General features: G+C 35.8%; 3 protein-coding genes across 5 annotated transcripts in view; 2 read left to right on the top strand and 1 right to left on the bottom strand.

Moving 5' to 3' along the window:
• LOC115452175 overlaps positions 1-18,838 on the top strand; it is a 19,619-nt gene extending 781 nt beyond the window's left edge. For 2 of the 3 annotated variants that reach the window (XM_030180640.2, XM_030180641.2), the window contains exon 2: positions 17,169-18,838. In XM_030180640.2, coding sequence (XP_030036500.2) covers positions 17,172-18,518 — 1,347 coding nt within the window. In that variant the 5' untranslated portion in view covers positions 17,169-17,171 and the 3' untranslated portion in view covers positions 18,519-18,838. Of the gene's footprint in view, positions 1-15,260; positions 15,381-17,168 lie in introns of those variants that run through there. The other variant, XM_037437629.1, reaches the window with a different exon arrangement.
• A 15,356-nt stretch (positions 18,839-34,194) lies between these two features.
• On the top strand, positions 34,195-41,532 carry LOC115454423 (odorant receptor 13a). The gene is made up of 9 exons (XM_037437528.1): positions 34,195-34,562; positions 35,055-35,207; positions 36,944-37,132; positions 37,389-37,587; positions 38,216-38,312; positions 38,910-39,014; positions 39,320-39,408; positions 39,639-39,705; positions 41,397-41,532. Exons 1-9 carry the CDS (start codon positions 34,307-34,309, stop codon positions 41,457-41,459), a joined length of 1,218 nt encoding a protein of 405 aa, XP_037293425.1. The 5' UTR covers positions 34,195-34,306; the 3' UTR covers positions 41,460-41,532.
• Positions 41,533-55,856: 14,324 nt separating this feature from the next.
• Positions 55,857-70,847, bottom strand: LOC115452173 (insulin-like growth factor 1 receptor). Its single transcript, XM_037437627.1, has 8 exons — positions 70,687-70,847; positions 69,866-70,099; positions 62,913-63,129; positions 62,179-62,319; positions 60,482-60,693; positions 59,907-60,053; positions 59,275-59,437; positions 55,857-57,774 (listed from the first exon to the last, which is right to left on the bottom strand). The coding sequence occupies exons 2-8, from the start codon at positions 69,886-69,888 to the stop codon at positions 55,942-55,944; spliced, it is 2,736 nt and encodes a 911-aa protein (XP_037293524.1). The 5' UTR covers positions 69,889-70,099; positions 70,687-70,847; the 3' UTR covers positions 55,857-55,941.
• Between the last annotated feature and the right edge of the window lie 1,242 nt (positions 70,848-72,089).

The following is a 72,089-nucleotide window of genomic DNA, read 5'->3' as shown; positions in this document are numbered from 1 at the left end:
ACCGATTTTGAAAATTTTTTACTAACAGGAAATCCCTTACACTTGGATTTAGGCTACTTTTTATCCCAGTTATGAGGTTTACTATAGGCAAAATCGCATACAAAAACTAGTAACATATAAATACATACGTAATATCTTTAACATCATCTCTTATTGCGTAATTAACTTTAGTTACAAAACAAATTTGAATGGTTATTGTTAGTTATGTAAATGAGATGGTCTCCGCAGACGAATGTTAATGAAAAAAGATACAAAATTAATTGCCATTTACATAAATAAAAATGGGGTCAACGATTGAAGCTTACCATTATATCTATCGATGATAGAAAACATGTAGTTTGCGATAAGAATATAGTTCTTTTACATTTTTTATTTTATTGGTGGTAGGTCTCTCATATGTGAGAGTCCGCCTGGGTAGGTACCACTGCAATGTCTATTACTGCCGCAGCAGCAGTGTGTAATCACTGTTGTGTTCTGATTTGAAGGACATTGTAGTCAGTGTAACTGCTGGACATAATGAAACTTAACATCTCATGTCCAGGATGGCGAGCGCAGTGGAATACCAAACAATACTTTGTAGTTAAAGGTGTTGGATGGTGTTTCTACTGTTTATGGGCGGTCGTATTGCTTACCATCGGGCAAACGGCAAACTCGTCTCGTCACTCAAAGCAAAAAAAACATGTCCTTGTAGGACTATTTTCGCTTGCAGTATTTCCAGGTGGGCATGTTTTGTGATATTCGGGATCATTTGTCATCATATGACCTACTGACTTGTCAGCCTCTCTTTTATAAATATGATGGCCTTTGGCCGAGACTCCGCCCGCGTGAAACAGTTTTTTCAGTATAAAAAGTAGACTATAAAGTATAAAGTATAGCACTCATAAATAATGCAGCTTCCTATTAGTAAAAAAAAGGTCGGTTTAGTAGTTTCTGATATCAGCGCAAATTCTTCAGATTAAAACTATAGATTTGCGCTGAAATATTAAACTATAGATTTGCGCTGAAATATTAACGCAATAATATTGATATCATGTGAATTTGATTTTAGTGTATAAATTGAGAAATCTCAGCTTCCTGAATGCCTTACATTCCGAATGCACGTGCGCCGAGTCACGGTCGACCGCCAGATGGCGCATAAATTCCCAAATCCATGTTCCTCAAATGTATATTCGTGGTATCGTCTTTACTGCTTTAGCACCTTAAGGATTTAACCATTTAGGGTATAAATTACTGTTTCGTATCGAATGTTATTGGTTATAATTTATACAATCTCGTTGCTTGGCATTGCATCTTTCGTAATAGGTTTTATAAAATCCAGAAAATGGTACAATGACTACATTTTTTTTAAACCGGATTACAAGTCTACTTACACCATGTATTAAGGTGATTTTTTTACGTACACGGCTATGTGACTCCTCGCACCTGATGATAAGTGGAGTAGGGTCCATTAGAGTGTCGACTGACGAGAGATGATTACGCCTCGACAGTCGAAACAATTATGCCGGCCTCTTGGAACCGGATGTACACAGGCTGATACCGGAACGTGACACATTTACGAGGGATACTATGGCGGGTTTAATACCTTGTGTATGGTGGTCGCTATCCGGGCGGATACAAAATATATCCTACCACCAGCAAACACACAACGTTTTGCCACAAATTGAACTTTATTAATATTAACAACCGGAAAATATGACAGCCGAACGGTCTAAACATGTGTATGCCGCTGTCTGTCTACTATCAAATGTGCACTTCCATGCTAAGCGATAGAAATAGACATTCAGATACCACACTTAACGACGTCTCGTATACGATTTATTTTTGTAAAATATAGTCAGTTAATATCGAGTTAATAAAGCCTTTAAACCACTATATCTAAAGTACAATTTACATTGAATAATATCTTATAGGATATATCCTATAGCTATAAACGATAATGTTATTGCAGATAGTCTCGGTACAGCTAAACTGAAATGGAGTGGGCGGGATGGACCCATACAATGATTATGCCTTCGGAAACCTTAATGTACTAAGGTGGTAGGCGTTAAGTTTTACGAACAGTAGTATATTTTTGTCTCGTACTATTGGTTGGAATTTAAAATCCGAATTGGAACCCTGAAGTATTCGAAATTTGGTGTATTTCTGTTTTGATTCAATGAAGTCGAAATTCTCTTGAACAGCTTCGAATGAAACGTAAAATCATGTTTTTAATTAGTTATTACTGTTTTGAATTCCCTTGAACCTTGAAGTAGAGTCGTATTTAATCTTTAATATTAATACCCACTAGCCAGCCCATAGGAAAAAAACTATTGATCATAATAATGTGTGGCCTAGCGTAGTTGTAAAAGAGGGGGAAGAGGTTGTCATTTCCGGATGGTACGTTTAGGGGATCGGTAAAATATGTAATAAAATCTTTATTTTGTCTTACTTGTCGCATGTATCAGTGGTTACTAGGACAGGTGTCGCTCAAGAGGCATATTTCTTGAAAAGACCTAATTTTGACTCGCCCGATGTCTTGAATATTTTGGTTCTGGGCGCGACAACAAGAATCCACGCTACACCTCTCAGATAATTTTACTATCAGATTACTTGAATTTTTTTGGTGTCAATATAGTTTTGGAAATAGCGTCCGGGCTCGCTTATCGATTCTAACCATATATCGCTTTGGATAAAACATAATCTTTTTTGTCTATTGCCCAGTGGTGTAAAGCCATAGTTTGTAACCTGGCGGGTTGCCAGCCTCCATTTGGCAACTATAGGCTTAACGTGCGCGCCGAGAAACGAATTGACTACGGATTTTAACCACTAAACGCTGTCAACCCCGGTCCAGGATTTGAATCAATGTAACTTTATAGGGGATTAAACATCTGGCTTAGGTGTTTTGAAAATACGTTTATTTGTATGAAGGGTTTCTGCCGATGGAATATAGACCATATAGATATAGATTTAGTTGTCATTATATATTATGATAATCTTTTATTAATTAACCACCCACGTTCTCCTTAACGTTTTTAGTAATACTCTTTTAAGCTCTATACTCAGGAACTCGAGTACAAATTTACCTACTGGTTCCTGTTATTTAATGTTAAACATTTTATTAACTAGATAATAATATACTTATCATCAATCATCATCATCATCAATCAATCAATCATTCTTTTTAATGTTTATAAGTCAGAATCATTTCATACAGAAAAAAGTATGGAGAGATTCGACTATTGCACCCATTATTCGCCAACCTTATAAATACTATAAAATGATAGCGACAGGATCATGGGCACTAGGCATAGTTTCCAAACCCAACCAACCTTTTTGATAAAAAAAAACACTTCTAGGAAATTTATAATGCGCATTGATTTCAAACGCAAGACCACGTCCGCAGCCTAAATGTTAACAACAAAACATCAAGAAGTGAGAAATTGCTGAAATTAACAAATTTAGAAATAAATAAACAAACAACTCAAGGATATTAAATACGAAAAAGTATTGCTGCGCAAAATAAATTGCAACATTGATTGGTCTCGTCTATTCGCAACGATGTTTAGCATGGTCTTACGAAAGATGTTGGGAAACGTATGACCATAGGCGGATTCGTCTCGATGAGAAAATATAGAATGATAATATTATTGAAAGGCTCATCAAAAACGTGAATACGGATTCTCCTCTTCATTGCTATTTCTTTAACGCATTCGTGATTCTTCTAAAATTGTGGGTGTTGTAAATACTAATAAGTAGATTTTTTTTAGAAATTTACATAATCATATTGATCTGTATTTCTTACCGTTAAGGTTGACATCACTTATCTATATACTTTTTATACGGTTTTGGCAGACTGGCTCCACTAGATCTGGTGGTAAGGTGGTGGGGTAAGATGCGAGAATCGACTGATGAGATATGGCCAGCCTCACCAGTCGACATAATTATAGCGGCCTTTTTGAGTGCAGATATGCACATGCTGATCCTGAAGCGCGACATACTTACGTAGGGCACAATGTTGTTTTTTTGGTTTTAACTGTTTATGGGCAGAGGTGATCTTTTTAAACTATTAGATAACCCAGAAACACTGACCCTTTAACTACAAAAAAAACATCTACACCACTAACTGTTATAATTGTATAAATATAATCCTACTAATATTATAAATGCGAAAGTTTGTGAGTATGGATGTATCGATGTATTTATGTATGTTTTTTCCTCTTTCACAAAAAAACTACTGAACGGATTTGGATGAATGTTCACAGTAATATTCGTTATACATCAGAATAACACATAGGCTACAATTTATAATGATTTTGTGTAATTCGATCATAATATAACGATACATATCAAGTAAGTTCGAAAAAAAATATATCCCGGGAAACTCCTTTAGGCGTACGAAACCGTGAGCAAAAGCTAGTGATATATTTACGATATAATGGACACAGCATGCGTTTAACTCGATATTTAACATTTATACATTATAAAGGGCTACCTTAGATTCAGCTCATATAAATCGTGATACGCATATCACCCATCTATCAGCCTGTATTTCTTCATTGCAAGGCACAGGCATTACACAGATTGCGTCTTCCCTGGTGTAACAGACGTACACGCGTACAGAAGGAAATTGTGGACGTGGTTTGCTTACAAATAACAATACGCAAATGACAATACAGACAGAGTTCAACACAATATTCGTACGCCTTTACGTTTTTTTGAAGATTATGTTCTATTTTGGCCATATTGTAAAGAGGATAAGTATGTTAAATGTTCCTAATTCCTAATAGACTTTCAAAAAAGGAATAGATTCTAGATTATATTTTTTTTAAATATCTGCCGACTAGACTAGTGTACGTCATCCGAGTTTCGTTTTGAAAACTAGCGCTGTAGTGTTACTTACTGCAGCATATAGATGAATGACTTATTGTTGGTGCAATAATTAGAATTTATATAGTTTTTTTTTGTTGTTCTTCAATCATTATTGCTATATTTTAGTTAAAATTGTTATATTGTTCCTAACAATAAACGACTTTTGTCTTTCTTTCTCAATTCGTATTTATATTGATTACTCTGAGATTTGTGGGCCGATTTCCTTGATACGTTTTTATTTATTAAAGTAGGTTCACACAATGGTCCCATTAGAGTAAATGTTGGTGTTAAGTTTATAATTTTTTTATATATACTTGCATTAGACCCTATTTTTAAATAAATCGGGTAACCTAATTTTCTGTGATCTACATAGTTTGCAGCATCAAAATACCAGAGTAACAACCATAACATCTGTACAAAACAGACATTAAGAATGCTCAAAGAGGAAATAAAAAGATTGCCCCTGGCAGATTCAATCACCACACGAATAGCAGAAGCAAACTATAGCTTACTTCACATCAGTTCGTGTTTTACTGAGCATATTATGTTTTATACAAAAAAAAATATATTAACAGTATGTATGGCATTGTTTGACGTAATCCTAAATAGGAAGGCAACATACGTAAATGACATCGTCAAAGTCAAAAAGTATTACAGACAGAAAAATAACAAGCACATAAGTATGTTCATATTCCTCTAATACATAGCGTACATTTATCTGTGTCGGAGTTAGAAACTCAATGTCCATACTCAAGTACGTTCACGTAATGTACAAACTTTATTAACATTGAGACCACTTATTGAATAACCAAGCACCTACCACCTGAGGCAAAAAATAGTAATTATGTTCCCGCAAGCTATTCATTGCGCCCGCTTTACTGACACAGACAGACGTGTTTGTTTTGACCGCGTAATGGATGATTAAATTGTTTGCCGCAAAAAATATTCTCACGCGAGACTCGCGAAGAGTCGAGGCTGTACCTTTCACTTTCGATGCACCGTGTCGCGTAGACATTTTTATGTCATACATTAAAATTACAAGGTTTACTATCGCTACCTTTTCGGATAAAAAATCGGTAAATCGAAAGTATATTTGTAGCACTGACAGTTGCATAAAGGCCGCCATTTTGTTACATAATGTGACGTCACCGGCATTCGAGTGTAGAACGTTGTTGGCGGTAGACGTGTTATTGCATCTTGTATAATTTATTACATGAATAATTTTATTTATTATTTACGTAATACTATTTTGAAATTTACTTCTTAATTAATTTAAGTGATTATGATGATAATGTTTTATAGAACACTAGCTTTTACTCGCGGCTTCATCCGCGTAAAGGAATTTTCCAGGATATTTTTTTCCGACTTATTTGAAATGTATCGTTATATTATGACCCAATTACACAAAATCATTATAAATTGTAGCCTATGTGTTATTTTGACGTATAACCAATATCACTGTAAAGTTTCACCCAAATCTGTTCAGTAGTTTTTTCGTGAAAGAGGAACAAACATACATACATAAATCCTCACAAACTTTCGCATTTATAATATCAGTAGAATGTTAAGCTTCACAGCTAGAGGATTTTTTTTTTAATTAGTGATTAACCTGTTTTTGTTATTTACAAATTATGCAACGTGAGCCATCACTTGATAATGTAGTTAGTTAAAAAATGTCTAGAGTAACGAATGAAATCTATTTAAATACTCGAATATTACACAAGACAAAATTTAAAACGTCCCAACAGTTAAAGCGAATGGGTTTGTAAACGATTTTAAAGGCGGATTGTTTCAATGTTAGTTAACAATAAACTGTGTGTTAAAACGTTGGTTGGTTGTAAAGCTTTGGTTGACTATAAATTTATAAATTTTTGCAACTTATATTACTTTCATTACAAAAATATATGTAGTTTTTAAAGTTGAATTCGGTTATTCATTTTCTAAACAGATATCTAACTTTTTAAAATTGTGTCTCTAGTCTGAATATTTATGTATATTTTTGTACTAATATGTGTCTCCCTTTGCCTTTATTGAAAATCATAACTAATTTCTATTACCGTATGAAAATAGTTAATGAAACATTAGCTATTTTCTTAATGAAAATAAATGTTTTACATATGACGTAAAACATTAAAGTATAAATAATTTAACGATTACTTTAACTAAACTGACTTCAAAAAGCTTTGAAGTAACCGGCCCTGTGTCAGCCCAATATCTAGGGAGCCTAATAATTCTTACTTAATGACTACAATTAACATAATTTTACGCCTAATCGCTAGAGATTCGAAGTTTTACTAATCAAATTTAAAAAACTGTTCAGTTTTACAAGGTATTTCATCCAGAAAGTTTGTTAAGTGATTTTGGTTAATGTTAATTTCGGCTATTTAGAGTTTATAACGTTATAAAATAAACCATTTTTCTTTTAATACTGCTTATACATGAAGATACTGTTGTCTTTCTGTCCCTACTCTTTTTAAATGCTTTGCTACGGAGAGAAGTGGAAAATTAATATTTCCTCCTCCCTACCTTTCTATTTGATTAATTTCGTTGCGGGATAATGACAAATTAGTTTTCCCTGAGACTCGCCGAGAGTCACCGCTCGGTGTCATAAAATGCGTGCCACTGATGATCCTGGCTTACAGGAGTTGTCATCAACCCATTGCAGTCCACTACTGGACATAGGCCTCTTCCGAGGTACGCCTTAGAGCCCAGTCTGTTACTTTATGTATCCAGTCGCTGCCATCCCTCTTGTGCAAGTCGTCCCGCCATCTGGCCAGAGGGCGTCCCTACGTTTGCTAATTCGCGGTCTCCACTTCAGAATACCCTTACTTCAAAAAAGCTGTTCATTTGTTTGTTTTTCTTAACCTGCTATAAATAAAATTAAAGCGTCTTTTTAAAAATTAAAATACTTCCTTGGTACTCCTCTTTACCTATAAGGTGATAAAAGAATAATGAGACATGCCAGGAAATACTCCATGGGTACTCCAATCTTCACTAATAAGGCGATAAAAGAATCTCTAATAAGACCTGCCATTAGAAAAACATTTCGCGTGCATGGCACAATACCAGTTCAAAGGTGAATGGATTTGAACAAAGCCGACGGGAGAAAGGAAATGGTCTGTCACAATAGACCGCGGTAACGCATTGTGGACGCTTCCTTATGTCTAAATCTTAGTGTTTGAAGAAAATTTTATATATCCTTTATACGCCTGAAGTCACCAGTTTTATTTTTAATTTGAACAAAGATGAGTTTATATTGATGACCATTTTATAGGAATCTATTAAGTTTATTACTTTATGTGACATTTCAAGAATCCAACTAATATAAACACAAGTCTCTATAAATAGGACTTCCTCCAATAGTCTAAAAATATTTACACATCTTAAGATTTTTAAGAACAAAAAACAAACACACATCTATTCTTCATCTCCGAATAGGTAGGTGATGTTGCAACCAGGACACCCACTTATTGATTACGTCTGGTCCGTCCCATGATGTGATAGGACGGGTCTATCGCTATAACTAACTTTTTTTTAACAATTGGCATAACACAGAACACAATCATTATAAACAATACTTAAGCACTAAATTACATTAAGACTAGATTGTCTTCCTTAAACCTATGCCTTAATTGAAATTAAACAATGGAAATGACTACAAAAAGCAATTAACAATATAAACATCTGCTTATATTTAACTTCAGGCTAATACTGAACAGCAAAATAATTAAGAAACTCGTTAAATATGAAAGTGTCCTTCAACCCAGCCCTCAGGGATAGACATAATGCTTATGTATGTGAAATCTACATATTTTTTTAATTGCGCCGTCCCTAATACATTTAGTCTGTCACGTACGTAAGGGCAGCTTTAATTAGGGCCAGGTTTATGCCCTTGAGATTAGCCATTCGTTTTATATCTCGTGTTGCCAGCCTGACCCTTAGAGTTTGGGACTTTTCTGCATATATATTTAAGTTCTTATCTATTTACGATCTACTTAATACATCCACCTATCCAAAAAGTAGATATCTCAATGGTGAGTCTCTTTGGATGGATGCCACGTTGTTTCTATTCTGTATACAGTTAGTGACACAAATTGGTGAACACATTCGAAATTTTAAACTATGTTTGAAGTTTTGGTCTTTATCTACTTGAGAGCAGACTCAAAGATCATATTTATTTATTAATACGTCCCTTAAAAATATATTTTTAAGTAAAATAAAATAGTTAAGTTCGTCTCGTCACCCAGTTATTAAAAGAAATACGCAATTCAACATCATTCCCAGATACATTGTTTTACTTCGATGGCTATCAGAATGTAGCGTCCAACCGAGCAATATCCTCGAGTGTTCAATATCTTGAGATCGGCCTTTGAGAGCTCTCCGCGACCGTCTGTTACCAAATCTGACGCTCACTTGACTTTTGAATATAGCCTTAAAGTCTTTTGTTTGTAAATGGAGTGGGGTCCAATAGAATGTCGACTGACGAGAAATGATTACCCCGCGGCTGTCGATACAATAATGCCGGCCTGTTTGAACCGTATATTTACAAGCTGATCCCCGAATACGACACACTTACGTGGGCTGCTATGGCCGGTTTTAACACCTTGGGTACAGTGGTGGCTATCCGAGTGGATATAAAACATATCCTACTTACCATCAGAAAGAAACTTTGCCTGTATAACATTTATTTTCCAAAATTAATTGTCATGTAAGTCGTCAGCCGGTCAATAATTGCTAACTATTACAAACTTTTATGTTATATATCTTGCACAAATTGAATACTGTATCACATGATTAAATGTCTTTTTAATTAAAAATCTCCATATCAACATATATCAAAATTCACATAGGACCTTGTTATATTGAGCCAACGAAATATATTAAAATCGGTGAAGTCTTCTATGGAATTAATCAGGTTACGAAAGTAATAGTTCCATTAGACCTGTATTATATTCTACTGGTGGGCAGGGGTGTCCTCAGCTACTTAGAAGCTCTAAGTCTTAGACCACCACGCCAGCCAAGTGTGAGATGTCAAACTTCAGATACTTACAAAGTTATTTTTTTTATTGACACGTATGTAGGTCTCCTAACGATGTTTTTCGTTTACCATTAAAGCCAATGATAACTAATAAACAATACAAACTTAACTTCAAAAATTCAGGATTCGACCTGCTGACACTCGTCGCGCCAGATCCTTCCATTCCCAACTAAGCAATCGTGCATTTAATTACGAAAGTAATACAGACATAATAATCCACATTTATCACGAATTAATACCAACGATTGCCTGTTCATGTTTAATCTACAGCTGCGGGTGATTGGCAGATATTACGCGCCGAGCTCTAGTCTCTTGATTAAACGCTTCACAAGATCCACTGTTTAATACATCAAACGTCTTGAAAATTTTACCAATGTCTATATTGTTTTGTGAAGGTTTAAGTGCGAGGTCACATGATAGGTCTTCGGTGATTTTGAATACTTTTAGATGGTATACGAGAGTTTGGATAGGTGTTGATTGTAGCATTCTCTAATTCTCTTGCTAAACTAAGTAAATACACTGTTGTGTGCCGTTTTGAAGAAGCTAATTTCATTAGTAGGAATTATTAGTTAAGCGGCTGTTTCACTTCTTCTGAATAAATATCATTCGACAAATATAAGGTAATCAAATAAAAACTCACGCCGTCGACTAAGCTCAGGTGTCCTAAATGACTTAGAATGACAATAGTCTTTGGTACAGTGGCCTTTACTTCTAAGTTCCCAGAGTGCCAGTATTTCGATATCTCCTAAGTAAACTATCGTATCTGGAATAATAGCTGTTCACAGTTTTTTTACGTTTCGTTACTAGGTACTGTTCAGTTCCAAAGCCATATAAAAAGTCAAATGAAGATTTTTTTTACTGTTTACTCCGAAACCCATGAAGATTTTTTAATAGCTTTGATAGTAAACACACTTAGATAACGAAACGCTAAAAAGTGAAAATCACCGTTTTGAGATACGATAGTTTACTTAGAAGCCATCGATTTATGATTAGGAATTCACCACTAACCGAAAGACTTTCTCCTCTCGCCATTCACAAAAAAGAAAATAGATATCAATGACAAGCGACCCAAATGCCAATACCAGATTAGTAGACATAAATCATTGCACAACCCGTCATTCCTCATCCGTGTTATTGTCACCAGAAAAATAGAAACATTAATTCCCAGAACGATTCGGATCACTCAGTCTGGCGCCCGTTATAATGTCAGAAATGCTGACGACCACGGGTGTTTACTGGCGGTCGTAAAAACATGTGATTCATTGATTTCTAACCCAGTGACTTTATTACACAATACACCGGACCTTAAATAAACATGTTGCGGGATGGCTTTGGCATTTGTTGAAAAGGCCGGATATTATTTAATTTGCTTTTTTAGTTCGGTTTTCTGAAAAAAGCAAATATGTAAGAACACTCATCTTTTCTGGATTTATTTTTTGGGAAACACAAACAGCTATACAGTATGTACAGATAAAGTAAAGTGATATATCTAAAAAAAAATATTTATATAGAACTGACACCGTTCTTCAGAGAATACATATTTAATTACATGTAAATTATGCTGTATTATATGAATGTTAATCAGTAAATTATCAGTGAATTTCTTGAAATGTTGTATTGTGATGCACCGCAAGTGGTTATCACTGAAATCGTTTAAGCTACAATTAACAGTAATCTAAAGTCAACGGAACTACCCTATAATCCGGTCTTACCCCAACCCACCCATACATAATTCTTAAATTTTATTTCCATCTCAACCATGTGTGGGATTTAGAAATATTTGAATAAATAAGTAAAGGATCAGACCGCAATCGGACGTTTAGTAATGGAAAATGTACTTCACTATCCCTTGGAATTAAATGGCTTAATTCAATCTAATCTAAGCTTGAACCAACCCGAAGCTTTAATATTCAGACCCAATTCCAGATAACATAATCTGAACCTAAAATAACTTTGACCAAGGTATCCTGCGAAGTACATAAACCCAGTGGTGTGTGGAGTGACCACTGATAATACGGTTTTGGAAGTTGTTATAAGCGATAATCGTATAAGCTTAAACTGATCCTCAAATATTTAAATAAAAAAAAAATACTAACAGGCAATATCGGTTTCATAATGGTAAGATATATCTATATCGTAGATATTACAGACAAAAGCAAACACACTTCTATAACTTGTAAACAGGATCGAAAATGGGGTGAATTTTATGACATCTAGCATTGAAGGTCGGCAAATCTTTGTGAGCATTAATCGAAACCCGAAACGAAATTGGAAATTATGAACTAGACTATTGATTCTCAAAGTGGTCCAGGTGGACCCCTCGGGATCCACGGGAGACTTGACGAGGGTCTACTTTGGCGTGACCAAAAAGTACAGTTCCACAATTCGTAAGCGGGGGTCAACGAAAATTTATCTGATTTGATAATAAAGAACTAAAATGTTTGCTTGACATCACCTATCGATGTAGGCGGATAATATTGTTAGGGGTCATAAGAGAAACGGTGACCCCAACATATTGTCCCCAAAATATTCGCGATAGCTGGGCGGTAGTTGTAATGCACTCTCTGCAAAAAACAATAAAAGAAGGTCCACAGTAACCAGCAAAGTTTTAAAAGGGGTCTATGAGAAAAAAAAGTTTATGAACCTCTAAACTAGACAGTTAGATTTATCTCAAATGATTTGTAAATTGACTGCAACATAGAATGATGATCAGCAATTTTCACGCCTACACCGATGTCGTGTGTTCAGTCTAACCACGTCGAATCCGTAATCGCAAGGCCGAAGAGTCGGTTACTGACACGAAACATCGGTTAGTGGGACATCGGTTACGTTTGGTTAGTAACCTTGTTTGACGCATCCGCAATTAATTGTACTTTTTATAGAGGTTTAAACTGACGAACAGATGGGTTACATTGATTTGTATTTTTTTATAGGGTAAAGTGTCCCCACTGCACCTGATGGTAAGTGGAGTGGGCTAATAGAATGTCGAAGAAGAAATGATTACCCCTTGACAGTCGACACAATTATGCCGGAACCAGATATACACAGGCTGATCCCGGAACTCAACACACTTACGTGGGCCACTATGGCGGGTTTTAACACATTGTATACGATGTTCGCTATCCAGATGGCATTACTACCACCAGCAAATTTTATTAAGAACCCACATTGCTATTTTTCTAAGGATTATAGGCGGGAGGATCCTCAAAAAATATAATGTAATATGGTTCGTCAACATCAAAATATTTCTGATAACTCAATTCTCCAAACCAATTAAAATTAAATATCCTCTGCCAACAACAATGTAAACATAAAAAATTAACGTCAAAATGTGTGAGATATTTTATCTACCGCCGGCAAAATGAACTGACAAACGATTGTAATAAAATGAAAATATTGTGGTTGGGCTGTCAATATACCGAATTGGATGTAAAGTAAACCTTAACAGCGAATTTTAGGGTTCAATTTACAGTGCGCAAAATAGTTGTAAGTTATAAAATTTGACGGTCGTGGAATTCTGTCAAAATTACAGGTATATTCTAAATAGTGAGGATATGTCAAGCTGTAAACGTTTTATGATGAATTCTTTTTATCATTGCAATATGGAATTTTATGCGAATGGGCAGAGTCTATTGCGATCTTTGACGATAATACTCAAAAGAGTCATTTCGAAAAAAATATGGTATTTGAAAATACAAAAATTAGACTAAAAAGTAGCAGTAGTCTAGCATGTGCCAAACATCCAATCCAGTCTCCGCGTTTACTTATAACAAACATACAAACATCTTCAAAACTTGCATTTATAATATTAGTAAGATTAAAGAGGCATCTAATAAAATCGTTTAACAACAATCAAACCAAAACTACGTTACCTTCATTACTTAATGGTCTTCCGGACCAGTCCCCGATGACCGATTACCTGATTTAATCAATTTTAATCCGCTTTTAATCGGTTACAAAGATTTGAAAACTTGGCCGACGAGGGCCTTTTTCTAATTAACATAATCCCCGGGCTCCGTGGAATGAACTAATTATGATGTAAAAGCTAGTGGTTACGACAAATTGGGATATTACTTTCTATTTCTTTAGAATTTATCAAAAATGTTGAAAAAATATAGACACAATTTTTTGGGTTTTTCTACAGTATCCGCCCGAAGTCTAGAATTTGTGTCTGATATGGTGAAAGGCTCGCCCCTTTCATATCATAGCATGTAAAACGCGCTGCGAATTTGGGTACACCAGATGCGCCTCTGCCTACCCCTTCAGGGAAAAAGGCGGATATGAAATATATTCCACCACCATCGTTGTCCTAAATGCAATCAGCAGTGTAGGCTCAAAGAAACGCAAAACTGATGATTTACGCACGTGATGATAGGCGGCTGAATTGACAAAGCCGTAGACGGTCAACAAAGGATCATTTTAGAAAAGGACTTCGTCATAAGCTAAATGTTAAGATTTACTACATTTTAAGTATTGGTATCAATTTTGTGATAAGGAAATATGAGACTCAAACTCATAATCATTATTCGAAAGTAGCACGATTTTATGCTAAATCGAAAATGTATTTAAAACATAGTTAATTACAAGCATTCTTCCACAAAATAATCAAAAATAAGTCAGTTATGGTAATAATAGCCACAAAATATGTTATAAATATATTCAATATGAAATTCGCGCGTCAGTCCGTAGACAATTCGTCGATTACCGCTATCGTTTGTGAATCAAGCGGGAACTGTTTTTCTATCCCGTTGTTTCCTTATGGAAATCCGGGATCGAGAGCGCTGTCCAATAATATTCCAACTAAGCTTCCTCCGGTACCTGGATTTATCTTTTATCTTTCAGGTTTACTTTTGACCGCTTATATCATGAATTCAATCATCTCGTGGGTATTGCGTAAGCACACCTTTATTGCTTTGTCATAAGGAGGAATTGACTTGAGGAAAATCGAAAAATTACGATTTGAACACGACCGTGCAGGGTGCGTGATGTATTCGGATTTTTAAAAATAAATATGAACCCATTTCAATTATTAATAAAAATACGTGAATTAACATACCTTGGAACCTTCCACAAAGCGCACGGAAATAATTGCGACGCATTGAATGCATACTCTTTGAAATTTATTACAATTATATTTACACTAAAATGACAATGAATTTTCCAAATTTTGCTACTGTAGGATCTAACCCGCGACCTCTGTTACAGTTCTGGAAGCTCAGACAAAGGCACGATGTTTGCGTGACACATTATTATCATTACTTCTTAAATCTTAACTTAGGATCTTTACGCTCTAAGCACTCTTTATACGATGTCTCCTTTGCAACTCTCGTTTTATTTATCTGTACCATAAACACAATTTCTGGCACATATTGACACAGGTGATGTGAGACAGATAACGCTTTATACAAGCACAAATAAAATACGCTATGAAGGAAATAAAGCTACCAGATATCTTCATACGTACAAAGGCGGCGAAAAAATTGGGAATATGATGGTATATTGCACGGACTTTTTATTTATATGGAGATCGCTTTGTTATTTATGAAAGGTGTATATTTTATCGTAACAATTGTGCAGATATGGTTCAGGAGCGTTGGTAGGCAAAATATTACTTATCAGGTTTACCGTTTAATAAAAAGACGTAATGTTATGCACGCATAATTTTTCTAATATTTTCTACGTAAACGGGTGTAAATTATCGTTTGTCTCTCAATAGGTGGGTAACTGCAATCTGCTAAATTATCACGAATTAATAACTCCACCAAACCTGTTATTTGAAAATGTATAAAAATTGAATTGCTGAATCAGTATCGAGATACCTCTCTCAATTAAAAAAATAGGATAGAAGAACAAATTGAATTGACCTGTTAGCTAATAAAATCAGTGAAAAGACCTTTGTTCGAGACTTGGATGTAAACACGATGTAGAAAGTGCAGAATGCATATGGTCACGGTTTATAAACATGCCTTTGTTTATTGGATAATAAGCATGTTGAAGACAAAAGCGATTGCTATCGCGGTCGAAGAATGTGGAATTGAGGTAGGTCGTAAAGCACGAGCAGCAATGTAACGCAAACTATGAGGCAAAGTAATCATAAAAATATGCCCTAAATTCCCAAAAAAAATCTTTCATTCATACGAAGAGTTGTGTTACTTAAGATATAAAAAAGGACCTTGCCAATAGATATTTATCTAATGAACTGATTAGCATTGGCTTTGACTGTAAGATTACTGGACTACTACTCTAAACTAATAAAATATTAAAATGTTATGTGTACCAGAAAATATTTTCAGTTTAGTTCACCACCACGCCCTGCTCGATACCTGATCTTTATAATTCCATTAAACTCTACAAGCAAAAATGACAGGTGTACGATTCTTAGGCGCCATTACCTCGTCTGCGCTTCGTCTTTCCGTTGTTAGCAGCCATAAGCATTAAAGGAACAAGCAAATTATAAAGATATTAAGCTTGAATAAGAAAATGAAAGTGATTATGTAAACTGTTATGTCCTATAACATTAACTACGCACTGTTACGCAACAACGCCAAGATAATATTCAAACTTACAAAACAAATGGGCAAAGTCAAAACATCTCCTAAACTCCACAATGTATATTTAAAAGGAATAACCGTTAAAATTACACGGATATAGTTAGATTCCTCTCGGCATACAAAATTGCTCTGTAATCGAAACTTTCGCCGATAACAACTTCGCGTTTTCAAGCCTCTCAATACTGGAGAGAACTTTCCACATTACGATTATATGGTGTTATACTTGCCTGAAACTGCGGGTGTACGTACGACGGTGAACTTCTGCCTCTGAAGTTATGTTGACGTTACCTTAGCGGATAAAATCAGAAACTTTTTATGCTAACTCTACTATTAAAATATGTACGGTCAGTAGGTCAAATGCATTAAATAAATGACTAACTTATTTAATAGTAACCGCATTCCGAACATTTGATTATGCTTTTAAAACTGACATAATATATTTGGTTAATCGCCGGTTTGTGTGAAACCATGTTTTTATGTCAAATATTCTCTCGCGAGATAAATAAACACAAACCCGAATCATAAAGCGAAATGACGTAATTCGGAACCTCGTTTCGGAGGTAAAATATAGAGTTCAGGAGTCATTTAGACAATATTTTCCGAACTTTGGATCATTTACTTCTTATCAGATAAAATTACGGTTAAATACTGGGTTAGCGATAATGATCGCAAACTCTCCTAGTATTAAATATTTCATATTGTATTTCAACCTCATTTTGTTCTCTTTTCAGAAAATGAACATCCTGTGGTGCTGTCTTGTAGCAGTTTTATTGAAAACATCAGAATGTGCAGTAGATGTAGAAAAAACAGTCCAACAAGTACAAAGTATATTAAAAGCTAATCTCCAACTACCAAGATTAACAAGAGATGAAATCATACAATTAATGAACGATATCAAAGCAGAAGATGCAAAAAGTTCGACATCAAGGCAATCTACTGAAGATAGTGGAGAAGCAAAAACTACCACGACATTAAATACTGTTGAAAACGAAATAAATCCGATCACTCAAACACCTAATTCTTTAGAGAATATACCAGAAATCGATAAAGATGTTGAAGTAACTTCAATACCACCGAGTTCCGTTGAACATACGACTAGAAAAGCCGGGTCTACATTAATGGTAGTTTTACCATACACTCCACGTGATGGGTCGTCTTTACAAGAGCTGTACACGCGACCACCACGAGTCGAGGTTGTGCCAGTAGCAGTAACACCTCAACCTGTAAAGACACTAAAATCCAACACACTTCTAGACACTTTGACAGACAATGCTAGATTGGCATATCAGAAAAAGGATAACTTCCCTGCTGAACTGCAAGCATTCTTGGATGCCCATGGCTTAAAAGGCACGCCCGGTCAAGACCACTTTTTGTTACCTCTTGAAGGGTTCAAGCCACTACCGCCAGCCACAATCGTTGATGGAAATGTTCAGCTGCCAGAAAATATATTGCTAACGTATGATCTGATTTCCCCTGATGCTCTAAAAGCAAGTAATGAAAAGTTACAATCATTATCTCCTAATAACTTTTTATACGAGCCACTGCGACCTGAATTACCATTTGAATTAGAGACCGCGTCATCAGAAATAAAAGAAACCAGCTACCCTTACGACATGCCAAAAACAAGAAAACCAAAATCGACGGACACTGCTTCTTATGAACCCATTGATTACGATTCTGTTAAAGTTATACCTTTGAACAAAGGTATAAATCCATTGGAAGATCTTAGAGCAATTGTAGAGAACGAGCAAATTAAGAGACAGGCAAATTCGACGAACAGCACCTCGGAAAACTCAACAACTACTGAAGAACCAAAAAATGCTGTGACTGACGCACCTGATTCCGTACCGGCTGACACAGATTCTGGTGCTTCTATCTCGGATCTAGAAGATTCTTTCGGTGGTGCAGCACCTTCAAAACCAGGGGATTCTGAATTACCCCCACCAAGGAAGAATGGTTTCTACTGGATGCTGGATTGGAATAGTTTCTTAGAAGTAGGTGATGGTGATACTAAAGTAAATATTCGTTTCGAGCCCAAATTAGGTGATCCGCAAATGTTCTTGCCTGTTACTGTTCCATGAAAAATGTTTTAGATGACGTAATACTTACCAGTTCTAGTCTTGAGGTTAGTTTAGTGGTAGAGGGGATGCCTTTCCCGTGGAAATTGGTTTAAGGGCATTGGGTTTTTGGAACAAGGGTGCTGATAGGATTGTTTCTTCTATATAAAGATGACCTCAAATTTTTACCTAACTAGCGAATTTAGTGTCTAATTTAATTTTAAATACCTTAAAACCGATTTGTTCTTTTATTTAGAAGGTAAGATGGATCGCAACCGATTAAAAATATTTATAAACTTTATTGAAAATAGAGACTGCAAATTTTGATTAAACATATCGAAATATTTGTGTTTCATTTGCCTTCAGTAAAGTTTCGATTAGGTTTATTTTCAATTATAATGAGATATTGAGAATTTTAATATTGACTTGGTTTCTTCTTAGACATTCATTTTAAAAACCGTTTGTGAATGGTAAAGAAATTGTAAAAACGATTTGATTTTAAATATGAATCGCCTCATATATACTTAAATAAAGGGTTTAAACCTCAAAAGAAGTCTGTCCACCCTCTTGATGTAAAGCGTATGCGTATAAAAAAATATTCGTTCTTCCTGACATTATTAGCTGCCTAGTTGCAGTAACAGACTCAGTACCTATAAACTTGCTATAAACGCCAGTTATATTGGCCATTGTCCTATGATATATGTCGTTTATACGAGCCTGTCTTACATTATGGTTTATTATACATCAGATTTATAGGAACACATCTAACATTCTTTGTCAAAATTACAAGTATTATACGCTATTTTGCCTGGAGATTCAAGGCCAGTCAATGCAGCCTTGCGTAAAGATAAGATATTTATAATATTAAAATTACCTTATAACTCACTTCTATCTTGTGGCAGTATGCTCTATTTACACTTTAGTGGCCTTGTCTACGTGAAAAAAAAATCCCGCTCTATCTTTTCCAGGGATAAAAAGTAGCCTATATCCTTCCCAGGATCTCAAATTATCTCCATACGAATATCAACAAAGTCCATTCAGTTTTGAGTTTATCATTTCAAAAAACAGACGCGGCGGCGGAATTTCTGTGTAAGGATGGACTTCGATATCAGGATCCAATTCTTAGAGACAATCTCCATACGAGCGGAGTCGCTGGAACCACGTAGTCGGTTATTTATTGCGTATTGACATTGGAGTTACGACTGCATTACAACACATGATGTGTGTAACGATCGCGGTGAAATGGGCCGGCGGAATGTCGCTCGCGTTACGTGGCGCAAAAGTGAGAGCGGCACTTGTGTTAATGTTACCTGCACTTATATAGGCAACTATACATCTATAGGCATGTTCGCCCAGTTTATGTCAACCTTTTTGCTGGTAGTAGGATATATTTTATATCCGCCTAGATAGCAACCACCGTATACAATTAAAACCCGCCATAGCGGCCTACGTGTGTCGCGGTCCTGGATCAGCCTGCGTATATCCGATTTCAACAAGCCAGCTTCATTGTGTCAACTACTGAGGGGTAATCATTTCTCATCAGGCGACATTCTATTGGATCTGAAGTATGTGATATGTGTCTGCCTCGGTGGCGTAGTGGTACTGAATGCGCTGTACGGCAGCGCTCTGAGGTCCTGGGTTGGAATCCCGGATCGGGCAAAGTGATATTTGAGTTTTTCTGCTCAGTATCAGCCCGGAGTCTGGAATTTGACCGCTATGGCGATAGCCTCGCCCCCTATCATCCCCCTATCACATCATGGGACGGAACACACTTGGCGAAAGTGGGTGCCCTGGTTGCGCCTCTACATACCCTTTCGAGGATAAATGTGTGATGTTTTGTTTGTTTAGTTTTATGAGATATGTCTATTTTTTTTATTTTTTTTTTTAATCTAGATTCACTAAACTAGGCTTTACATGTTTTAGAAATTATCAAATGTACAGAAATGTAGAAAAAATATATTACACAGTTGTGTATGCCTTTCTGGAAGTGAATACAGCATACTACAATATTCATTCTGAAAGGTGTAAATAACGTTTGTTTGCAATAGTATTTTCCTGACTAATGCATAAGATTCCCTTACCACTAACCCACTTTTACTTTACCCACTAACTATCTTAACTACTTCTATCCATAAATCACACCCCTAATGAACACCGTTTAACCACTGACGTCACAATCTTCCAAACAAAATCCCAATTCGGTATTAGAAGCAGCTGTTCTGACAAACTGTTCGCAAACGTGTTATTCCAAAATGTTTCACGCTCGCAACTATGTGCCGTGTTCTTGCCAAGACGCTACTAGGAGTTCTCGAATGGAATATTGTAATGCGAACCTTTATAAGACTTCATTCTTACCTTAAACGTCCTCTCATATTCATGGTAATGAGCGATTTTGACGAATAAAATTATTTGATCGTTCTTCACTAAAAATATACTTGAATTGTAACTATATAAGTGTATGTATCAGTAGCGAAGTGTCTGTATAACTCGATTCCTGTCAGCTTCCTTTATGTAGAATTTACTTAATCAGAACAATTTGTAGACTGCATTTATGCATATTAGTACCTATTGTGGTATCGGGTTTCTTTTCGGAAAATTTTAATTTTCGTCACTGATGTGTTATGATTTTGTTTGGTAATGAGAAACTTTTTTAAGTTTTATTTTTTACTTAGAACTATATTAAATTACGACGTGTATAGTTTTTTTTATATATAGACAATAAAATTAATCACGTAGATGTGGACTAATTGCTTCGTCTGACTCTAATTCAATGATATTTTTACAAATAAAACATAAAATATTAATTATTATATTAGGTAAATACAATGAAATGAATTAGCAACGATATTTACAATCTAAAAGTATATTAAAGAACAAATCCTGAAAAGATCATTTTAAATTATCATTAGTATAACGTACTAGTTAAATAAATTAAATGATCTGTATTATAGAATGCGGCTATTGGAATAATGTAGACTAGCTTTTGCTCACGGCTCCGCCCACCATAACGCATATTACCGAGGTACATAACAGTCTTTACACTCCAAGTGTAACAAACAGAACTCTATTTGTTACACAAAAAATTATGTTATTCATTACAAACACCTAAAAACCCTGGGTTGAACAATGAGTTTTTCTGCTTATTATCAACCCAGTCCTTGGTCGGACAATGATATTGGAATATTTAACTGAGTATCAGGAGTCTGAAATTTGTGCCAAAGGTGACGATAGACACCACCCATATCATCCATATGTGACAAAAAGTGGATGCGTTGGTTGCACCGTTTGGATTTAAAGCGTTAGTAGATAATGTCTCTTTGTTTATATCTTTCCCATTTATATCAGTTTTGTTTCGAGTCTATTAGAATTCTCTTCCAACAGTAACGGTAGCTGGTAACAAGTTCACAAGCTAATCAGATACGACGTCTCCGTGGTATCTATCGGAAGTTGGGGCCCGTCACGCTGTAATCAAAGTTTTGGAACTGCTGTCACGCCATCTTGCGTCAGCCCTTCAATCTGGAAAGGCAATTTAATGGCTTTTACACTTAGTGAACCTGTATAGGCATCGAATAAACATTCACACTATCAATATTAGTGTTTGAAGACTGAATATTGTTACTCTTACTTCGAATTATTTGAGAGTCAAATAACAAAAATAATTTTATAAAGGACAGAGAAATACTAAATTGACACGTTACAAATTTGTGTGATTTTGTTATTGAGACATGTTTATGAGGCATTGTTTCAGATTTTATGTTAACTCCGCCAGCACAAACTGATCAATGAAAAATATGTAAAGATTCAGTTAAAAATTTGATTTCAGTTAGTTAGTAAAAGTTGACGCTTAAAATTAGCTGAAACTTCTTTATGCAATGCATCACATGTCTCAACAACAATTATTTTTCACTGTTAAAGTCCTGTAGGTATATTTATGATTGATGCAACCTATTTATCAACAACATATTATCATCGTCTTCATCATCATCATCGTCAGTATCGTTGTCTACTGCTGGACATAGGCCTTCTCCAATATGCGCCATTTTACCCTGTCTTCTGCCTGTTGCATCCTGTTCTTACCAGCGACCTTTCGTAGATCGTCACTCCACCTAGCTGGAGGGCGCCCTACACTACGTTTGCCGAGCCATGGTCTCTACTCAAGAATTCGTTTACCCCATCTGTTATCGGTTACAACATATTATACTGATTCTTAAATCCCGTAGGTATTGGCCAAATATATAAAAGACAACATAAATCAAAAATTATATACAGGCTCAAAAATTATGTCACCCAAGTAACATGCGATAAAAATAAACGTACAACCGCCGGCAATGAAGCTACAAACGATGTTATGACGTCATTTCCGTTGAGCATGTCTCGTAAAGGACGTTAGAGCATCCATCATGTGAGAACTTCCGCGGAAACATCGCAATTATAGTATTACAGCGCATTGGATAAAAGTTGCAGGAATTTACAATGGAAGATGGGTAGGATAGAAATTATGTTACTTATTTATTGGATAGTGGTTTTTTTTTAGGCAAGTGCTTATCCAACTCCTCCCTATCTTTCTATTTGATTAATTTCATTGCGGGATAATGACATATTAGTTTTCCCTGAGACTCGCCGAGCTTCACTGCTCGGTGTCATAAAATGCGTGCCACTGTTGGTCCTGGCTTACAGGAGTTGTAGTGGTGGGTGTGAGGGCGGGAAAGTCTCTGAAAAAGTGGTTACTGCGACAGTATGTGTATTATTATTGAAAAAAATAACTGAACTTCATTTTGTTTTCGCGTAAACTAGAAATCATTTATATTTATTCTAATTTGTTGGCATTTGTACTTAATAATATCATATTCTGTGTTAATTTTTGTATTGTTAAATTAATGTAATTGGTACAAACCGTTTTAATTAAGTCAAATAAAAATAAAAAAATCACTTAAGATTAGACGACTGATTCGCCGGCCTGTTATAAAAATATGACTGAATTAAAAATGAATTTTGTGTCTAATATGTAAAATATCATCAAGCAACAAGTTACCTTTAGTAAGTATTAAAACATATTTTTCTAAGTACGACTGAGACAAAGAAATGTAATCTAAAACTTAATTTACTCAAAGGTGAAAATTCCATCACGAATTCAGACGAAAACTCCTGAACTCGTAATTTATCTACCGAAACTTTGCGAACCTAGATAGCGCCGACAAAAAGGCCCAAAGAAATAATGCAGGGGTGGCTACTCGAGTGGCCCTTAGAGTTGCAAAGAGCGGTCGGCTCTAGTTTCAAAGTCAATTGACCGTTGGTTTGAGTTGCAAGCACCCTCGACCACGCGTCAACCCTTACTGGCAGCTTTGGATGAGAAGCCGGGCATGTAATATTCAGCTAGGGTTGTCACTGTATAGTTTTTGTGGATATTGATATTCTTATAGACAGGCTCATACACAAATTAATAAAGAGTTTATACTTATATATTTCAGAGTTTTCTGGTGAGAACTGCTTTCCGATCTGGTAGTAGAGTTAATATTGACGGAATCTGAATAATGTATAACATTTTAAAGATTCAATAAATTATTCAATTGAATTATAATATAAACCACATTAAATGGGATTGTATCGATGACGTAATTAGTGGTTATATTATATAGTAGTATTGCCTGCATTGTACGTTTGCCGAGAGGTTTCACGTTTGATATCGGATCGGATAGTATTTTTTTTATCAGTACCCATCAGCCCGGTGTCAGGAACCCGATAAATAGTGAGAGGTTAGCCGAATATTATGATTAGGTATACAGCGCTAGATAAATTAATATTATGTGTGATACGTTCATCCTTGCCTACCTTAGAAAGGGGAATAAATAGTGATGCTAGGTTATATTAATCTATTATAAAATAGTGTGAGCAAAAAAACTCGGATCCGAACAAGGCGTATCATCCATGTTATTGGTATTATTTTTCGTGCTGTAATGCAAAAATATACTACGATTTTTTTTAATTCTTTTGTTATTAAATTTTATAATAGGAATCATAATAGGCTTATACTAGATTTAAAAACAATAAATGAACAAAAACTGGGTAGTAAAGTTAGACACAATGAAGGAAAACAATGCATAAGCTATAGAATGAACACTGAAACAATAAATTTCGAACAAACAAAGAGCCGCGGTCAAGTTTTTGCAAAACCGTGTGACCGTTTTGAAATATTGATCAATGCTAACAAACTGACAGCAAGTGACAATTGCGATTGTGGTTTCAATGGGTTTAAATGAATTGAAACTTTTTGTCGGTCCGAACTGCTTTCTGGATGTTTGAAACAATGGGACAACGAAGTCTATGTATAAGTGATTGCATATAGGTTGTGCTATACTAATGATATTAAGTAAGTTTTTACATCTTTGATTGATACTGTTCGTTGCAAACAATGCCAAACTATCAGAAGTTGTTAAAATCTGCCATACTGGCTCACGTAAGTGTGTCGCGTTCCGGGAGCAGCATGTGTATATCTGGTTCAAAAAAGCCGGCATAATTGCATCGACGGGCTAGGGATATGATATGATATGGATCCCCTCTGCTTACCATTAAGTGAAGTCGATTTACTTTGTCGTGTCCGGTTAAAAAGAAAAAATTAAGATAACAAGAAAAGTAAAGAAAATTGCCTGAGCTGGGATTTAAACTCCAAAACATCTAGATCTATAACTTATACATAGCTAGACTAAAAAGGAAAAACCTCTTTTACGAATTATGTTATCTATACTATTATATAAAGCTGAAGAGTTTGTTTGTTTGTTTGTTTGTTTGTTTGTTTGTTTGTTTGAACGCGCTAATCTCAGGAACTACCAGTCCAACCTGAAAAATTCTTTTTGCGTTGGATAGCCCTTTGTTCGTGGATTGCTATAGGCTATATATCATCACGCTATACCCAATAGGAGCGGAGCAGTAATGGCTGATCTCAGGAACTACCGGTCCAAACTGAAAAATTATTTTTGCGTTGGATAGCCCTTTGTTCGTGGAGTGCTATAGGCTATATATCATCACGCTATACCCAATAGGAGCGGAGCAGTTATGGCTAATCTCAGGAACTACCGATTCGAACTGAAAAATTCTTTTTGTGTTGAATAGCCCTTTGTTTGTGGAGTGCTATAGGTTATATATGATCATGCTATACCCAATAGGAGCGGAGCAGTAATGGCTAATCTCAGGAACTCCGGTTCAAACTGAAAAAATATTTTTGTGTTGGATAGTCCTTTGTTTGTGAAGTGCTATATATCATCACGCTATACCCAATAGGAGCGGTTCAGTAATGGCTAATCTCAGGAACTATCGGTTCGAACTGAAAAAATATTTTTATGTTGGATAGCCCTTTGTTCCTAGAGTGCTATAGGCTATATAACATCACGCTATGACCAATAGGAGCAGAGCAGTAACAGTTTCAACATGTTGCAAAAACGGGGAAAATATATTATTTTTGAGAGCTTCTGTTGCGTGCGCTGCGTAAACGGTTAAAGTTATGCAACAATGATGTATGACGGGATTGTTCTTCTTAAAAAGTTATACAAAAATTTATTATAAAACAAAGTCCCCCGCTGAATTTGTCTCCCTGAACGTGTTAAACTCAAAAACTACCCAACGTATTAGGATAAAATTTGGTATGGAGACAGTTTGAGACCCTGGGAAGAACACAGGCTTCCGGGAAAATATATAGCGTGACTTTTATAACGGAAAACTTTAGCCTGAAAAACTTTATAACGCGGGCGGAGCCGCGGGCAAAAGCTAGACCAGTATATAACACACATAAATTATTTCCCGCGGAGCGCGAAATGATGATGATGATGACAAAAGTAAAAATATAGGTGGTTAGGGGCGGCATTATCCAGATTTTGCCCCGCCTTCAAAAAATTAAAGATCCGGGGCTGCTCTCAGTCATCCCTAATTAAAAAAGTTAACATTATTAAATATTCCATAAAAAATAATCATAGAAATCGGTATAGAAACACCAAAGTTATACATGAAATACGCTAATAATAAGCCATCACGCGTGAATACTGAATCATGCTATATGCTTCCTGCGATTTCACCAGGATCCCATCATCAGACCCTGACCGGACAATCGGAACACCTGCATACCACCATACATTAAAAAAAAACATCCCGACAAATTGAGCACCTCCTCCATTTTTGAAGTCCGAAATCCACGCGGGCGAAGCTGCGGGCGGAAGCTAGTTAATATTATAAAGCTATCACCTTATTTCAGATTAAGTAACAAATTTTACTCACAATCCTTTACCTTAAACATTTTTCGGTGGACATGTCCCAGAGACATCCTTCACGCTTAAAGTCAAAATATCAAAGGTATTCATTTGCGAAATGATATTTGAGTTTTTGGTTAACATTTGAATATTTTCCAACCGTTTTGTTGTCAGTACCCATGTCATGCGGACACACTGTCACATAACCAAATGAGAATGAATTCGTGTATAAAGTGTTTGGATTTGTATTAGAATTTGGGTAAAATTGATTTTGTCACACTTGTGAGTTAAGGTCAAATGTGCTTAAGACACAACGCTTTTTATGAATATTTCCGCAACTATTTTGAAGGTTCTAAGGAAATAAAACTATTCTGAAGATATTGATTATAAGCACTTTTCGCTGTTTCGATTCCCATATATCTATAATGAAATAATAAGCAATGCTGTACTATAAAATCAAAACATAATCCGTACGAAGCAAAGAACAGAAATAAAAATCTATTAATGAACCTCAAATATAAAGAAATAGAGATTCTTGAAAATACATGAATTTTATAACATTATACACACACACATTTATACTTCATAATAATCATTATTGTTATTTAAGATTTATTATAATATTTTGAAATAAAACCGACGTCTCGATATAGTCGAAGCCTAGTACGGACATCACCGGGAAGAGAATTATATACATATCATTTGGATAAATAAACATTATTATCATTAAAATTAAAAAAGCGACGATAGCCTAGTTGGTTGTGGAACGGACTGCCGAGACGAATGTCCGCAGGTGCAAATCCCAAATGGCACACACCTCTGACTTTTCTAAAAAAAAAATATGTGTGTATTCTTTGCGAATTATAGCTTGCTTTAACGGTGAAGGAAAACATCGTGAGGAAACCTGTACCTGAGAAGTTCTCTATAGGAATTTCGAGGGTATGTGAAGTCTACCAATCCGCACTGGGCCAGCGTGGTGGACTAAGGCCTAATCCCTCTCAGTAGTAGAGGAGGTCCGTGACCAACAGTGGGACAGTATATAATACAGGGCTGATATTATCATTTTATAATATTATTAAAATAGCACAGATGTCTCGTGAAATAAATGGAAAACAATGACAATGTAAGACAAACTAACTTTCTATTAATCCATCATTTCATAGTTCAATATAACTACAAAATACATCCATCTATTTTGTGACTGGCTTAATTACTCTTTTGTCTCTACTCTCAAAGTATTTGTTTTAAAGAAGAAATGACTAAACAAAGATTAGTTCAAATTTCATTAATAACGTTTATTTGTAAACGATGATTGTTAGAATAAATTGCACTCTCATTTAATGGAATCAAACACTTTCATATAATTAGACTTATTGTCTTCACTAAATTGTCATTACTCGTCATATTGGCTTAACATTTTTCTCTGTATTATTTTTTAGACAGTGGCGAAAGATGAAGTTTTCCAAAAGGGAACTCGACATAACATGTAAGTACTAATGTGCATAAATGCAGTCTTTTAATCTTTCTAATGATAACTAGATTTTACATAAACTTAACGTAAAGGAAAGCCGGCAGAATCGGGTTATGTGGACCCTTCGACATTGATATTCGACACACACACTCACAGAGACGCACGCCTTGCACAGCGCTATGCACGCACACTTCTATGTATTTATTTGTTTCTGGATGGACGTTGCTTTACGGTCTAGACTTTAGATGCAGATCAGCGCCAAGCATTTACAGTTTAGCATATCGCTGACTCATTATTACAAGGTTATATGATGATATTGGTGTTTATATACTAATATAAATTAGTCTGTAACTCTCGACTGCCTTATGGCGTAGTTAACATGCGCGATACGACAGCGTTCTGAGGTCCTGGGTTCGAATTCCGGGTCGGGCAAAGTGATATTTGGGTTTTTACTGCTCAATATCAGCCCGGAGTCTAGAATCTGTGCCAGTTATGGTGATAGACTTGCCCCCTATCGCATCATGGCACATTACACTTTCGGCGAAAAGTGGGTGCGCCCTGATTGTGCCTCTGCATACCTCTTCGGAGATAAATGCGTCTTGTGTGTTTGTTTGTTTTTATAACTTTGCCTTTAAAAAAAAGAAATGCAGTTACCACCAGACCCAGCGATTTTTCCATGAAAAAGTCTAAGCGACTTGCTTAGACTTTCCTTTAAAAAAATACTGACACCATTTTTAATCTAAATCACATACATCGCATTAGTGTTGCCCAAATTCAGTCTTGGTCTTGCAGTCTTGGTCTTGTTCTTGCGTTTTTGCAAGACCAAGACCAAGAACAAGACCGCGTATTTTTAGCAAGACCAAGACCAAGACTGACCGTGCAAGACTTGAGCAAGAACAAGACATAGCCTGCAAGACTCTTGCGTCTTGCAGCTAGGACTTAGCGCTATTTCACTGAGTAGTTAGGTGTAACAGTTCGGTGTATAGGTAGGTACGCTTAGGAATTCTATGAGACGCAAAAAACTGTATCAAAGAATATGAAAAACTGGACCTTACGCATTACGACTAATACCATAAACATAGCGAATAAAAAAATATCCGAGTTGGAGGAGTACCTGAGAAAACCAAGAACTGCCAGCTCGGAAGACATTTTAGATTGGTGGAGGACGCATGAGACAGAGTATCCGATTTTATCGAAAATGGCCCGTGATTTTCTCTCAATACCTGCAACTTCAGTACCTGCTGAGAGGTTATTTTCTAAAGCATCATTAGTAATTAGAAAACATAGAAATAGGTTAAGTGATGAGTCAGCCAGATGGTTACTTTGTATTAATTCTTGGTCAAAAATTGATATAAAGTATCATAACCTAATGATAAAGCTGTTGATTAGTGTTGTATTTTATTTTTTATTCAAATAAATGATAAATCGTAAAACTCTTTTATTAAATTTCTTATAAGTTGAAGGTTCAATCTCTTTCTAGACAGATAAGTATTGTTCTTTAAAATACAGTCAAGTTATTGTAATTAATTTGTTTTTTACATGTTTTAGCAAATGTAAGCTTATAAATCATAAATGTTTATTAAGAAACAGTTACTTCCATGGAAAACGACATATAGGTCAGTTGATTTTTCGAATTTCTTATCAAATCTTCAGTTATTTATTAATCTGCTTGATCTTTACTATGGCTATGTTAATTCAAGCTCACAATGTTCCAATTCTAATACGTTTTTCTAAGATTTAAAGTAAACTTTAATAAATAGTAGTAGACTAATAGGTAATTGCAAGACTTGCAAGACTCTTGCTGCAAGACCAAGACCAAGACCAAGACTGGGAGCGCAAGACCAAGACCAAGACCAAGATCAGGTGTATTGGCGCAAGACCAAGACCAAGACTGGCTAAGTCTCGTCTTGTTCTTGCATTTGGGCAACACTACATCGCATCAAGGACTAAGGAACTATTGCTAGAACTATCTCTACGAAATGGGAACATCAATAGTTTTCGACCAGTCGTACCTTAGTAATGGATTGGAGGCGGTTTATATTGATGCCGGGGATAAAGCCCGCGGTAAGTGGACCCCAAAACTTGAAGTGTTAAAGTGATAGTTCTTTCTATGCAATTACGTTCAGCGTTTGTACAGGGCCGTAGCTAGACTTGAATTGAAGGTAGGGCAGCTGTTATTACAAGCACAGCGGAAATAAAAATGTTACTACATCTAATCCGATCAATCGATTTCTTTCTTGACTTGTGAAAGTGAGTAAAAAAAAAACAGCTCAATACTTACGTATTTTTAAGGTAATATACAGATTGTAACAAAGTTCCCTTAAATCTCGAAAGAGGGTTATTTCACCCATCAATACGAATAACTCTCACTAATGTACAATTTAGTTAATTATTAAGAAAGGGCATTAGTATTTTAAGGTAGGGCATTGCCCCACAATGCCCCCCCTTAGCTACGACCCTGCGTTTGTAGTAAGTATATGCGTGATTATCTTAGGTTATATTTACTTTTGTTTTGGATTGTCTTGTGATCTTTCAATTACCTTGGTAGAGTAGTTATTCTGCGTAAAACACCGCTCTGATGTCTATCATTCAAAGCCCAGGAAATTGATATTGGGTTTGCTGCTCAATATCAGCCTGGAGTTTGGAATTTGTGCCCGACATGGCGATAGGCTCAACCCGTATCAAATTATGAGACCAAACACACAGGTAAAAAGTGGATGCTCTGATACCTCTGCCTACCTTTTCGGGGATAGTTTATTGTGTGTCTTGTGATCAATTATTTTGACCATTTTCTTTCCGTTACATACCTGAACAGCTCAGTAACAATTCCTAATCACCAAATATAATTAGATGCTTTATGAATTCTCTTTCACTTGAACTTAGATATCATGCACGCAGGATAAGCAGGGCGGCACAAACTGGGTGTGCCATAAGTTAAAAAAGTATTAAGTCGGCACTGCAATATCTGAGATAACACTACAAACATATATTACAGAACCCAACTAATCGTACACAAGCCGGAAACAGCCATTAAAGGAAATATTACTTGAAGAAATATGAACATTAAGACAATATTAAATTTGGGCTTTGCCGTAAATCATTTGCGCGCGTCTAATCGCCTTTTGGTTGTTTCAGTTGCCTAATTAAGATTCAATTTCGTAACGCTGTTTAAACTTGTTAACAATTTATATAAATAGTCAATGAATACCACGAAATTATTCCATCGAAATAATTTACATAAAATTGGGAACCGAGTTATGCTAGAACAACACGTGAGTATGAAAATAACAGTACTATACATGCCATTGCGCGTTTTTCCCTTGACAGTATTAGGCAGAGGTTATTGTGCACGTTTTGTAAGCTAATTTAAATCTTAAGTCATAGGTGGAGAGTCTATTGCAATTTACTGGACTTAATTCCAGACATCGAGCTGATAGTGAGAAGAAAAACAAAAAAATGTAATTCAATTACACCTTCAAGGCACAAAAAAATTCCAATATTTATCATATTCTCATTACATGTCAATTCCAAGGCACACAAGGTTATTGACCTATATTACAGTAATTATTATAGTGATTGTCGTTTCTGTCTCGGTTGATAACATAGAGCTTCGACTTATATATTCAGAGGATTCCAATTGGACATTGGGTCAAGAGCCAGATGCATGAGGAGATTTCCCACTTTGAATCCTTAGGTATTGAACATAGTCATCGGAGGGTGATGCATTTTTTTTTTAATATAGTTATACACATTGATGTTCTTTAGATCCATTAAATAATTTTTAAATTTTACTTTCATAATAAAGAGTAACTTACCAATTTATTTAATTTTTATTTTTTCCCCTAAATACAGCACAATAGCAATCTGGTATTTTTTGTTAAGTGCTACTAAGCAAGTCGTTGTACTGTCTATTTCTACTCTATTGCAATATATTCGCAGGTTTCTTCAGACGTCTTGTATTGTTTCTGTTGTTACCTTTTACCAATTTATTTAATTTTAATTTTTTCCCCTAAATACAGCACAATAGCAATCTGGTATTTTTTGTTAAGTGCTACGAAGCAAGTCGTTGTACTGTCTATTTCTACTCTATTGCAATATATTCGCAGGTTTCTTCAGACGTCTTGTATTGTTTCTGTTGTTACCTTTAAGTTTATTATTCCTCTTGAGAAATTGACAATACAATTTTTAATAAGTTCTTAAGTAGTTACCCATTTGTTTTTCTTTTTTAACATTGATTATTATTTATTTTTGCCGGTTGAATTACTAGAAGTCAGCCTTATTAAAACTGTGAGACACACTCTAAGTTTTCTCCTCGAAGGAGGAATTATAATAATAAATAATTAGTTTATAAAAATCAGTCCTATTGAATGTTTTAGACTTAAGGAAACACACTCATAGCTTCTATCCCCAAAAAGTTAGACCGAGCTGCAACTTGTACCCCCACTTTCCGCCGAGCATATTTCGTCACATGATGTGATTTCTATCACATCATGTGACGAAATATGCTGAAGGCGAGCCATATCAGGCACAAATTCCAGACTTCGTGCTAATACTGAGTATAAATCCAATATCACTTTGTCCAACCTGGAGAACGAACCCAAAACATTAGGACTACAGTCGAATCGTACCACATCTACGCTACCGAGTCACAGTAACAATTTGTCAGTTTAATTTGCTTTATATTATTGAAACGCACAAACTGGTTAACCTCAATAGGAATTCTGCTCTGTTCCCGTTATTAACATACTAAGCGTGAATACAAACAGACCTTCAAACGATTACATATGTATAAACACTTCCTGGTAACCTACTATTTGGGGTCGATGCAAATTATATCACATCCCGCTATTTACCATTACACATCATATAAAAGCGAAACTTAGTATATAAAAAATTATAAACATGTGCTGGTGGTACGATATAGTTTATATCCGCCCAGATATACCATGTACACCGTACACAAATGTAGTAACACAAACAAAACCCGCCATAGTGGCCTCTGTAAGTGCGTTGCAATCCGGGATCAGCCTGTGTATATGTGGTTCTAACAGGCACAGTTATGTCGACTGTCGAGGGTACACATTTCTCGTCAGTCGACATTCTATTGGAGTCCACTCCACTTACCATCAGATGCATAGGAGTTAATTTGCACGTATAAAAAACAGGTAATCTACTTTATTCACTTTCGGGATCGAACAAAGATTAAGATAAGTTAAATAAAACAAATGAAGATAGGTTATATAAAACGGCCGTAAGAAAGGATTTTTGTAAATTCATCTCTCTAGACGAGTTATATATCACCAGGCGCTGTTACGTCATAAACCGTCATAACTTTTAAATAGTTTCATTCAAGTTCCATGAGTGGAATAAATTAAAATATCTACTGGGAGTGGGTTACTGATGATAAACTGCCTTTAAAACTTATTTGATCTCCATTTCATATCATCTCATTTGTTATGTGTATATAACAAAATTCGCGTGACCTACTTTCTACAATCATTATTTATTCATAAGGGCGTCGCAAAAGAACTCAGCGGAGTCAAGGTTAAAATAACTCTTATGCACGTCAGGTTGGCGACATCATATTTTTATTAATACTAATTATAAACGTTTTCTTTTTATCATTTTGTTGACACGAGTTTGCTTTCCAATAGCTTAATAGTCCATTCAATCAGCACCCAAATTTATAACATAGGAATCTTTTGACCCTCCAAAAACTTACAAATTTTATCCAGCACCTTCCCTATCTTTCTAGCCTTAAAATCAAACAGAACCCTACAAAAACTATTAAAGCCGAAACTACTATTTTAAAAAATTACCCACGGTGTCATCGAATTAATAGTATACAATCTGATTCCACCCTGCAATACAAACAAACCCGCCATTTGCCGCCCCAATAATTATTTTAAAACCTGTCTTTGGAATGAAAAATAAAGACAAACATAAAGCGTCTTCAATTCCTTATAAAGCTAGACAGGTAAACAAAGTCACAATTGAACAAAACCAGTACCAATTTAAAGGCTAATTAAAATTTGTGGTCTAAAGTTTCACTTTACAGGGTACCTGGTGTTGAATTGAACAGTAAAATATCTTAAAACGAAATACCAATGGAAGCGGTAGACAATTATCCTTCAGATTTAGTAACCGCCTTTGCACCCAGCGTCAGTTTCTTACGCCGTGGTAACATAAGGTTTTTCACTGATGATGAATCGAAGTTCTCGAAGTATTGGAAATTTTTTCTCATTATTCCCAGCATCGCTTTGTTCTACACCACCTCTGTTATTCATGCTTGTGATTTGTTGTCGCAGAAACAGATTTTTCTTGTTGCTTATTTACTACCACCTATATTAGTATCGACTCAAGGTATGTCATTCAATATATATTGTTTCCCAAACTTCTTTGTGATATGATTTAGGGTTTATATAATAAATAAATGTTGCCCCGGCTTCACCCACATGAAAAGCCTTTCCTGCAAATGTTCCAAAAACCCTGTAGCGATCCTATCTGTACGCGTCATCTTTATGACGTCAACGACTTCTATTTAAAGAATCTAATAATTAATCCATTAATTTCTCATAGATGCAAATTACTTGGATTAAAAGTAGCCTATGTGTTAATGCAGCACATGGTCTCTCCGTGTACCAAATTTCATCCAAATAACACCAACCCGTTCAGCAGAGTCTACATTTACGTTTAACATATGTCCAAGATATTAGAATTGATGATCCTTCTACTGTGACTTGTCCATTTTCCAATCGAACCACCCACAGATCTGTATGCATGTGCATGACTTCACAGCTCGTCGACTGCGTTTCCATCTTTATCGGTAAAGCTACCGTTGCTATAATGTTACAGCAATACTAAAGGCATGTGTCGTCATCCCACAAATGGCACAGATAACGGGCATGTTAAAAGAACTGGGAGAGTTGTGGAAAACAAAGGGTATCACAAAAAAGCAAAATTACAAGAAGACCGAACTTCTTAAGAAGATAAATTTCTGTAACTCACGTAAGTGCCAAGTCATCTGCTTAATCACAATAACATCAATTAAGTATATGAACATTTAGATACGTTCATGTAATTTGTGGTAGCGGTTATATTTGCTACATGGTTATCTTTTCGAGCGATCTTTTATGAACGCACCTCGGCTGATCCTGGCACGCGATTCATTAGGACGAGCTAATGGCTCGTGGTCGATTTTCCATTTACTGATTCGGTATATCCCACCACTAACATCGGGAGTTGGATCACTTCTAAACTAAATTATAAAAATAGATATATAATGAAATGGCTATGTAATAAAATAAGGTACTTTGTAAGAAATAAAATTAAATGGAGAAGACAATCATTATCGTAAATCTATATATATAAAAATGAATTGCTGTTCGTTAGTCTTGCTAAAACTCGAGAACGGCTGAACGGATTTATCTTATCTTGGTCTTGAATTATTCGTGGAGGTCTAGGGAAGGTTTAAAAGGTGAGAAAAAATCGAATAATTGCCGGGAAAATCCTCAAAACAGCATTTTTCTATTTCCCATACAAACGTTTTCTAACTAATACGTAGAGTCAATTTGAGCTTTATTGCTATTGTATAAAGTTCACTGTTGTCTAAGCAATGTAGGTGTGTTCCTAACATGAAAGCAGTGTGCGTTGGAGCACAGAATATAATAATGTAATGTCGCGTTCTGAAACTCAACAAAAGTGATATCGCGGACCCGACTAAATTGAACAGTCACAAAATTTAACATATCATTAGTTATTTGGTTGGCTTCACGATATTATTTCTTTTGTTTTACTTTAAAATGCATGTTTTCGTTATGGACAATTTTTGAGCTACTTTTGCATATCTATACTTATAATAAATCTGTAGAGAGGTCAATTCTGTACATGAAATATATTTCCAAAATAACTGGGGGTGATTAGGGATCGATACTCATGCCAAAAATGCAATTAGTAAAATTTTTGTCTGTCTGTCTGTATAACCGTTATAGAAACAAAAACTACTCGACGGATTTTAACTTAACTTGGTACAATTATTTTTCATACTCCTGAGCTGGTTATAGTATACTTTTCATCACGCTACAATTAATAGGAGCATAGCAGTGATGGAAAATGTTGGGAAAACGGGAGAAGTTACTCCATTTTTAAGCTTCCGTCATTTCGTGTGCAACCTTAATGGTTAAAAGTTCCTTCGATTTCACCAGGATCCCATCATCAGACCCTGACCGGACAATCGGACCACCTGCACACCACCATAAATTAAAAAACATCCCGACAAATTGAGCACCTTCTCCATTTTTGAAACCCGAAATCCACGCGGGCGAAGCTGCGGGCGGAAGCTAGTTGTTAATAAAATATTTTGTTACAAATTTCCATCATTCTTATCGGCATAAGTCGAGCGTGTTTTGAGACTTTATCGAGTGCACTTTATTTTCTTAACCTTTGATCTTTCAAGCTTATGCTAAATCTAAAAGGAATATAAAAAATATATCTTCCAAAAGATTTAAATAGACTTAAAATCACGAACTAAAGATATTAAGTAGAAAGGCGTAATGCTGTGTATCTGAATAGTTGAGTAGAGATGTGTAAAACAAAACAATTAAAGTTTTCAGCTTTACATGTACATAACAATAATTATAGCGGCATATATAGATAAAAAACACTTCTTTCTTCCTACCACTCAAATTTAGGGCTGGCGCAATATGTAAAAACAAAAAAATTATTAAGTAATATTATCGTTGCAGTGCTCCATTGGGTTAGCATCATAGGTACATTTCAATACCTCATCTCGCCCCTAGTGGAGACTTTGGTCCGAAAGTTCATACTGATGGAAGAGTGTGAGTTCCTCTTGCCTATCTACGGAAGCTATCCGCTTAACGCCACCAACAATTGGATCTCCTACTTACTGATTTATATCATTCAGTTTACATGCGGTAAGTGTGTTTATAACGCAGGCTTGGGAAAGCCCATCTGATAATAAATGAAGTGGCGACCAGATAGTTTCGATAAATGAGGCATGAGAATCCTTCGCTTATTAACGTAATTATGCCGACCGGTTTAAAACCAGGCATAATACACAAGCTGATCCTAGAATGCGACATACGTGGGCCATCATGGTCGAGGTCACGGCCGATACAATTATTCTACCACTAAAAATAATTTATTTAAATATTATATTTTTTTCCCCAGTGTACATCTGCGTATTCATCTACGTGGGAGCTGAGCTATTCCCGATAACGTTTTGCGCAATGCTAGGGATAGAGTTCGCTTTACTTCGAGAAGATTTGTTGCAATTGAAGCCTGAAAATAAATGTGATACGTTGGCTGAACACAGAAATGAAGAGTACACAATAACCGACTTTGTGAAAAGCCATCAGAGATTAATCGAGTGAATTGGATTCTTTAATATTGCTCCCTATTGTTGTCTGGTCTTCGTAACCGTTAGATATTAGTAGGATTGGATTGCAATCAGTTTAAGTAATATTTTGAGTTGTTTCTTGGTACTTTATTACATGAGCTGAGTTTATTTAAAAAAATTGGACTGCATCGATGATGTAGTTGTCTTGGTCAAGCTGTGTTACTTTTGAATATGGTCTTGAATTCAAACCCCACGTTGGGCAATGATAAGGGGCTTTTCCGTTCAACTCGCTCCTCCATTACATGGGGCTAAACATAGTAGACGATATGTGAGTGTAAAAGGGTTAATGCTATATATGTACTGTTTTTAATTAATTTAGTCTCTTCACAACAGAGGCCAATAAATAAGCAATTGGACCACCTGAAGTTACGTAATCTCCAGTTCGCATATTTATATCCATATCATCATAAGAATCTAAGTGTGCTGCCTAAATTGAAAAGAGTAGAGATAAGGTAGGAGAGGGATTTTTGAACCATTAAAAATAATCCTAAAACCCAAAACTTTTCAATAAAAGTCAAATAGACCTGCATTAGCAAAGGTGTTGGCGTGATTGTATTTTTTCCTTTTACAAATTATATCCTTTTTTTAACGTTGCCAGGTTGGGTCGCCAACTAGACGAAATCTTCAATCCAATAGTATTCATAGATTTGTTTTTTGTTGGCATTACCACTTGCTTCTTCAGATACGCAGGACAAGTAAGTTAATTCAATAGTAATCACTTTTATGCTTTAAAGTCATTATGAGCAGAAGCTATCTTCCTGAAATGAATACAATTACTACTTGATAAGTAACGTAATTAGTATATAAAGAAGAAATCTACCTATAATTATATCTAGATTTTTTGTATGCAAGGGTCCCTCTGGATAAGTCTATCAATTATTTTAACTCTGCCATATAACAGCAAGGAATACTGACATTATAACAATTTGAGGACATTATAAACAATGAAATTATTAGTAATTACAATAGGACTGAAGAGAGTAGAGACCAGTAGTGTCAGTACTTCATAGTTCTGGATAAAATTGCTGACAATCTTATACGTTCTGATCAGTATCGTTCTCATGCAGAAAATAAACAATCGAGTTCATCCATTATAATCATCAGCCACATGAAGTCCACTAATAAACATAGGCCTCTTTTCGTTTCTTGTTTTACGTTAATTTGGTTATGTGGTACATTATATGCAACGAATATATCAATTTTGGCTATGTTATCTGTAGTTTTTTCATCTTCTTCAGCCTTCATAAAGTCACATAAAACATAGCAATTTTTTTACAAAAAAACTATTTCAGTTCGCCCGAGGGCCAACGTACATGGCCAATAATTACGTTGCTGTGTGTTCTTCATTGACGTTCGTGCTATATCTCTGCTATTCAGGAGAACTTCTTATGGCTGAGGTAACAGTTTTTTGAGATACAGTCAAGATAATGTGACAAAGTGATGTTTAGATAGATCATCGGTCATCGACTAAAGCGAGATGATTATTCCTTGCCAACAGACATAAGTAATAATATAATGCAGTCTTGTTTGGAATCAGATATGCATAGACTGATACTGACCCACATTTGCGTATTTTGTAGTTTCTTTGAGTAATGATTTTGTTTTTTTTTTTATTATCCGCAATCAACCTTACGGCCTTAATCAGATTGTATATGTAGTTTTCAGTTTGGGGGACTTTTCTAAAAAGAATTCTATATTTCAGAGTATTGGAATAGGTAACACGGCTTACGAAATCCAATGGTACAAGGGTGATAAATATTTCCAAAAAACAATCTGGTTTGTCATTAAGAGGTAAGACAATATTCTATTTTCCCAAATCGTCGATATGAAAAACTACCGACTACGCTACCAATATAAACTTTTTGATATAAAAAATCAACCCTCGTTTATCCAAATTGTCTAAACTATTAATATATTTCCTCAGGCTCTTTATAAACTGTTAGTTACTAAGCCGAATGATTATCGACCCTTTGTCACAGAACACCGCAATTTAGATAATTAATTTGGGACTTTGTTCACAGATCACAAAAGCCATGTTGCTTGACTTCATTAAAATATGCCACCATCACGCTAAACATGTTTACTAAAGTAAGTATATTTCTAGACCTGACTTTCTTCAAACTAACCTGTTTACTGGTGGTAGGTTTCTCATACGCCAGAGTACGCTTGGGTAGGTACCACCGCAATGTCTATTTCTGCCGCCAACCAGCAGTGTGTAGTCACAGTTGTGCTCCGGTTTGAAGGACATTGTAACCAGTGTCAATATTAATTGTCAGGACGGCGACCGCAGTAGATACCAAACAATACTTTGTAATTCAAGGTGTTGGATGGTGCTTCTACTGTTTATGGGCGGTCGTTTCGCTTACCATCAGGCGAACGGCAAGCTCGTCTCGTCACTCAAAGCAATAAAAAAAGTACCTGAGCTTGCCACTTCACCCGTTAAAATTCTTATATGGTATAAATTGTTCGGTTACTCTAAAAACTTCTCTGAGTGCAAGTGTCGTTCAAATTGGTAAACATATTAGAGAGTACGGAGTTGCAAGAATCGGTTAGTTGATGTAAAATGACATTTTGTTGCATCGCGTAAACATTGTCAACATATTGCCTAGCAGCTTTCTTCTTGTTGACGTCTGCGTGGTTATTATGACATCACTTGTTAAGGGAATATTGTAATAGGTTTTACAATTTTGTTTTAAAGGTCGTAAAATAGGACTATTTTAGTGGCGTATTTTTATTTACCATACGATCACCTCTCTGAAGTCTAAGTGCCGCATCAATAAATCAATCTCACCTTTAAATAGGATCACAAGTAGTCTTATATGTATTTAACTATTTAATAAACAAAGCTCAAGCAGTCTTTCAAGAGCTTGTTCTTAGCTGATTCGGCGCTTTTTAATACAGAACTATAGCGGTGACTAGTAGCAGACTCCCCGTCCGTATAGGTCGCGGTACGTTGCCTGCACGATACACCTCGTAACGGTGAGTATCCGAAACAAGGTGTATCCAGGCGCCGCACGTGACGTCTTCCCGACCAATGGGGTGAGCCTGCGCGCCACCGAGAGAGTCACGTAGTCCATGGCGCGCGAGTGTACTTATGTAAAAGTGTTAATTGTTAAGTGCATTAAAGTTTACGCTGTAATAAATAGACTCTTATTGAAGCTGACCCACCCCGACTATAGAACTCAACTATCAAAATCCGTCGCACGCTGTGACTTAAGATATCATTTGAGCTGGTGTTAATATCGGTTTATTAAATAGCGGCTATCTTAAGATACTGAGGGTCTACTTCGAAAAACGAACGTCGACACGTCGTCGGTCCGAAACGAAGAAACGACGAACTTCGGATTTAACTATACTACCAAATTACTTCGGATCCGTCACCGTTCTGTAGCTTATCTAGGTAGTAGGATCAATTCCCCGTATTTTTTTGAGGAAGTAGTGGCAGTTTGTCCTCGCAGATGGTTTTAAAAAGTGATGGCGAAACCCTATAAGTGCTTACAAATTCCATGTCTGAAATATTGCAATAAACGGATCGACACCGTAACACTTCGTAGTAAAACGTACGATCCGTCATCCGAAACTACGGATTTCGTTTTTCGAAGTAGATCCTCTGACCTTAATTAAACACCGTCTCAGCTAATATACAGAGCGAAACTAAATTGCATCTCTGAATACTGGCCATGCGTCACTGACCCAATCTCCTCTCAATAGCGGTTATTACGTAAACCTTAATATAATTTATTGTTATTCGTTATTACAATATGCAATTGGTTTTCCAGGTAATGAGCACTACATGGTCATATTTTTCACTAATGAACACAGTGTATGGAGAAGAAAATTAATTGGCAAGCCAATTTATGTGCACGGTTCAATAATTAAATATGTGCAAATGTAATGTAGTGAATAAATAAAATTGAACAGTAATATTGTTTTTGCAAACCGCAGTTGGACTTGGAAAATAAAGGGAGGAATTAATGGTGTTATACTAGCTTTTGATCGTGCATTCACGTAAAAATCTCGGGTTAAAGTTGACACAAAGACTAGGTCCTGGATTAACATACATTACTTTGATCAAATAGAATAACAAAGGACTTGCTTTTCGTAAAGTATACACGAGCGGAGCAGCAAGCAGACCTAGTATATAAATATTGGTATATAATAATGCTTGATAAAATATATATCTAATACATCTATTAGGCATTTGTGCTGTGAAAACTACTTTGGACGGATGTGAAGTATGCAAAATTGGATAAGTGTTTGCCTGGTCCCTAGTTCTGACAAATATGATCGGAAGGTAGGCCTTGAAACTAAGTAATGTGTGCGTATGTCTACCGAAGTTTTGACAAGGAATTACGAAAAGGAGTAGAAACTTGTCATTTTCAAATAAATGATGGTATAGTTGGTTTTAAATCACATTTTTTCGTCCCTAATTCAGAAGAAGCGTAGGTCAACCATTAAATATGAAATGGCATGATATAATTTTTTTAAACCTATAAAATGTTATACATTATTTGGATTTCGTCAATATTAACTCTACCACTAGTTCAGAAAGCAGTTCTCACCAGAGAAGAACCGGCAAGAACCTGGGGATGGTAAGCCTATACATATTGTATAGTTTCATATCCTGCCACGATTATCAAGTATTATAATAGATCAACGAGAGGCACATCATAAATGTTCATAAACCCGTTGAAATCCAAATTCATATTTTACTATCCTGCGTCGAAAACCTGACATATCAACTTCTCCACATCAGTAAGATTGCGTAAAATAATATCGCGGATCCAAACCATTCGAATAAAGCTGAAATAGACGTCCTATTTCATACAAATATTCACACAGCTCTATCAAAAATTGATACAGCCTGCGTAACACAAACGATAGTTTTAGCGAAGCCAGTACTAGTGGTACGTTCTCGAAGTGTTGTCGAAGTACTTTCACCAATAAATGCACACACACCTCACGCATTAATCCCCGAATTGGTATGCAGAGGCGCAACCAGGACACCTACTTTAAGCCAAGTGTGTTGCGTCCCATGATGTGATAGGGGGCGAGTCTATCGCTATATCGAGCGTAAATTTCAGACTCCGGGCTGATATCAGTATCAGCCCGGAGTCCCAGAAAAACCTAAATATTACTTTGACCGACCCGGGATTCGAACCCAGGACCTCAGATCGCTGCCTTACCGCCCCTGCAGTACAACAACGTCACCCGGGCTGTCCACCAATATATGCTCACGCTTTTGTCCTTGAATAGATACGTAGGGACGCAATTGGAACAACCACACTTGCTGAGCACATATCAACTGTCCTATGATATATATCCTAGCGCCAATTAGAAATAAATTTTAATTCCGAACAGCTCAACTTCTCTCAAACTGACAAAGTCTAAGACATTTTTCTACAATTGGGACATAAAATCCTAAACGGTTAACAATATAAGCTCACAAACGCTAGGCTAATAAGGATGTTTTAAGCGAATTTATTATTAAACTTCACCTAAAAAAACTCCATTTTTATAAAATACTAGCTTTTGCCTGCGGCTCCGAATGAGTAAATAGTATTTCCGCGAAAAAAAGTACCTAGCCTATAGCACTCAGAAATAATATAGCTTCCTATTAGTGAAACAAAATCAAAATCGGTTTAGTAGTTCCTGATATTAGCGCGTTCAAACAATCTCTTCAGTTTTATAACATTAGTATAGATTAAACTAATATTTACTCAGTTGTTACTCATAGTAAGGTCTTCGGGATAAAGGTATTTACATATAGCGTTAACAAAATTGACTGAAGTAAGAATGACGAATGGCGGCCGTTTGTGTGACCTTTCTTTATCCCTCATTTATGTAAATAAGGTTCATCGTATTTTCGTCGATTCCGCTACGGACCCTGGGTAAACGCTGGTAAAGTAGGAAGTTGTGACGTAACTCTGTTTGGTATTGATATAAAATGAGGGTCTGATCATGTAGAACAAGTTCGATTTTAGGAAATAAACTTAAAAGATACTAAACCTAAGTTTCGACGTCGAAGTAGAGTTGATATGGTGAAAGAAAGATGAAACATAGAATAAGAGTTCTGCCCTGTTGTTAATTTTTATGCGAATTTCAGGTTCATGAAATATGTAGTTAAGAACGTCCATTATTTATCGCATAGAGGAAGGCAGATAATATCTTATTTGATATGTATTAATATCATTATACGCTCTATCTACGACACCACTATATTATCTTTATTTTTTATTCGTGCTTGGCAAAATTACTTCACGGCTTCTAATAGTAAGTGTAGTGTCCAGATAGAAATGATTACCGTTCGCCAGTCGATGCAATTACGTCGAACTCAGTAATGTACTTCAACCCTGATCTGTTTCACATTGGCAAATTATACCATTCCTCAAAATGACAAGTACGTTTAAACCTCAACTACGCCATCCCAACCTGTCAGAAAAACAACGGCACAAAGGGATGACGAGCTGACTAAGCAAGGAAAATGTGAGTAGAAGGACGTTCGGAATCGGCACTTACGACTCCCTTGGGAAGGAAGGGCCAACGCTTCGTTTACCCTTGGTCAGTTAATGTTTTTATACCTCGTGAACTATAAAAAGGATTCTTGTCAGTATCAAATCGATTTGATAAGTCCTTGCAATGCGTTAGGGGCCGTTCAAGTATTACATAATTTGGAGGGAGGGGGGCTCTTGTGAAACGTTATGTTGCGTTACAGGCGCGGGAAGGGGGGTCAAAAATCTTCAAAAATTGCATTACGTAATACTTCAACGGCACCTTAGTTAGTCGCCAGATATGTACCAGATATATGGTTCGTTTGTATGAACTACCGTATGTGTATACTTATATCTATATAATATAAGGTACCTTTCCTGTTTTCCACTAACGTAATAGGTGTTTCGTATGCAAGACGATAGGTACCAACGCAATGTACTGCCGTCAAGCATTATCTAAGCAATATTAAATTCTGATTTGACACACATTAGACCTATTGTAATCACACAGTAAGACTTAAAATCAAATGTTGAGGATGTGGAGTGCAGTTTAATTCCAGTATTATAACGTATAATTCAGTTGAATTATGTTACTAATGTTTACAAGCAATCGTAATGAATGTAAGCGGTTTGCTAGTTTCATTTATTTATATAAAAACGTCTAACAGCCGTTTTCAATAAGCGCACCCAATCTCAATCTTCAATTCTATTCCGAGAATGAACCAATCAAAATAATTCATTTGTAAGTATGTCAATAAAAACTTTATTCTGACTGATCCATTTTTGAAATAGATTGAAAAAGGTCATCGAGATTGTTTATTAAAAATGACGGTAAAACATCAACCCTTTATTAAAACAATAGGACATGAATCAAGAAGAATATTAACAAAGATATCGTAAGAACTTACATCTAGAACTAGATGTAATATAAACTTCGAGACGATTCTAATTTCACTCGGAGGAGAGCTGCGACGGCTTAACGTACTTCCAAGGTACCGAGCCTTCTATGCTATAAAATATTAAGTCTACAAACTTATTCGCTTCTGGTTATTCAACTTAAACAATTTCTCATGATTATCTAGAAAGACTGGCTGGTACCGACGTCGTTTGAAGTCAAGCACAGATGCTGTCAATAGTAAAATAGCGCAAAGAAGTTGTTAATATTTCATGTTCTTACTAAGAATGATACTAGAGCTAGACACGTCAAAAATAGAAAATAAACAAAGAAGAAATACAAATACGATTTTATCGCTTTTGAATATTGTTCAGACATACCTTTATACCTTGAATTGTCTAGAAAAGAACGTGAATACTTCAATAAAATATTCAATACACTTCGTACGAACTGCAGTAATTCACATGGAACTTTTATAACCGCGCAAATCCAGAACGGCCCGTAAGTGCGGCTCGCACGCCGGGCCTCTAGAGCATTGCCCATGAGTTCGTATTAATTCGAAATTTTCCATTTCACTTTAAACACTAGAACAATTTTCCGATCGACTTAAATTCATATTTGTGCCGAGCTTTTAGTTTTGATAAACGTTTCCGCGCGGTTTCAAACCGCTAGTGGCTTTTGTTTAAATGTATTTTGTATTCCCGGCTTTATGATATTACCAATTTAAAACTTGATTAAATATTTACCTTTATTAATATTTGTTTCTGTTGCGTTAGATTTGGAATGGTCATTTATTATGCAGTCAATGTTGTGGATTAAGAGTACTGAATATTTAAATGGGTTAATCAATGTAAAATTTAGTTTGTTTTTAAATAGTCTTAGCTCCTCTAATGCTCATTAATATACTTGTTACTAGTATATCGTTGACATAGATCTAGTGTGTAGCTGGACGTTCTAAATAATGCTTATAATTGACAAAGTTAATAAGTCATATGACTCCTAATTTACAAATTAAGAGTGGCAGAGCTATGCTGCAAACATTAATTTTGGATATTTATTCAATCAAGATACCACTGCCTCCAGAGAACTGCAAAGTCTTCAAAACGTCGGGAGAAAATTAAAATATAAAAACCGCGATACAATCCGAAAAATAGTTTAATCTTAATGTCTAGCATTCGCGTAAGCATTAGAAATCATAAGCACACAACACACTGCGTCTCATTAAAAAACCGTCTACAAGGAAAACATGAACGCTTCTACATTCGACTGCGTGAATTTTATAACCAAAAACTCGGTATAGCCAGGAGCGGCTAAAACTCTGACAATGTTTACGACAAGCGGCCGCTGGAAACTTGCTTAATTGCCAACTTCAATAAAGTTGTAATCTACCGTGATATGCATCAGGGGAGTCATTTTTACTCGCCTGTTTTGTTAACATTTCAACAATGCTACGTGAACTGGAAATTCAAGTTGGCGTTTGAATAAAAATTTGAGGTTAAGGTTTTGGAGGATTATCTAAATTATGATATCACAAGATTTTAATCTTCGTTTGTTATCTATTTGTATATCTTTAATGTTGCCATGTCATTGTTTAAATACTCAGAATCACGATTTTTATCCTAATATAATCTTGGTGAGTAACAGCTCTTGTGATGATAAAGAAACATCAATTGCAGTCTCGCCTCATTAAATCCTTCTTTACCTCACTTCCATACCATTTAATAAAATTTACAGCAATAACAAAACACCGTTGCAAAATATTTGCTGTAGACATTTTCGGGTTGTCTGACGCGCTTCCGCGTGTACGACGTCCCACGCTTCCTGACACGCCTCCAGCAAACCCGACAGGAATTTATACCGAGTTGCTATCCTGATAACATCGTGACATTTTACGACATAATTGCACTGTCTGTTGATAATTTTGAAGGATTACTCTAGATTCCGATGTGAATTATTGATGTTGGTCGCGGCTTCGCTCGCGTGAGAAGAAATAACTATGTTATTGTAGTGATCAATAACGCCATTTGTAAGTCGCCAGCGCCATCTATTACAAAAAATGTCATTGAAAAAAAATTTTTTTTCAACAATTGAACAATTACCTGAATAAAAGTAGCCTATGTGTTTAATCAGCACATGGTTTACCGCTGTGCCAAGTTTCATTCAAATCCGTTCAGCTGTTTGTGCGTTTACTTCTAACAAACATTCAAACATTTTCGAAAACTTTCGCATTTTTTATATTAGTGAGATTACTGTCCTACTTCTGGGCTGATCCTCTTCATGTATACTGTTTTATAGCGCGATTGTTTCATCAAAGTATACTTAAGGTATTTCGAAGTATAGGGCCTTGTATGTATTTTGTCATAAAACACTACACTACTGTAAAATGGTTGCTGAAATTAAAGCGACAACGAAAACAATTTGACAGCGTATATGCGGCGCCTTAGCATTTTACCAAGGAAATCCTCGTGTCCAGTCTAAAATATAGTAACGTCTACATTTATCTCAGCAAGACACAAACATTGCGAACATGGTAGGTATATAGTATTCATTTTTATATTAGTTAAGTCTGTTAATATAAGACGACGTCTTTCAAACAAAAATACCTGTGATTATAAATAAAATGCCACTCAATAATGTTTTTCTTTCAAGTTCGTTTAAAAATATATTTAAGGTTTTATGTACGAAGTTTATTTCTATCTTTTGGCAAATAATGTTTGAAATGTTTTTACTTTTACAACTTACAATAATTAATTGAACATAATAATATATCAATTATTATTTGTCGTGGTGAGCAGTATTCCTAGAAATTCATATTATTTATTACCATAATTTGCTAACATCTACTATTTCACCAAAATCCGATTTAAATTATTATGATTCGAGAATGGATTGCATGTTATCTGTTTCTGTGTAAACTGTGGTTTCCCTAACCGTTTCTTTGAATTAGAACCCTCAGGATCTAGGCGGCGTGGCCGATCTTAATGAGCTAAGTCTTTTTTTTCCAATATTTGAAAGTATTTTTTATTTTTCTATAATAGTTGCTCCAATCTTACACTAAGGTAGAATAGAGAAGGTTACAGGCAGTACATGACCCTACGCTTTTAATAGTTTATTTTCAAATGCCGGGACTATTGCACTGACAACAAACATGGAATTCAAATGACCGCTACACTCGATAACTCCGCTGCACACGCCTTGGTTCGCTGTAGGGACTAGAAAGCGCCGACATCAGTACTGTATACTAGCAAATCTTAAAGAAGCAAATGTGAAATAGGGGCAGCAAGAGCTGTAGCATTCGCCGCAATAACCACCTCAGGGCTTGCATATGTTGCTGAGAGGTTTATAAGAGTACAAAGATCTAAAATAAAGTCCGAAGAGGTCTTGGACTGCAAAACGGTTCTATACTTTTTTAGTTCTTGTACTTTTTTTAGGGCTTTCTAGTGTTTATCAATTAAACGATTTGATTATACTAAGTACATGACATTTATGTCCTTAAAAATGTATGTCCATCAAATAAAATTTTATACTTACTTAGAGTCTGCTGAAACCTTACTCCATCACAAGCATGTTTAAGACTTTGACGACTCTTTACAATTCTAAACACGCCCATCAGAAACGCTCTCAGCTTTATAGATGCAATCAGTGGTTGAATTATTAAATAAATTCCTCTGGCAGCTAGGAAGGCAATATCGCAGGATTCATACAAATAACCGGCAGAGAGCAACTGTTTATTGGTTTCTAGACGTTTCTGAAAGGAGTTATGGAGTCTCATCTTTGTTGGGAATATGCGTTTGTATTGTACGTTGGAGTTAATATTACTTAAAGATATTTTTACTTCAATGACCTAACTGTTTTTATGCTATCAAATATAAGTTCTTCCCATTCTAAAAACATATAGAATTTACAATAAATACGGATAGACTAGATTTTTTATTGATTAGTCATAATGACGATATATTTGTTATTAATTATTATATTATATTATTGCAGACCATAAGCGATACGTGATTTTTTCTGATTGAATATAAATATGGCCCAGAAATATGTAGTTCTTTAAAGACTTGTAAGGAGAACGAATGTGGAATAGGAGAGATGATGTGGGTCACGTAAGATTCACGATGTTTCTTCGCTATTTTCTTCATATAAAAAGCAATAATTGTCACATAACACAAACGTAACTTGGATAGTCAGAGGCACTTGCTTTGGGCTTACTAAATCGCGATCTGTGTAACGACAATCCATACCGCTCCTATGCTGTCAAAAAAATCATTGAAACAATTGACAAAACAATAAACTAATGAATTTACAGTTCCACAAGATGTGTTATAAATAAGTCGAGTATTGTAAAAAAAATAGCTCCAGTACAGTTTAAAACATAAAAAATACATCATACAAACATAAAAAACAATATAGCACGATTCTCGTTCATTTTATAAGTTCACCAAAAAGTATCCAATGACAAAAGACCTGCATTACCACTAAAACCACTAAGGTAATACAAACATTCGCGTAAAAACTAATTGAACAATCAAACATTAACACAATACTATGAATTTCATGCGTTAAAACCACTGGAAACAACAATTTTGCGTTATCACAACACTGTTGCATAAACAACACCATTGTTAACAGAACCCTTTCATCCCCCTCCTTTGTATTTTTACGAAACAGTTCACAGACCACGGGAGGTCTAGATATGTTGGTTACCAGAGTACACGCCGCGTTCGGTGGGTAGCCAATTAAACATACCGTGCAAAGTTGTAATGAGATCTCAAACAGAATTGAACAGTCAAATTAATGGCACTCCCCGTAATTTAAATAGTTGCCGTGGAAGACTGGAGAAATGGATGTACCTGGTGTGTTTGGTTCGTGAATTAACTTCTAGCAAGTGTTACCACACGGATCAAGTTTTGTCTAATCAGTGTTACTTCGGATGAGAATTGACAAGGATGGGAACTTCAATTCTTTTCTTCTACATGCTCTGTGTGAAATTTGTTTAGAGATAATCATTTTCTACATGCTTTGTGTCAAAATTCGTGTAGAGATTATCAGGGTCCTATGTCTTAATATCCAGATGTATTGATGTCAAGCCGAAGAACCGTTTAAGCGTATTGATGAATTTTATTGACTCGATGTCATAGTAGCATTACGGTTGTATTAGTACAGGGATTCCTAACCTTTTCAATATTATTACCCTTGTGATCTATGTCGAAATCTAATTTTACGCCACCTTCAAAATGTTATCAAAACAGACAATACAAGCAAATAAAAACATCTTTATTAATTATAAATTACACAACAGCCTTACAATTTTAACGTCACCTCTGTTCTTTTTTTTATTTTACGATCCTTATTTAGGTTCTTTGTTGCCTGAAATAGCAGATTTACCCGCGGGGGTAATTACTCCAGTTTAGGAACCTAGGTATTATAATAATAATATCAGCCCTGTATTATATACTTGCCTACTGCTGAGCACGGGCCTCCTCTACTACTGAGAGGGATTAGGCCTTAGTCCACCACGCTGGCCTAGTGCGGATTGGTAGACTTCACACACCTTCGAAATTTCTATAGGGAACTTCTCAGATGTGCAGGTTTCCTCACGATGTTTTCCTTCACCGTTAAAGCGAACGATAAATTCACAAAGAACACACACGAGATTTTAGAAAAGTCAGAGGTGTGTGCCCTTGGGATTTGAACCTGCGTACATTCGTCTTGGCAGTCCGTTCTACACCCAACTAGGCTATCGCCGCTTTTATATGTATTATACTACGCAGATATTATGAGAAGTTAATAACTATGCAAAGATGTTGAAATAAAACAAAATTACGGATTTTATCGTGGTTTATATTATAATTTTCTACCGACGTTTCGAAGACTGCCGACTTCATGGTCACGGGGCGGAAACCACTATAAAATCCGTAAAATAGTTTCATTTCAATGTCTTACATTCGCGTTTATAATAAATCGTTATTCAAAGCTGGTAAACCAATAAATTGGGTTAAGACGTGTGGGTTAATCAGGTGTTCCTGATGCCTCGAACTGAACTCGATTGAGAAAGATAATTAGTTTTGCTCACGTGTGACAGAAATAGAGCGCTCATAACGCTCGACTCCAATGAGGCATTATCGGATATATTATGATAATAGCTGTTAATACCAGTTTCTGCAAATATTTATTGATTCATTAATAGATTCTGTCGAATTAATTGTATTGTGTTTTGTTATGTTAGATGTGATGATTGTTAATGTTTACGTCAATAATGAGTAATCTATTTATAGGGTTCTTTAGTGTTTATATCCTTAGTGAGTAATGTATTGACGGTTCTTAAACTGTGAAGTGTTAAAGGTCCCGGGTTCCATTCTAAAGATAACAAAAGCATAAAAGGATCTCTGTTGAAAAAAAAATATGTTAACGGGATTTCAATTTACGCGCTATTTTTATCATTTCATAAAATAGTTCAATTGAGGGTGCAGTAGATGCCTCTCTGACTACCCATCGAAGATAAAGTTGTACATAATTATTATTATATGTATAGTAAGCATGTATTACAATAACGATAAATGTAATATCAATCATAAAAATCAAAACATATTTCTAATAATACTGACGGAGCACAAAATAATACTCAACTATATGAATAAAATAAAAAACGAATGTCTATGAATGTGGAAAATGAATAAGCAAAAAATAAGATTTATTTTATAACAAAGATAAAAGTTGAAAATTCTGGAGGAAAATGACAAGGGTTCGAGATGTCAAAACAGGAAAACTATGGTAATAGTTATGCCATATAAAGCCAACGGCACGAAAAATATATGATATTGATTCGAAATTACAATAAAGATTTGTTTGTTGTACTCTAACTGATCAAAAAGCTAGAGTATTTTAAAAGACTGCCATATTAATGTTACTATTTAATTGGAATTAGTTTAGATTTCATTTAAAACAAATTGGTACTACTGTTTCATACCTCGTCATTACTAGTGAAGGAAATGAGAAATCAAATGTCTTGTCAACACTTTTTCAAAACAAAAAAGAAACAAATGAATTCCAATTTAAAAATCGAACACTAACTGCCACTATCAATAAACTAAAAACGATCAATAAATTCTTGAACAGTTGTAAAAATGTCGCACCAGTTGCTCCACTAAAAACCCAAACCCCAAAACTCAGAAAGCAATCCCCATTCAACGCAAAAGATAAAACGTAGTTCGTTTGATTGTGAAACTTGGCGCGGTCAAGGGTCAAAACATTTTAGCAAACGTCGAAAAGTTATATTATTTAATATCTTATCAATGCCGAGGGCGTAAACCCCAGTACCATTCAGATCCAGAGCAAGTTAGTTAATGTGTGCGGTTTTCTAACCTACTTCCAAGTACGAACTTGGCTGGAGTTTAAACAGTGTTTTCTCCTTCACGTCAGGAATTAGAGTAATGAGTAGCGAGTTTGTAAGTGGTACGCTTAACTTTGAATTGATTTGAAGGTTTAGATTGTTTACGGCTTCTGTTTGTTGATTTTGAAGTATATTCTAGTTTTTATGTAGTGGTGTTAAAGGCTAATTTATTTAAATAAAACTCAGGATCTATCTCTCAAGTTTTAGATAATTTATTTTGACAGTTGTATTAAGCAGCTAGTGTCGAAGATACAAATTTTATTACCATTTATTTAGGAAAATAGATTAGAGTGTGACTTATAGATTTAATCGATTTATACATTTATGTAACGAGTAGCATTTGCTCAGAAGTTGCAAAAAATGGACTTATGGTTGATTAAATAACGTGTAGTTGTCGGTCATAATAAATAATAATAATTATATGAGCACTGTATTATATACTGTCCCACTGGGCACAGGCCTCCTCTACTACTGAGAGGGAATAGGCCTTAGTTCACCACGCTGGCCTAGTGCGGGTTGGTAGACTTCACACACCCTCGAAAATTCCTAATAGAGAATTTTCTCAGGTATGCAGGTTTCCTCACGACGTTTTCCTTCACCGTTAAAGCAAACGATAATTCACAAAGAATACACACATAATTTTTTAGAAAAGTCATAGGTGTGTGCCCTTGGTTGTCGGTCATGGCTAATGTCTTGGGGTGTCAAGCGCAATACAGCAGGATAAATATCTATGGATGAATTTCTAGTATCATAAGGTTTTGTCATTCAAAGCCTTGGATGATGTTAAAGTAGGTTATTGACAATGAATGGCTTTTTGTCCTGTAGCCGCATAACAATTATACGGCTTCTTATGTCAACTACAGTATCGTCCAGGTATAATGAAAAATAAACGAAAGATATCCCTCGACAACCTTCAGAATATTGCCAACCTGACAATTGGATAAAGTAAATCGGTTAACCTTTGAATCCTTTGGATACAATTCTCTGGAATATGTCAATGTGACTAGTTTTTCACCACAATATTATTTATATACAAGGTCATTTACATTGCGATAATAGATGAGAACATATTAATATAATTCTTTTCTTGAAAACAATAGTTCCCCATAAGTAATTCTAACCATAGATGTAAATTATGAACGAAATAAATATGTATATGTCGCAGAGGAAATGTTTATTTTCATTAGTATTATTTATTTTTGTTAACTGTTGGTATTCTAGATTATTCTGTTACAGTTTTGCTATAAAAACGGTCTCGTGTGAGTTGGCGGACTGTGCAGAGCGCTAAGAACAAGTTTGAAGCATTCTATAATACAAATAGATAGACAAGTCACCTTTCGTGAAGCGAGAGTAACACTTCCTCTCGTGATTCGGATACCCCAAGGGGTGCTCTATCTCTGGACCTCCGCTTGACACTACTTTCTTGGACATCCTGTATATTATTGCCTGCAGCTCAGGATAAAAAGTAGTAATGCTTCCTATTAGTAACAAAAAATTAAATCGGTTGAGTAGTTCCTGATAGTTGAGATATAAACAATTATAGGTATCCATTATCCTTTCAGGTTTAAATAGTTCCCAGATTCTATTATGTTTTTGGATTACGGACCATTCTAATGCATTTTTTGTGACAGTGCAGAATAACAAAAACTCGTTAGCACGGCTTAACTCTAATTTTCGAGTGCAGAGATTTTTGCGAACCGCTAACAACGGGAATGAGGAAAGTTCCTCGACCACGGCACAGGTCATGCGGTCAGCTTGAAGGTATTACTAGTAGTTCTAAAATTGGTTAGTTTTCACTAGCAGTATGCTATTTAGTTGCATAGTGTGCAATTGCCGAGGTTTTGATAACTTTTATTTTCTAATTAGTAGAATTAGGAAAAAAGTTAATGAAATGTTTAAGTATGCTTTTAGTTCTTCGACCCGGTCTATTTTGCATAGTTTTGATTACAAAATAGTAACATGGATAGTTTAAGCTATTAATGTTTTAAACCAAAAATGCCGCTTGTTTGTTTTAATTACTGGTTGGTTTAATGGTATCTAATGTATATTTTATATCCGGCCGGATAGTGACCACCGTACAAAAACTGCTTAAACCCGCTATAATGGCCTATGTAAATGTGTCACGTTCCGGGATCAGCCCGTGTATATCCTGTTCCAGTAGGCCGGCATAATTGTGTCGACTGCTGAGAGGTAATCATCGTCAGTCGACATTGTATTGGACCCTACCTCCACTTACCATCAGGTGCCGTGAGGTTACTTTGCACTTATAAAATCAGCCCTGTATTATATACTGTCCTTTATACTCCCTTGTCTACTTTGCACTTATAAAAAAAGTCAATACTCTGTCTGGATTATGGACGTTACTTTATTTACCTTCAAGCATAACGAATTCAAAGTGGAAATCCATAGTCTCTGCCTACCCCTATGGGATAGAAGCGTGATACTATGTATAATGAATTCGCTCAGCCAGCTCCGTAGAATCCAATATACCTATTATCGAACACTTGCATATCAACTTACGTATAGAAATTTTCACTACCACTTCAAGATAATAAGGTAATTCCTCAAAATACCTTATACAAGTAAGCTTCCTTCCATTTGAATAGTCAGCTTGAGACAAAGATGTAACTAATCAACGGGTAGGCCTGTAGCGCGGAGATAAGCCGAGATTTTACGTTTCGTCACTGCAGACGAGCGAAGTGTCGAATCTGCGATCGTGCCAAATTACCTTACGTACTAGTCTTCGGTGGTGGATTTAGTGGATATTGTTCGTTGGTTGTATTTCTTTGGTTATGGATTTGCTAGGGTCCTTTTGTTTACAATTTCATGGCAAATTTCGTATATATATCAACTTTGTTTTATACATAATATAGTATTTATCTACATTGTTCTTGAGATATTTTTGTCGTATAGGCCAGCAAACGATTACTTGGGTCACCTAATGTGACCCTTTTCTTTCCAGATTGCATTACGTAATGATTTAAAATATGTACTATTAACTTTTCTACTAATTGCAATTACTCTTCTATACTTCATTTACAAAGCCCATTTCCAAGAAAGACTTCTTCGACAATTCGAAAACAGCGCATTCATGCCATAGATTCTTTCAGAGTAACCGGTACTTTCATTAGTTTTTATACGGCCGTAAAAATTACAATACACAAAGCTTACCCATTTAATTACCTTACTCGACTAACAGTACAGAACCTGCAGCCAATTTAATTAAAAACATAATAAAAAATAAAACTGAACGTTTCATATTAACTCTTTTCACGTAACATTTAACGAAACGAAAATTCCACTCTAAAATGTTAATACATCGTTCATGCGGAAACATTTTTATTCCATTGAATTTTTATATTTATTTTGCACAACCCAATTGATTTACTAGGATATATTCCAAGATGAGTATACATTTTGAAATTTACTGCTCGCAATGACAAATGAGTTGACACTTGGCATGGTTATTATCATGATTTATTGCAATACAGAATTATACAGACGAATGCATTGAAACACTCTTGAAAAGTCATTTATTCACTACCTTATTCTAAATGAGATTCTCTTAATGACTTTGAATAGCGCATTACCAAGGTACTAGTTGGAGGCTCACTCTCGTTCTTAAAACTGCATGATGTATCAACTATAGGAACTAAATCTTCGCGCTGTTTTCGTTTCTTATACTTTATAACTATAAATGCAGCGGCTAGAATAACCACAAAAATGGCAATAATGCGCCAATACCATGAACTAGTTGGGGGTACAGCGGCAATCGGATACCAATCACTACAAGCGTTGAACGAAGCTAAAGTCTTTGTACAAATCCTCGCGGTATACTTAGGAGCTATAACACAATCTCCCTTAAAACTCACAGTATTAGCCGACACACACCAAGTTTGCGGTAATATGAACAAGTCAAATGTATATTTGGGGAGTATTTCAACTGTGTAAGCTAAGATAGGTCCATTGGTGGTATCAGGTGGATCCCATTTGATGAAGACATTGCCAATATTGTCAGCATAGCCATTGGTAATCATTGGTATATCAGCTTTGTAGTACTGTAAGGTCCGGACTACTCCTCTTGCTGATCTGCTGCACCGCAATCCGTAACAGGCTCGCAATCGAAACCTATAATCTCTATAAGGAGCCAATCCCGCAACTTGAAACGCCTCTTTGGGACTAGAAATGTTTAATGCCAACGTTTTGACATAATTTTTCAAGGTTGTATTTCCTGGAGGAACGTCTTTTTGAGTGCTACAATCGAAATCAGAGCTTCTGCAAACATCGAAGAAGTCTTCAACTAAGGCGCCAGCTGTGAACGAGGATAGTACTCCACACATTGATTCACATGCCTTTTCATACTCCGGGGGAGGTCTCATGACTAAAGCATGACGAGTGCCGTCCAGTTCTTCAAAATCATCCAATTTAAACTTACAATAATCGATATTAGATATTTCTTTGTGCTCGATTAGAGCTACATCGAGCTCGTATCGAGTTATGTGACGTCGGTAATCGATATGATCTACCCAACGTAGAACAACAACGTCGTGCGAAGCGGCTACTAGTTCGACAAGGAATGGTGGTGGGGGAGTACCTACAGGTGTCGTGAAGTTGATAATGCTAGTACGAGCCAGACTTTCATGTACTGGATTGTACGTCTCAATACAAATGGCGTAAGTTGAAGCGGGTCGTAGTGAGTCTATTTGGATGATACCATTTTGTCCAAATTCAGAAGGTACACTAACTGAAAGCCATTGAAAGTCGCTACATGTTTCTGGAACTAAGGAGTCCTTTAGATTTGGCGGTATACGCACATACAGCACTGTGTAGTGAATCTGACGATCGTATTTGGGAGAGAATACAAGAACAACCGACGTTTCGTTAAGCAGTCGAACTTGGAAATCCACTGGTGCTTCTTTGCAGCTAGCGCTGTATCCATTAGTGTATTGCGTTACATCTAACTCTGTAGGTGCTTCGGGTATTAAATTCTTTAGTTCATCAACTTTATTCATGCACAGAAGAGGATTATCGTACATCTTCATAGTTCCACGGTCGATACGAAGATTTTTCATAACATTAGGACTAAATAATGTATATAGATTAACCATATCGTAGATCAAAAGGCTGTATCTATCATGCTTGAGATTCCTTCCCTTTATGTGATGGAGTGAGGAGAGAAAATCTAATGAAGTGATTACGAGAGAACCGTAGATCTCCACATAGTCAGACACTTCTTGGATGCGACTGAGATATACTTTCAAATCCGTAACCGCTTCAGGTATGGCCCTTATGTGGATTTCTAGAGACCCGTTGATATAAACACATCTTTCAGCAGCTTGGATCGCCCCAACTGAACGAATCTTCTGACTCTGGCAGGTCTGAAAGAAGGTAATAATCTAAAATTCTCAATCAATGCAAAAGTCTTAACAATGTAAAATGTGTGAACACCAAGCTTCACTTGTGTGAATAAATCATGGGCAAATAAATATTTCTGGCGTATTTCCAAAATTTGAACTTTCAGTTGTCGTAATATTTCGCACAGTGGTAAAAGCCAGAAAGAAGTCCCTCGTGTATAAATCAAAACACGAGCCAAAATGTTACTTCTGGGGCGGACGTTAAAAAAGTTTTATACGGATCGTTTAGGTCCGTTCTAAAATTTACACCTCGTTTTTTATCATTAGCCGAAGAGGCGATACACCAGTATATTCTGTTTTCTCTATTCTAAGTTATAATTTGATTCATTTTGTATGTGCGGGGTAATTTACACCATTTAAGTGTTTGAATATAACTTTTAGATCTAGAATAAGACTACACAATTTTAAAAAATAAAAAAAAAATTGTTCTTTAATTGGAATGAACGTTTTTATTTCCACTTCAATGGTCACCGTCAATATAGATCAATATAGATGACTTCGCAGTGGTCAACTACATCAGGCCCGGTGTTTAATGCACACCATTTGTAGCCGAAGTTATTACAAGTTCGGATACGATATTGCTACGGTCCGAAATAATAGACATTTAATAAAACATCTCTACTTGTCTACTATTCTCCGGAGGCTATAATTATGTCAGCATGAAAAATGTCAAATGAAAATAGACACCTTCCTACTACGGTATAAATAAAATAAAATGAAATTCTTTAGTCATCACGTAGGCGAACTTAGTTGCACTTATGATAAGTCAAGGTACATGAGAATATTTAATTATTACTTAAATAAAGTCGCTTATATAATTAAAGACATTTTATATTGAACATAAAATCAATTAAATACTATAAAGTAAATAAAGAAGCTAACTCGGGCTGATAGGAAAGAACTTCATATAGCTAGTGAAAGTGTGTTACACCATTGCCCTAGTCATAAAGAAAATAGCGTGATGTTATGTCTTGCCCACTACAAGCTGGCTTCTAATAATTTATACCAAGACGAAACCTCCGGGACCAGTACAAAGGATTGTCACCTCAGACAGAACTGTGGCCGCAATAATCTCGTTTCACGTGAATGCAGTTGACAAGCGATGCAGATCTGTTTTGATACATAGTTCTGATCTTATATAGGTATAGTCAAATTATCATTTCGTTTGTATCGATATGTTTTTTTTGTCAGTCTGTACAAACACGTTGATAAGTATGAAGCAAAAATAAATGAGACATTGATTAATTTAATGGGCTCTTAGAATCCTAGCAATATTATAAACTAGATTTTATTCGCGTTTTAGTATTTCCTGAGCTTACCGCGTTCAAACCAACAAAAACTCTTCAGCTTTATATAATAGTATACATTTCGAATAAACGCACCGAATTTGAGAAAAACTTTTCTGAATCCTTAAATTATAGCTAGAAATCAATTAGGCTGGAATCATACCGAAACATACTTTACCTTCTGACATTTCTCGCAGTATACGCAAGTAGTCCCGCTCGTAGTATTATGTACGATGTAGTCAACAGGACATTCGAAAACGCAAGTATTGTTCCACGCCCATCCCTTTAAGGCATGACATTCTTCTTCTGTAAGGCAGTATTGATTTGCAGCGAGAATAAGTCTGAAAGATATAAATAAAGACGTAAGGTCACGCGATTCACGCCTCTATGTTCAACAGCAAAAGTATGCAACAAGCATATTTCTATCGCAAGTTGTAATGGTATTGGTTCAAAGTCAGCTTTACGCAGCCAAAGTAAGCCGCCGCTCACTAAATGATATTCAAATTAGCCAAGAGGTAAAGAAATCCATTGGAAAACACTGGTCTATCTACCTCGAGGATAAACATGAGATACTATCTTATTATCTTACTCTTGCAGTATCATTCAGGCTGGTATTGCAGCAAGGAGCTGAATGAGGGTTTTCATTGTTGGACATAATCGGCATAATTGTGTTATATATCTTTATATCTTTTGTTTTTCTCTCCTTTTATTGTACATGTTATACTGTTTTCATCCCAACGATAAATCTCTATTTCTTTCTTTCTTACTCTACTCGAAAATAGCGTATTGAAACCACAATTCTAGACTTACGTTCCTTCTGGACACCGTGGCACGCATGTACCCTCGTAAGTAAAATGGCGGCATGTAGAACACTCGTTAACATCGGCTCGCCTGCAGCCAAGACACTGCTCATTGCACCGCACCTCTTCAAATCCATCGGAGAAGAGTTGGCACATCCTACGAGTTATAACATGTAAGTAAAGTGAGGAGGCCCTGTTCCGTCTATACGGGCAAATCTGTCCTTGTTCAATTACGAGCGTTCTATTCGAAGGACATCTTTGATAGCCGTATAGGTGATAGAGTCAAAAAATCACCTAATTACCTACACGGCCAAAAAACTGTCCTTCGATTAGAACGCCCGTAATTGAAAAAAGACGGATTCGCCCCTACAGACGGAATAGGGCCTTCTGACCTTTATCAATTAGTGATAATTAATCAGTCCTCACTTTGCTATCGCCATATCGGGAACTAATTCCAGACTCCGGCTTGATACTGAGCAAAAAAATACAATATGATTACCCTACTCTGATTCCGAACCGAATACGTCGGACCTCAGAGGTGTCGTACCGCGCGAATACACCTGCCGAGATAGTCTTACCACTCACTTGATATTCCAACAGTGGTTATACGTGGCGTTTCTGCTACAAGTGCAGATTCTTGTGCAGCTCGACTTGTACAATCCGTCAGAGTAACCGATGACGTGACGAGCCCTGGGAGCTATCACCTTCCAGTCGATGGTATCCAGGTAGCAAGCTTGAGGCAGGTATTGTAATATCACTCCCCCTCTGTCTATCTTGCGTAGACTGTATAACCCAATCTGTAGGAAATGATAGAAAAATTGTCTTTTTGGTCCAAATGAATTAGCTACGAGTCTTGGTAATTGATCTGATGAAAGGACGATGCGCTATAAAAGCTATTCAGCCGTGCATAAATCCTTAGCGTCTCTTTTTAAATTTGTTTGCTTCGGTTTGTTCAGAAAATGAATATTGTGAGGAAATGTAAGGGTCACTTAATGGGCAGTTGCCTTTAAACAGTAGCCACACCAACCAAATCTATGAATTATAAGACACCGTGATGATTTAGGTACACCCAATTGATCATACTGGCTTCTAAGATAAGAGAAACAGCTAGTTTCATAACGATTTCATCATCATCATCAGCCTTTTGCAGTCCACTACTGGACACAGGCCTCCCACGAGAATGTTTTAATTTACCTTATTTCAATCGAATTTTAATAGAAATCTATTATTGATTTGTGAAAGGACTTAATATGGAAATTATTTAAATTCAACTATGATATAATTTTTCGTATGAATAAAAGCAAACTTAATCAAGCCATTTCTAAATTGGATGCTGCACAACATGAAACGTATGCAAATACGAAAGTCAATCGGAGCACATTTTAATATCCTTTGTTTGATTTGTTGTTTATTTTTTCAGATATATAACACTGAGCGGATGTAGTAGCACTGAAAACACCGGTTGAATTGAATACACCAAGTTGCACCTTCGATTGCTTTCGATTTATAATTTTAAAGTTACGTTATAGTTATGCTATTTATACCTAGGTAACAACTTAATCCAGAGGTTGTTGGGAAGAAATGGCCGATTATCATAAAACCATAATATGTACTTCTTTCTATTTCTATTATTACTTTCCTCTGTCTTATATGTAAAAGAGTTTAAAAATTAATAACAGAAATTATACATTACTATTTTTTTGCTTTAATACGTTGAAATACAGACAGACTACGAAAATCCACTTAAAATTACTTTTGAAATAATTCATTATAAATATATGTTTCCGAGTGTTTAAGGGTACTTAATGCAACAGCTAATAGAAATGAATTAACGCACCAACTAAAAATATGCAGGAATTTTTAAATGAAGATCGCAAACGAAGTGGAGCAACAACGAACTAACTGATGAGAAGAAAACAAATTTTCAAGCACCTATTAATTAATATGACTAGTTCCTTCCCTGATCCTTATTTTTATATAGAACTCCTTTAATTTTAAAAGCAGCGAATTGTACCATTAGTTTTCTCATATATCAATTTTCATATACGGGCACAGGGAATTGACCTCGCAGCATCTGATGGTAAGAAGAATGGAGTCAAATAGAATGGTGATGATGAGAGATGATTACCCCTCAACAGTTGACTCAATTATGCCGACATGTTGGAACCGGATGTTCATATAAATAGATCATAGATCCTTGTTGAGCCGTATATTTTTCAGCCGTTCATTCATGTTACAAAAATGGCAACGCTTGCGTCTTAAAGAGTTGAATTGAAACTTACCTCTACAAGGCTTGTCATATCGAATACAGACAGCCCGTAGTTCATATTCAGTTGTTGCCCTCGTATCCTGGTTAAGTTTGGGAACAGCTGTCCTACGGTCTCTAAACCACTGACCCGGTAGACCATCACCGCCCCCGTCACCTTAAATTGAAAATTATCTTCTTTAAACATCTTTTGTTAATGAAAGAAACAGATACGCAATTAGTGCAACCGTATTTCGTGAAACATGAGTTCCACTATGATGTCCTATAATATATTCACAATATGGTGTCCTATTAGTACTACGTGCACGGTATATCTATACAGCTGAGATCTCGGGTTAGAATCTCGAGTGATATGGGTTTTTAAGTATCAGTTTTTCAGTATAAGTTACAATTATGCCCGGTAAAAGGCAATAGACCCACCTCTATTACATAGGACTTTACATTGCTAAGGAAATGTGGGTGTGGCTACCCCCGAAAAGAGAAAAAGGCGTGATGCTATGTATGTAGGTATGTGATATTACATCCGCATCATACGATTGATTTGTGTTCTCTCAATGATCCTTTCACCTCTTTTTAAATTTATCTACTTAAACACATCAGACCAGAGTAATAAACTAAGGCCTAAATCCGCTCGGTAGTATAGAAGGCCCATGGCCAGCAGTGGGGTAGTAATACAGGGTTGATGATCTTCTCTAAAGACAATGTATAATTTCATAGTCCATGATAGAATTTGTATTAAAATGAAATTACCTCCCGTAGCAGTGGAAAGCTCAGGTTTGCGAAGTCGCTCTTCTTGGAGTGTTCCAAAACCGACAGTTCCAGATTCCCCAGGATAACGACACAGTCTTTCAAATCCTCCTTTAGACATTTCAATGATTGACAAATGACGGATTTGCAAAGATTTCTGGTGGCGTTCGGTTTATAGCTTAACTTCTGTGCTGAAGTCACCATGAAGATGGCCAAAAACCTGAGAATTAATAAGATTATTAGACATTTTAAAAATCAAACAAATATTGAGGTGGGATTTGATTGATTTCCTTCTTAGGAAATCAACCAAGTACGCAGGAATATTATAGTGCACAAGTAAATAAGCAATACACAGGTGCACTCTCTTGATCCGTCACTCTCACAGTCCGGTGAGACGGCAATCTACGACCAAAGAGAGATTAGCCTTAGGACCGACGGTTTTACATGCTTTCCGCGGGGGTACCACACCGCCAACTTCCTGACTTCGAGCTGCGACTGAATAATTTTTAAGATGGAAAAACCCAGTCACTATTATTTTTTGGCCCGACCCAGGATTCGAACCGAGGACCTATATGCGGCAGTCGTACTAATACCTCGTACAATTACAACTAAGCCACCGAGGCAGGTGTAAATAGAAACGGGAATATATAATTATTTTTTGAATACAGTTGCCGAAGTTGATGAAAGTTGAAGCAACTGTCTGTTTTGCAGTGCTCGATGCCTTATATATTCATATAAAAAAATATATCGAATACATAATACTTTTAAGCAGTTTAAAAAACATAATTTACTAAGAAACATAATTTTTTGTAACAAAAAATTACAACTCCATAATCGAATGAAGTTACCAAGTTGCCCGCCAAATAATCGCAAATGGCGGCAACGTGGTCCGTTCGTGCGTAAAGGAGTCTAAAGTATTCCGCCTAATCTAGCTAAAAGCCGCTGCGCATAAACACAGGATATTTCTGGGCGTATTTCTTCTGTACAAGAAACTCGACTACATTCCCTAATTTTGGCTAAGAATTAGTGTATTTATATTTTTTCGCTCAAACAATTTTAGTTACTATGTCTACGTGAATAGACGCTTAAAAATGTAATCGTCGTGGTTTGATTCACTTAGGAAAGTTCGAAATATTTTTTTTTGAATATACCTAACAATTTGTAACGTTTTTTAAGTATTAGTATCATAGAAACAAAATAAGCTACTTCTAAAGTATAATATTTTTATCTTTACATATAATAAAATTATAACAGGCTGATTCTATAAATCTAGATATTTAAGAAAAACTAATGGGTGGGTAAATTAAAGCAACAAAAGCCATAACAAAAGTTTTAAAAAATGTTGTCTATCGATCTGTACTTTTGTGCACACAACACGCAAAAACTTCTACGCAGTTTTTACCGATGTATTGATAGAGGTCTAAGCCCAATTTATGTCGAGAAAATATAAAGCGAGATTTTTATCACAGATATTTTTTCATGTGGGCAGTGACCAAAAGCTAGTTAATGAATACGAAACTAGCGAAGTGGAAGTCTGACTCACGTACCAAGGGTTTTATAGCACAACTTTTATTGAATTTAAGTATTAGTGCGTTGAAGTTCACGCTACAAATCATGTTTTTTTTATTATTGCTTTGAATGACGAGACGAGTCTGCCGTTTGCCTGATGGTAAGCGATACGACCGCCTAATAACAGTAGAAACACCTTCCAACACCTTGAATTACAAAATATTGTTTGATATTCCACTGCGCTCGCCATGCTGAGACATGAGGTGTTAAGTCTTATTATGGCCAGTAGTTACACTGGCTACAATTTCCTTTAAACCGGAACACAACAGTGACTACACACTGCTGCTTGGCGGCAGAAATACACATTGCGGTGGTACCCAACAAGGCGGACTCTCACATATGAGAGACCTACCACCAGTAAAAATATTATTCACTACCCGTATCTAATTTAATATAAAAAGCTCTGCTAAAGAGACAGACATACAACGTCTTAGTACATTTTTTTTGTTTTTTTGTTGTTGGATGTGGAGCCGTAAAGTGAATTGTAATCAAAGGGAACACATCGTTTATGTACAAAAAATATGAACTATTATTATATGTTTATATATCGCTGTTATAATATAAACAATTTATCACAAGGAAAACATTTAATTTGTTAAATACTTAAAAAATAAATATCTATAATTAATGGTTTGATAACGCTACTGTAGGTATAAATTAAAGACGGCTGATAAAATGTACGGCGTATTGGTAAACTAATTAGTACAAAGCACGGATCAGAGGTCGGGCAAGAGTTATAGTAAACGTTCCGCCTAGTGTTAAGCGTTACGTAAAACACTTCACATCTATGAATCTATTACTAAAGTAAATTCAACAACTGTCGTTTTCATAATGTATTTATCGTGGACTAAACATGTTAGTAGGATATATTTAATATCCGCCCATATAGCGACCAAAGTACACAAGGTGTTAAAACCAGCCATAGTGGCTCACGTACGTCGTGTTTCGGAATCAGCTGGTGTATAACCGGTTCTAGGCCGGCATAATTGCAACAACTACCGATGGGTAATCAATAATCATCGTCAGTCATCATTCTGTTGGACCCCACTCGACTTACCGTCAAGTGCAGTGGGGACACTTCGGTGTGCCGCTACAAACATAATTTAAAAAACTGACAACACGAACGGCGCTTACAGTAATAGCTTTAGAAGAGTTGAATTTATAGTATTTATATGTATTTTTTATATCCAATTGGATAGTGACTACTGCTCACGTGATAAGCATCCTAATTTTACGACTCGAAAAACCCTAACTCTTGTGGCCAAACCCATCCCAAGTCCCAACAGGGTGTTAGCATACAGTGTTAAGGATTGAAGTAAGCAGCGATAGCCTAGTTGGTTGTGGAACGGACTGCCGAGACGAATGTCCGCAGGTTCAAATCCCAAGGGCAAACACCTCTGATTTAAAAAAAAAAATGTGTCTATTCTTTGTGAATTATCGCTTGCTTTAGCGGTGAAGGAAAACATCGTAAGGAAACCTGCATACCTGAGAAATTCTCTATACGAATTTTCGAAAGTGTGTGATATCTATCAATCCATACTAGGCCAGCGTGGTGAACTAAGGCCTAATCCCTCTCAGTAGTAGAGGAGGCCCATGCCCAATAGTGGGACAGTATATAAGACAGTGCTGATATTATTTATTAAGGATTGAGCCCAGCGACCATACGATGCCTACCATTTTTCCAAGCGACTCAAAGCTGGCTCGTAAGACCGATTACCCAACATAGCCTGGTAGTCCTAGGGCCTGTACGGTAGTGGTAATTAGAATTTCCCCCAAAACAAAAACAAAAAAAAGTAAATCCAATCTATACTACATATGGGGCCGCTGTAAAAAAATCCAGTGATTTGAATATAAGCGAAAATCGTATTAAGAATCACACGTGCAACGAAACACAAGGTTAACTCTTGGTCTCTCGTGGCTCGCCGGCGAGCCAAGACAGCTACATGACATTTGCGTGTGTCACGGGATTATAACCTTATATACTACATAATAAGGTTATTTTTCCGTCACACGCGTAGCTGTTTGACAAGTCATGACGGGTTAAATGTAATCTTGGTATTGTTAGTTCCAAAATATAGTGTCCTTGCCCCAGAGCGCGATGCACTTTGCATAAAGCCGGCATATTTGTATTGCCTACGGAGATACACGTGGATTGGGAGGTTTAAATAAAATTTGAAAATAAATTTTATCGTTCAGTTAGAACTCATATCAGGACCGTAACTAAGGGAGGGAATTGTGGGGCAATGCCCTACCTTCATACTCAACTAAATTATACATAACTACTCAATCAAAATATATGGAGCAGCGGGTTTTTTATTTCACGATTTGGAAGTTGGTCCCATAGTGGGCTATAATAGGAGTTGTTCGTATTGATGGATGGAATAATACCCTTTCAAGATTTAAGGGAATTTTGTTAAAAATCCATTGACCAGATCAGATCTAGTAACATTTTGATTTCCGCCCTAGCTATAATTACAGCTGCCCTACCTTAAATTCAAGTCTAGCTACGGCCCTGACTCTTATGTATCAGTTTCGAAGGTTCCATATAACCCGATTGACTTCTACCGACTTCCCTTTCGTAATGTGTGTCGGGTTACTTTTCGGCAAATTTCACCCTTCGCCACTGATATGTATTGAATGAAACCTCAGGATCTTTCCTTCCGTTTGGCTTTGTAATTCCAGTGCAATGATGGTGATTTGCTATTTTTTCCCAATATACTAAATTCCATATAATTATGGAGTTGGTCATCGGTATTCGTAAGTGGTACTCGCTAGTTAGGCAACCATTACAACAGAGATGAGGAAGTCAGGACTTTCATTTCTCTTATTTAAGCTGTAACATCGTAGACACTGCAGTTTAAAATAAATAGGATCGGAATTTGAATTTCTTGTAATTTTAATCCCACTACAGATCTATTCAATACGTGTGTCGCTATTGCAGTAGATCTCTTTGAGGTGAAAATCTGGTGAACTGAAACAGACTGAATACGTACGCCAACAAGGCAGTCATATTCCTATACCTTCATAAAGAAATGGATCAGACAAAAAAGTTAAGGTGGTAGCTCAAGGTCCATTTTCATACATTTTGTTTCGGCTTTAATCTGGGTAACTAAACAAGTATTGGCAAGTAAAGAATTTAAATTCACGTCTAGTTAGTGATTAGTTCTCGCAGTTGAAAGAAAAATGTAAAAATAATTAATAATCATGGATATTTCGGCCTTTAAAATTTAATATGACAAAATTTTGTCATATTAAATTTTAAAGGCCGAAATATCCATGATTATTAATTATTTTTACATTTTTCTTTCAACTGCGAGAACTAATCACTAACTAGACGTGAATTTAAATTCTTTACTTGCCAATACTTGTTTAGTTACCCAGATTTAAGCCGAAACAAAATGTATGAAAATGGACCTTGAGCTACCACCTTAAATAAGTATTTACATTTTGAACGAAAACAGGAAAAGATATGCAAAGAAAAAATTACTTGTGATCTCACAATTTTATTGGATCACTGGAGTATGGATCCAAATTACGAAGTTAAATGTACAAACTGTAATCAGATTGAATTTGATAGTTCTATTTCATTATTAAATGTAGTAATAATAATTAATTTATCTGTATTAAAACAATGTTACAAATCTCAGTTGGTGTACAAATGTTACATCATTGCATTACATTTGTCCCAATATGAAAATGATCTGCTGACACCTATGCTAGGAGAACATGTGTCTTTAAACATCCACAGAAAGTCTTGAAACAAGACAAAACAAGCTCTAACCCACTACTCTTATGTTCTATAGCTACATAACATCGTCAGATTAAAAAGCTGACGCTTGCACATAGATACTAGTCATTAACTAACGAAGTCAGTAACCATGATAGTAAATTTGGGCGAGTAACTATAATTCGAAGCAGTACTAAAGCTTATTATTGCTATATCTCCTTTTGATGATCAAGCCGGCAGTATTGTTATCGGCCTATATCGGTTACACAAAGCTGTGAGACATGTGTCTACGAATACTAAAATCATAAAAACTTGCCCCACGGCAGATCTAAATGCAAAAGCTTAAGAGACCAACGACTGAACATTTCGTTTTCTAAAAAATCATTAAGTCAAAATTGCGCCCATCGAATCTCAATAAGTACCTACTTGAATACAACACAACTATTACCAAATAAGCATCAAGACGCAGACACATTCAATATACCCGAAACTACATTTTCTTAATATGAAATAATAAAGTAACTCAATCGCAATATATGGAGTTCAAAAGGAGTTCTTTCACTCCATTTATTCGTGTGTTTCGTTCTGAAATGTTCATCAATATCTTGATAATTCGTTATGAAATTCAATAGGCAATAACTTAAGACTGTACGCGATGTTATTGGCAGTTCTATAACGAGAAATATTGCGGCCTTCGGGTTTAATTCAAGTCTTTCATATTGTGTTGCCGAGACGTTGATCACCTGGGCTTTCAATGATATATTTCATCTGGTAACAATGATTTAGAAGCCCCGAGTCGACAGTTAAGTTGAAGTTAAGGAGTTTTGGGTAAAAGTTTTCATTTATTCGGTGTGAAGACGAATTTACTGTCAGGATTTTCCGTCACGTTATAATATTTGCAGATTTATTTAGAAGAAGTTAGCCCTTTAAAAGTTACATATGTTATCAATATCTATTATTGAACAATATAAAATTCTTCATATTTTTACTCTAAAATATGAATTTTATATTGGTCAACTTATTAGAAAAAAGAGCGTCGATTATAAACGTATGCAGAAGGGAGCCCGTTCGTTTGTACCCAACTCAGAATAAAGTAATGCCCCCAAATGATTTTGAGGCAACTTACTACTACTATAAATTTTTAAAAAGAACTAAGTTTTCTAATTTACAAACACAGAAGTCATTTCTTTTTTTAATCTAGGCTTTCTTGGATAATGATTCCAGCAACGCCAATACTGTTATAATATCAGCCCTGTATTATATACTCGCCCGCTGCTGAGCACGGGCCTCCTCTACTTCTAAGAGGGATTAGGCCTTAGTCCACCACGCTGGCCTAGTACGGATTGGTAGACTTCACACACCTTCGAAATTCCTATAGAGAATTTCTCAGATGTGCAGGTTTACTCACGATCTTTTCCTTCACCGTTAAAGCGAACGATAAAGTCATAAAGAATACACACATGATTTTTAGAAAAGTCAGAGGTGTCCCCTTGGGATTTGAACCTGTGGACATTCGTTTCGGCAGTCCGTTCCACACCCAACTAGGCTTTCGCCGCTCCATACTATCAACAAAATCATTGTAATCCAGAAATAACTCCACTAACTTATCCTGAAATACTGAATTATCTCAAATAATATAAAAAGAAAAAATAATATTTACCAAATCACCGTTTGCGGCGCCATGACACTTTCAAATTAAATAATTTCTTCCCGCCAAATTTCTTATACTTCCTGGTGGCAACAGAACGTCTCCGCAACAGGCGAGCCAACAGTCTCAAATACGTGTATGATCCAATCATGGGAAAACACATTGTGCCCGTGAAATTCTCATGGCTTTTAACGTGCGTTTGATTGTTTATTGTATGGATTTACCATGACAATAGCAATGCGGTTTCTAAAGATACAAGCGTATTCGATTTTATGTGTCTGTTTGATTTTAGACACTGTTATGTTGAAGCTATGAAAATGTGTCTTTTGGCAGTTTATTTTCATTTCCATTGTGATTCATAAATAATTAAAAAAGTATAATTAAAAATAAAGACTTAATCCAAAACAATGCTTCAAATCTTACAAATTGTTTAAAATACATAACATAAAGGAAACAAACAAGGATATCGTCGTTTAGCAATTGCCTTTAGGTACACAAATGATATTCGAAAAGTATAAATATGCCATTAGCTAATACTAAACAAACAAACAAAAGGGGTGCCGAGCGCAAACATATCTATACATTTAAATACATATACATATACGTATCATGTGAAAGATATTACGTATTTAATCCAGTATCTACGAACAAAAAAGATAGTGAGTATTTAACATTTACGCGAGAGTATAAAAACGTTCCAATTGGGACAACTTCAAGTCTTAAGATTTTGTGTGTTTACGGCAAACTTATAGTTTTGGAATGTCATTGCTGTACAGCTACGAAAGAAACCATTAATTAGGAGGCAATAACTATAAACAAAAGAACCAATGAACCTCTTCAGAATTAACTTTTTTAAAAACAAAACACACTACGAACACACAGTATTTTAAAACTTGATAAAACACCGTTCGCAACGAGAGGCGTTATTTTTAACACTGGACTGGGGACGAGGAAAAAGGTCCTGTGGGCTAGGGAACTGATAATTTGAACACTCGACTCGCCTTCAATAATTCTAAATATGATTTAATTAGTGATTCGATGGGACACTTACGTTGGAAGAATTTGACCTCAACTGTTAGTTTAGTTACAGGGTGTGTAAATTTCAAAGAAATACATGGTAATAAGAAATATAAAACTGTAGGAATAATAAAATTTGGTTTAATGACTGCTAATAAAGACAAGTAAAATTACTACTAGACACCTAAAGCTTTTTATGATTTTTGGTATGGAGTTAATTTGAGACCTTAGGAAGAACACAGGCTACTTTTTATCCCGAGAAATAGAGGGACATTTACCCCGGAAAACCCGAACACACGGGCGAAGCCACGAGCAAATCTAATATAAATTCAAAACGGAAGTTGCTCACTAGTTTTCAAGTCTGCAATTTATTTACTTGGATGTAGAGATTCAATCTATATATCTCATTGATTTTTAGTATGAATACGCCGGCAATGAGACAACTGATTGATGGTGAATGACTGATAAATTCATATGGTAAAAAGTTTTAAAGCAATGAGCCTATCAAGTACGAAAGCTAGAAAATATAACTGAATATTAATTTGGAGCTCTGTCTATATAACCGCTACGACATTAACTATGAAACCATATAAGTTACCAACAACGGTAAACTGGGAGGAGGCAAAAATCTAATAAAAGAGCACGACCGTAAAGTAAAGACAATTACAGACAGGTAAAGTTCGACTGCACTGCAGCAGAGGTCATATATTACGAACTAAGGAAATATAGCGTAGAAATGTCGGAACATTAACCGAGAACTGTAAAGTGCTTTATTTTATTCTTTATCACACTTCGAAAACAATTTATTTCTCATAAATGTTTTAATGAAACTATCAAGATGGCCAAAAAGTTAGGAATATTAATAGACTTAACAATAATTAATTTAATCACAATTTTAACAATATTTAATTATGAAAAAGTTGTGTCATCAGATAACATAATTAAAACTTACTTAGTAGAGGTTATTAAAAATAAAGGTAAATTGCCTCTAGAGGACTTTAAACACGTTTATTTGTCAAAGTTATTCAGAGAACACCTAGTAAAGAGTACCTGGAAAATTTTCATATTCTATTTATAATGTAAAATGATATTATGTTTAAGTAACCCACATTATCTTCATTCAAACATTTTGTACTCCGATAATAACAATTTTATACCGATACTAAAAAACACTTGCAACATAATAATAATTAGTAAGTGTAATAATGGATAAATTAAC

This window comes from Manduca sexta, chromosome 11 (assembly GCF_014839805.1).
Source record: "Manduca sexta isolate Smith_Timp_Sample1 chromosome 11, JHU_Msex_v1.0, whole genome shotgun sequence".
Taxonomy (NCBI): Eukaryota; Metazoa; Arthropoda; class Insecta; order Lepidoptera; family Sphingidae; genus Manduca; species Manduca sexta.
Note: the sequence above shows the minus strand (reverse complement) of the source record. Positions and strands in the feature narration are given on the sequence as shown.

Coding starts and splice junctions, on each gene's coding strand:
- LOC115454423 (XM_037437528.1), top strand. CDS start 34,307: ATGGAAGCGGTAGACAATTATCCTTCAGATTTAGTAACCGCCTTTGCA. Junction 38,313..38,909: donor TCTTCAGATACGCAGGACAA/GTAAGTTAATTC, acceptor AAACTATTTCAG/TTCGCCCGAGGGCCAACGTA. Junction 39,706..41,396: donor CGCTAAACATGTTTACTAAA/GTAAGTATATTT, acceptor TTGGTTTTCCAG/GTAATGAGCACTACATGGTC.
- LOC115452173 (XM_037437627.1), bottom strand. CDS start 69,888: ATGGCGCCGCAAACGGTGATTTG. Junction 63,130..69,865: donor GCGCCGCAAACGGTGATTTG/GTAAATATTATT, acceptor ATTAATTCTCAG/GTTTTTGGCCATCTTCATGG. Junction 59,438..59,906: donor CCACGGTGTCCAGAAGGAAC/GTAAGTCTAGAA, acceptor TATATCTTTCAG/ACTTATTCTCGCTGCAAATC.